This window comes from Stegodyphus dumicola, chromosome 10 (genome assembly GCF_044657685.1).
Source record: "Stegodyphus dumicola isolate Sdum_Otavi_A_Nest chromosome 10, ASM4465768v1".
Lineage (NCBI taxonomy): Eukaryota > Metazoa > Arthropoda > Arachnida > Araneae > Eresidae > Stegodyphus > Stegodyphus dumicola.
In genome coordinates, this window is record NC_140777.1 from 32,467,197 (window position 1) to 32,539,285 (window position 72,089).

Here is a 72,089-nt window from a genome sequence, read left to right on the forward strand (position 1 = left end):
CCAAAAGTTAATTACTTGCATATTCCATTGTAAAATATGGCCATACGCAGTTTCGTCTCATTCGGATAACTCCTTCTTGGTGAGTCACTTTTTATGTTATAGAGTGTGTATATATATATATATATATATATACACATATATATATAGTCAAAAGTCTTTAATCCGGGCTCGTCGGGACTTCGGCGATTCCGGATTATAGATCATCAGTTTAAATCTGGTAAGATGGCATGCAGAAATTATAAAATTAAAAATATGAAACCGTAATTTATAAAATAATGAGCAATTATGCTCTAAAGAGTATCAAAATTTACAAAAAAAGAAGCTTAATATTTATTTGTTTACTTTATTTAACATTTCTTTCAACGCGCGCATGCGTAAAGCATACATTACGCATATCCGAAATTAGAAAATTGCAACCAGAAAACTATTTGATTTGTATTCGTGATATTTATATCAAATCAAAGACGCAGTACATCGAGATGAAATACTACATTTAGTAAGGAATTATAAGCCGAATAAAATAAAAACATATGCCCTGAAGATAACGATAGTGCTGACAGATCAACTTCCAGTTCAATTGCGCGCCGCGACGTTCCACCCCCCCCCCCCCCCCCCCCGCACAGAGCAGCGTGAAATTGATAAACAGATTTCGGAACGGTTAGATAAACAAAGGATATGCCTTTATCCATTTTTTGTAGGAATTCCATTTTTTTTTTTTTTTTTTTTTTATTGATGGACATCGAAACATACTTTCGTTTTGTAGATCCTTTGGGAGCTCCAGCATCGGAAATTCTATTTGACATAATCGAAAGTTCAAGCTTACTTTTATAAAATTGCTCTTATAGTCTGCAAAAAATAATAAGCCGAATCCAATTCGAAGATTAAGGAACAACGCAATCATCAACATTAACTGAAATACATAATTAGATAAGTTTAGCTTATACCGTCCGTTATACATTAAACGCGCACGCGAAAACGTATTCTGCACTTGCGCACACGCAGATGCGTAGTCGTAAAGGTCTTGCGCGCACGCGTAAACGCCTATGCGCATGTGTCAACGCGGCGCATGCACAGAAAGATTTTAACTTTGAGATCCGGATTATGGGTGCCTGAATTAACGACTTTTGACTGTGTGTATATATATATATACATACATACAGAGAGAGAGCATGCACATTACAGAAAATTAAAAAAAAAAGACTTTGGTATAGAGCTCAAAAGAACTGACTGTAAAAAATTTTTAAAAACATTAATGAAAAAGTTTTTAATTGATTAATGAAGGTTTCTAGATTTAACAGTCGCCCAAAACGTTTGTTGTTTTATGTTCTCGGTAATCTCGAAACCTACCAGTCTGCCATTGCACTCATTCCTGCTTTTTTTTTTTCCCTCCTGTCATTTTAACTTTATTATTAAGCGTACTATTTCACTATTTCCACTGTAGATATTTATACTAGATTGAAACCGAAGGCAAGGGAGTTAAAAGAATTTTAATCTAACTATCTTCAGATATGATGATTAACAAAATTTTTAAAAAATGTATTCATTTTTAATCCTGAATACTCAACAGAGAAATGCCTAGGGCAAAAGGGCAAATACAATTGAAAACTATTTTTATTGCTTAAGTTCCTAGGAAAATATGATAAATATGTCATGTTAATATACTGGAAATCATTGGGAAGTGCCAAGTTCAATTCAGAACTAAAAGCTTCTAGAAAAAGATGATAAATACTAAATTTCTTCAATTATTTTTATTTGTATCAATAAATAATGAAATTAAGTGCAGCCTGTAATGTACTTAAGGAATTAGTTGTTTTTAGTTCAATTCATTACATTTGTAGGTCTGGAATTATATGATTTGATTTTTTAAAAAAAAATTGTGTTGGTAGCATTCAACAAAGGTAATACAGTACAAAGTCCGTAATCCGGACTCGTCGGGACTTCGGCGATTATGGATTAGGTGTTTTTCCGAATTATAGATCATCAATTTAAATCTGGTAAGATGGCATGCAGAAATTATACAATTAAAAATATGAAACCGTATTTTATGAAATAAAGAACAATTATAATCTAAAAGGTACCAAAATTTACAAAAAAAACTTAATATTTATTTGTTTACTTTATGAAGCATTTCTTTCAATGTAAGTTGTTTAAGATGCTTCCACAAAAAATTCCTTTTTCTCGTGTCATCTAATGCCATACTCCTCACATAATTTTGAGACGGATATGCCTTTATCCAATTTTTGCAGCAATTCCACTTTTTGTTTGATGGACATCAAAACATGCTTTCGCTTTGTAGATCTTTGGCAGCTCCAGAATTGGAAACTCTTCTTGACATAATCGAAAGTTCAAGCTTAATTTTTATAAAATTGCTCTAACAGTCTGCAAAAAATAATAAGCCAGATCCAATTAGAAGATTAAAGAACAGCGCAATCTGCAACATTAACTGAAATGCCTTAGAATCAGTAAAGATAATTTTAGCCTAGCTTATACCGTCCATCATACATTAAACGCGCATGCGTAAAGCATACAAAAAAAAGTTTCTGGCCTTTGAGGTTCGGATTATAGATCATTCTGGATAACGGACACCCAGATTATGTACTTTGTACTGTAATAATAATCACTCTTTTGGTAGCATCCAAAAAAGGTTATAATAATAATCACTCTTACAATTACATTCTTGTATTCTACTAATTTTTCTTAGTTTAAAAAATTGTAGTAACTCCTGTTTGTGTTACAGATGATTTAATTTTGGAAAAATAAAAACATTTCAACACTGCAGTATGTCTAATTGCCGAATTTTAATGAATTATCAATTAATGTTATAATGAAAATTAGTTTGGTGAACCAGATGTACGACTGATGAAAAAAGCCCAATTGATGCTGAACCTAATGTCGACAAAGTAACTGATCCATCATTTATGAATGGGGAGGAATTCTATGAAAAGAAAATGGCAGCAACTGAAATAAAAAGCAAAAAATCAAGATCAAAAATTTTCAAAAATGCATAAAAACTCGTTTAAATTCAAAATACATCATTTCTTTGTGTCGCTGGCAGGGATGTTATGTAGTACTGAAATTATATAGCTTTATTTTTTTGGGGGGGGGGGAAATTGGATTGACAACAACAACAAAAATGTTAGAACAAAAATGTTGGTGTTACTAATCCTCGAGTCCAGCTTCTGCTAGACGAGGTCTACAAGTTTATTCACCTTCAAGAAGTCATAAAATAGCATAGGTGACTTAATCAAATCTTTGTAGGACAAACCCAGACACCTAAGGATATGTGCCGGAGAAGCCTGCTCGTTGTTACATTTTGGATAAATTGGGTGTGTTTCTTTACCTCCCTAGAAGGCAAGGCTTCTGAAATGGCCCCTAAGAAAGCGGGAGAGTGTTGTCTGGGTGCATCTGTCACTGTTTGTAGTAAGAGATCCACCAAGGGATTCAACCTGGTACCAAGATTGTGTCAGAGGGACAAGCCGAGTCATTCTATCAGTATGTTTTCCAGCAGAATTCAGCTCAAGGTAAGTCAGACAAATGGAAGTAGCCAGAGCTCCCTCGTCATCCTTCTTTGCCAGGACGTCTGCCTCTTCATTTACCCAAATGTCCACACGTGAGGGAATCCACTGAATCTGCACATCACAAGAGGACAAGCCTTGTTTTAATTTAGTGAGAATTAAATTTTCCAAATTAATTTTTTTAATTTAGTGAGAATCCAATTTTGTCACCAATGTTACACCCAGTTTGACAAATGTTGGATGGCACTATGACTATCAGTCATAATCCAGATAGCTTTAGGGTCTAAAAATGACATTATATAGCTCAGTCTCTCATCAACAGCAAAGAGTTCACTTTTAAAAACTCGGGAATTCTTTTCTTTATTTTGACAATTCCATTGGGATCTCTGATAAGTACTCTATTGCCAACGTGGGAATCCTCATTTTTGCTACCATCAACAAAAAAATAAATAAATAAATAAATAAATAAATAAATAGTGTTAAATGTAAATAATTTAACTTCAGTTATCTTGAAATTCTGCATGCAATCAAATTATGAGTTTTAGAATTTTAGTTTGAAAAAATCTTTTTGTTCATATAAATAATGGTTTAATTTTTTTAGGGAAGGATTTCAAATCTACAGTTTGTATAGTAGTTAAATCCTAATTAATTTTTCAATGAAAATTGCACATTCTTCAATCCCCCCAAAAATAACTCTCATTAGAATGCATTTCATTCAGAGGTCAGCCTTTCACACATAACTCAGTTATATTAAGATTACTTCATATAGCATACTTGAATGTTTTTTCATTTGTTTATTGAACAACGTAGGATATATTTTATATGCTCCAAAAGTTCCCCCCCCCAAAAAAAAGATATTTAGGTGAAATTTATTTCAATGTAGTTCTAATATCTTAACTAAATGACAAGAATAATAATATAAAAATTAGCAGAATATTTGTTTTATTCATAGAACATAGACACATTAAGTTTAATTAATTTTACTTTAAAAATTATAATAATATTACAGCTAATGCGTGTCCTGAGGATCAAACAGCTTAAAGTAACATAGCATTGAATGCATGTATACACTAACATTAATTATACATACAGAATCCAATCAGCAACCATAAGCTAAACCATGAAATATAAAAACTGGTCTTCATAGAAAAAGAAAGTTTACAAATGCTTATAAAAACAGAACACAAAAAAGATTTAGATTACAACCTGTTTAAGAATTATTTCCGGTTTTTAAACACATAAGCATATGAGGAAAAGAATTGGACAAATACATCAATACATTAAGACTTCCAAATCATTTTAAAAAAGAAAGAAAGAAAAAAAGCACCACCAAAAAATCCCAATGAAAAATAAGTCATTATGCATGCAAAAAAAAAAAAAAAAAAAAAAAAAAGTTTTTTTTTAGATACATATATGAACCACAAACTGATATACATCATGAAAAACATATAACAATCTTAAAAAGTAATAAGAAAGGAGAAATATATATTTACAAAGGAAATTTGTGGGGCAGTGACATCAGACTCATCAACATATTTAAAAACAAGAAGTTTTATCCAAATATGAATAGTTGGATGTAAACTGTACATGATGAAAAATAAATACACATTTTCACAACATACAGTAACATGGTTAACACAGTAAAAAAATTGCAGAGTTTATTTAAATATCTGCCTTTCAAACTGAATGCATAAAAACATATAGTATATCCATACTAAAACTATTATTTACTTCACAATAAATTTTTGACACTTTTGCAGCCATAAATGCATCACTGAAAATGAGCATTTTAAAAAATTCATATATACAAAAGTCTAAAAATTTTTCAAAAACCTGGTGCCACATAAACGAGGAAAACTACTATCCTTCCACACTGGAGATCTGTCTATATTATACGATTAGTTTCTAGAAATAATATAGATTTAACATGCAGTTTTTTAAATCTAAATGCACAAAGTAATCAGTTGTATTATTTCAGCTTGTATTTTTGTAAATGTAATAATTCAGTAATACTTGAAATAATATGCTCAATTTTACCAAATGTACAACTTTAGTTAAGATATTTCCTGTATCAGTGCAATACATATATTTGACCAATTCTCTTTTACACTGCTCTAGTAATACTGGATGAAACATGCAGATCTGTTTGATTTTCCACTTAGCTTTTTAGTGTTTTATGTACTTATGTCTTATTGTTATGTATTTATGTTTTATTTACTTCACGATGTACATGTTAGTCTAACAATATAAAGGAGAACAATCCAAGATGAAGATTACTACACTATTATATTGTGCAAGAAATATCAAAGTTTAACACGTAGTTTTGTATAGAAATGAGACTTTATTGTAACTGAAATTGTATCTATAGAAACAAGTTTTGTTGCAATAATAATACAGAGACTGAGATGGGACTTTCAAAGATTAAGTATTTGGTTGACATGGCACCTAGCTCTAAAGACTGCAGAATATATATATATATATATATATATGTACACATATTTACATAGGATTCTTCGGAATGCAATTTAAGAAACAAAATTACAAAACTACTAAAAGAGCAAAAGAAATGACACTGATGATGAAAACATGCATATCTACAATAAAGCATACAGTCTATGAATTTTCATAAAAATTTCTTTCAAGAACCTTTTACAAACCAAACCAGCCTCTGAAACATCTGGCTCAGTGTTGTTTGCAATCAAAATTCAGCATTTATACTCTTTGTCGAATACTCTGTGTAGTCATCATACACATTCGTAATCTTTGATGCTAGCAGTCATCATTCAACATTCACAATTTTTCCTTAAAGCTGTTTGCAGCCTTAAATCAGCATTGATTGTTTTTGCTGAATGATGTCTGCAGTTGCAGGATTGCAATCGTATTCTTCTGCCTGCCTATGACATCATGTAAAAAAGTCTTAGTCCCTGCCTGTCTTATCACACAAAGTAATGCTGCATTCAGGAAAAATCCCTAAGGCATGAACGCTGTGCAGTTTGTTTGTTTTTTTTCCTTTACAGCATGCAGCTTAAAAAATGAACATTTCCTGAATTTTTCTCACTAATATGTCACACAATTATTTCTCGAATGATCCTTCTAGATCGAGAATTGGGGGTAGAGTACCCGCTCTCTAAACTTTCATCAAAGCACATAGAGTTGTGATGAACTTTCTCATCATCTCTCATGCTGTAAGGATCAGGTAGACCACTCACATCATAATATGGAGAATCTAATTTAAAAAAAAAAAAAAAAAAAAAAAAAAAAAAAAAAATTTAAGAATCTGAAAACACACACATTATAAATCAGCAATTAAATTTATACATTAATTTGAATATTAAAAAAAATATATAAGAAGACTTTTTCTTAATTATGCTAAAATACCAAATAATAAACAATGTATAAGCTAAAAATATTGTATATGTTAAAAAAACTAATAAAATATGAATAAAGATAGACTTAAGAGGGGAACAAATCTCCCAGCTCCTCCCTACTAAATTTTAGGAAGAAATGAACTCACAAGCTAAGCCCTAACTATAAAATAACAATAAAAGCTTTTTAAAATAAGCTTTTGAAACTCATAAAATAATTAATGAACTAAATAAGAGGAGAAAAATAGTTTATCATATAGTTTATTCGGAAAAAGATATTAAATAGTTATTTTTTACAAAAACTATTCTACAATTTTATATCACAAATAATAAAAGTGTAAGGGGCCCTGGATAAATTTATGAAGAAAATGATTTATGCTTTGACACTGTATTTTGAATATTAAATAAAAGCTTATTTCATTAAAAAAATGTTATTTTTTGTTCTTAGTCTTTTTTTTTTTTTTTAATTAAGAAAACAAATACAAAACTCCTCGTGTAAATAACTCATAATGATACAAGGAGATACAATTCAACAACGAAAACATAATATCGAGATCTGGAGAAAGCAATGAAAAAATATAAAATACAAATACTATTATAACAAAAGTACTAAAATATGCCATGAATAATTAAACTATATTAATACTCTTATAAAAGAAAATAAGCCAACTTAAAAATAATACAATAATAATAAAACTGAAATAATACTTAAAAATAATACTAATACAAAGGAAAATTTATACATCAATACATAGAATATTCATACATAGAAAATACACAAAATAATACAATGACAGACAAAAGATTAAAATCCAGTCATATAAATAATAATACTAAAAGTTCAAACAACAAATAAAGTCATGCAAGACTGTAAAGGTTTTGGAACCCCTAACAAGATCATAGAAAATAAGAGGCCAGCTTCCAAATAACTTGAAACATTAATCAATTGCTAAATTCTGTTCCTTTTAAGAATGATAAAAGGAAATGCATGATAAATGCAAAACCTATGTGTAAACAAACAGGAGAGGAGAAATGGCATCTATAAAATGACAGGTCTCTCTATGTAAACTTAATTTCTTTTTAGCAAAGCAAAAGAGACTTAATAAGCACATAAATAAAATCACTACATATAGAAGCAAGAAAAACAATACAACATATTACATCATAACTTTGGATCTCCATTGTCAATCACATAACCTTGAAACTATGTTTCCAAGTGATACCCAAAGAAGAAGCAATACTTTTGTATTCTGTTTTATACTGGCACATAATTTTTCCTTTAAAAAAAATGCAAAATCGCCCAATTAATATCTTTTTAGCCTTCTTGTTTTAAAAGAGGGCATTTGCATAATCTATGAAATTTTCAAACTGTAGTAACAGATGAAGAAATTTTAAAAGATGATGCTGAAATTTTAAAAAAATAGATCTCAAACTGTTGAAAAAAAAATTTGAGCATTTTTCAAAAAATTATGTTAAAAATTTCATAAAGTTTCATTCAAATCCCCCTCCCATTTTATCCATTGGTGCAAACAGAAATTTCTGAGATTTTTAGTTTATTCATTAAGCAAAGATACATGCAACCATAGCAACAAAGCTAATATGACTGAGCTAAATAAAGACTTATAATTCTGTGACACCCTAGCTAGATAGAATGCTTAACAGTATTCTGAAATACCATATATGAATTAAGGTATTAAAAAAATTATTCTTTAGACAAAGAGAGATACATCTACACAAAAGGCAGAAAAAAATGGTGATTTTAAAAGAGTTCAGTAATTGCTCTTCTCATGCATTAAATACAATCTTTCAGTTTATACAACACTGAGTCCCATAACATAACCACACAGCAATAAATTTCTTTTCTTTTCAAACTCAGCATATTATGTCTGTTGTAATCACAGCGTGTTTTCTGATTATGATGTTGCAGGATGAACTTAGGGTATAATGGTAAGTATATGGTATAGGGCATGATGGTATGATGGTAACAAACTCAAAAATTAAGATATTACATAGTGCAAGATCCAGTGTATGTTAAGAGAGAAAATGTTGTCTTCATTTGCAATACATCTGATCTAATGTTCTCGAAGAACATTATTGACAAATACATTTTCCTGGAAAATGGATGGGTAGATTTATCCAGTTATAGAATATAGCTGTCATAATTAGTAATTAAACTGGGATAACAATCAATTCTTTAACAAGCTGCAAAATGAATCACAGGTCATGATCGTTCCAGATGGGAAAAATGAACTATACATTTCTTGTGGGACATCACACAAAAAGTACTGACTTTTGGACAGTCACATTTCAGCATCTTTCTATGTGCAAAACTCCCACTACACTATAATCTCAAATCTGGACACCTCAAAACAAAACACACAGAAACCTTTTCCTGCTACCATGACATCTTGAAATAGTCCCTTAGGCCCATAATAAGTAAAACTACTGGTAGCATAGTAGAAAGTTGGAACAAAATCTGCAGTTCAAATAAATCTGAAAGCTATACAAGATGCAGCCTGGTCAAACAAAATACACAGTTTTATTTAAATGTATTCTTACGTAAATGTTCTCTGTTTTTCATGTTCATCATCTCATCATTCACAGGTTTAAAGTCACTGCCACTGTAGTAGTCATGAACCATTTCTCCTTCAAATGGATAATATGAACCATCCGGAGGCATATCTCCATTTTTCAGAAGCATATTTAAATGTCCATCTGGTCCCATGCAGTTTCCCATATCACGTTCACCGGGATATAAAAGACCTGCAAAGATTAATAAATGTTAATAAACACATATTTACACAATAAAGTTACAAGAATAATATTATACTCATAATCACATATAAGATCATTTTACATGATTCTATAAATCAATGCACCAATAAATAAATCAAATTAATATGGATGTCAGGGTTCATACACATTTCTGCCCACGGAAATTAAGTACTTTTAAGGACTTTTAAGGACCTATAAGCAAATGGGAACTGAATAAATTCAATTAAAAATAATATCTATGCTGAACTTCACTTTTGTTATACCATCCTAAAAATAAAATAGATCCATAAGTAGGATGCATTAGTATTAAATATAATTATTAGTAAGTTTGAGAATAAAATAAAGTTTATGAAATTTATCATTAAATATTTTACTCTCATATTAACTGGACATATTTGAAAGAAGATAAGTGACATTTTATTTAGGTTTTACTAACAGTTAGCTTTGATTTTTTTTTTTTTTTTTTTTTTTTTTTTTTTTAATGTCTCATTTTGTCACATACTTGCTCACTATATGAGTTTAGTAAATAGTAAGTAGATTTTATGTCAAGTGGCATAGGTTAAAGTGAGAAGTAAAATCACAATCAGCATGATTCAAAACCAAACACTGGCTGTTGTCGCCGGTCCTGCTTGCCTAGGAGAGACTTGATGATCAGAACCAACCTTAAGGCCTGATGTAAGCACGGTTCGCAATTTTTAAAGTTAGCTAAGGTCTGTCTGACGCAGTTAATGCCGTAGCTTCTTGTAGAGTTCTAGGTATTGTAACTCAGTTAATATAGTTTAAGGTCCTAATAATCCACTAAAGCACCAGAGGTAACAAGTTGTTTTGCATTATTTTAAGTCTCACTAGATGCAAAGAATAGGTTTTACATGAATTTTTACATTTTTGTGTTTTATCTTGTGACTACGATAAGGGTTAATGAAAGGCAATAACTTGCTTTAAAATGCAGAGATAATCTTTAAAGGTAATCAGTGAGTTATAAGTAATTAAATTGGGTGTTAGATAACCTTAGTCATTATGGATTTACATGGCCACTATTAAATTTTATTTATTTTTTAACAGTATTTGTTAAAAAAAAGGCCACACATTATTAAATCACAGCCATTATTAAATCACAATCTAATAAATTTCACAGTTTAAAATACATTTAATTTATGGCATTGATTCTTAAACGATATTAGGATAATTACACATTAAAAGCTACAAAATATTTATATTTTGTGGCAACAACACTCAACAAGATATTTATGCGCCTTTTTAATTTGAAGCCTTCCCAGACATTTTGACTAATTTATATCAATTTCCTTCTCTTTAAGCATCTTTTCTAACAGTTAGAACTTTGTCTCAATACGCAAGACAATGTTCTCACTAGTTTCTACGTTTTGTATATCCTAACCTGTCAACCTCTCCAAAATGTACCTATGAGGGTTTACTTGATCTGGTAAAAGTTAAATAGTCCAAAACCCTCCAGACAGATGTGAAACAAATCATCGCTATATCTGAAAGTAACTACAAAGATTTAAATAAGCTTCTTATTTAAAAAAAAAAGAACATAAGCATGTTCTTATGCTAAAAAATCAATTACAGCTCATGGTGATGTAATTAAACAAGAAGAATCAAATGCAAAAAAAAAATATGGACTAGTCATCAAAGACTATACAATTTCATTTTAAGCTGACTCAGTAAGTCTATTGTCATAACAAATTCAAACGTCCGCAGCGGTAATGTAAAGACGAATAATTGCAAATTATCAGGGCTGGCAGGAACTAATGCAGGGAGCAAGCTGAGATCAGAAACACATTCCTGTCTTACACTCCAAAAACCTCAGTTTAAAAACTGTTTAAGTGATTTGCATTCTGGTGAGAAAATAGAAATGGAAAATCATAGTAAAGGCTGAAATTGTAAACAACTGGGTAATTTACATAATAATATATGTACATATCTTTGAAGAATAATTTTCCTTTCTCTTAATGTATTCAGTTTTTTTCTTCTATGTTTTCTTTTCATTTTATGAAAGTTTTTGGATTTAATTAAAGATTTCTGTTATTCTAAAAATACTAAATGCATTTAGAATGTATAGAGAAAGCTGCTAATTTTATAGTAATAGGAACATTCAGAAGAAATATGCAATATATATGGTAAGGTCCAGTTACACAGCTGGTGTGGCAGAATTTTTTTAATTTATTTACACATCGAGCAACAAGATCTAGAAATGTCAAAACTTTTAGAATTTAGAACAGGCATTGGAAGCAAAATTTACAAAGGCACCAAGCAGCACAATTTAGCGTGTATGATGCATTAAGCATATTAGATGAATCGTTTAAATTGTCAGTTTTCAATTTCTTTATTAATAAAAAAATTATTTTCTATAATGCCTGTCCATATGATAAGATTAGAAGCATTTTTGATATTTTATGCTTGTGTCTAGTAAAAAATAAAGAAAATAAAGGGAAAATAAAAATGTTAAGAAAAAGATTCTAGTATCAGAACTAAAACATTCAACTATTATGTTTTTATTGCTCTTCCAGGTGTTCTCCAAAAAGTAAGAAATTATGTATTAATACCATGGAGACATTTTTCATTTTGCCACATTTTTCTGGAATCTTCCAGAATAGTGGATCTATAAATCTTGCCTTCAAATCTTTCTAAACTTTCCAAGCTGCAATGTCTAAAATCAGAAACAAAAATTACCCCTGCCAATTCAGTAACAGCAAAAAGCCAAAAATATTTTTTTTTAAAAAAATCGGATAAAAATGTGTAAAATTAATTTTATAGAGAAAACTGGTGCATATTCTGAGACAATTACATGAGGAAACCCTTACCAAGAAAAAATTAAAAAGAAATTTTTAATTAATTACACAGCTATTTTGCTTATACCTTGCTTATTTTTCAGATTTAAAATATTGTATAAAAAGTGGCCAAAATGGAACTTTATAATACAACAGTAAAAAATAAAAGTGCTTTATTTTAATGTTATTTCTTAAATGTAATTACAATATATTACCATTATTTTAATGAAACTTATGTTACAATGTTCACACTTGCTCAAAAATTCTATCCCACCCTTTATATTAGAAATAGGAACAAATTATAACTCATGAACGCATTCACCCATTCAAAAGATAATGATATTTGTCCGAGAATTGCCAAAAATATTCCTCCAAAATGCTAATTCACACTCAAAATGGCAGTCATAAAAACAGAACATTCAGAAATTTCAGATGATTAAAAATTAAGGACCTTCTAACGATTTTGGCTGAAATTAAGGACTTTTAAGGACCAAAAATCGATTCCAAAAAACTTGACTTTTAAGGACCGTACGAACCCTGGATGTAATACTGGAGCATGCTAACTGCTTTTCTTGAACATATTGGGTTCTAGAACCTGAAACTCATTCTGCGTGTCAAATTCTTCAATGCAAAAACCAATGAAAAGTTTCAACTTTTATGACATTAGTTGTTCCTTTCTTATTGCAAATACTATGTTATTTCAAAAACATGTTTAATCAAAAATATGTATGTACATATTATTCGAGTAATATTCAAATGCAGTCTGTTTTATATGTATGTGTGTATGTACGTATATAAGTAAAGACATAAAGTAAGAAATTTAGAACCAATTTTTTACAAAAAGCGAAAATTGAAATTTATAAGTAATAAATTTCAAATAATCCTATAAATGAAAAAAAAAAAAAAAATGTTTAAAAAAATTTAAAACCAAAATACTTCAAACAAGCAATACCCCAATTTAAAAAAACATCAATGTAATTTAAAGAAAAAAGAATAAATTAGAAGAGGAATCCAATCAACTTCAATACCACTTCATCAGAAGGAAAAAACACTGAAATCAATTGAAATCTCTCTTCCACAAAAATCATTGCTTTTCTGTACCCAGAATTAGCTAATGAATCATTTCAATGTATTTTAATTATAATAGTTCAATCAAAAATTCTAGCCCCTTCCCTAAGCAAGGAAAGACAAAGCTAATTCAAATTAAATTTGTTTACTTTTAAATAAATACAACTCTATTCAAATAATTGATAACGTAAGTGAAATAATAAAATACTTTAGGGGGAAATACAAATAAAAATTTTACCTTAAAACAAAGAGAACATTATCCAAAGAATTGAAAAATAAGTGAACTTATAAACTTTAGTGAAAAGACAATCTAAATGGAATTGAAATAAAAACTCACAATAAATAATTAAAAACTTCAAGCACCTTCAATTAGAACACAACCTTAGCATAGTGAGAGGAAGGCAGGCAATGAGAGTGCACATTTCAGAAAGGGGTATTTTTAGTGTTGGCTTTGTTGAATAAGAGATTAATGCATTGCAGGAATAAAAGGAGGAGAGAAAGTATTCTCTATTTTGCAGTGTCATGGCCAAGAGGTTTAGAGATGTTGCTAGCATACAAATGGGATGCATAAGATGGATATAATTCGGAAAACCACAAGTAGCTGGATATTCCCACATAACTTTATTTTCTTGAAGAGTAATTTTTCAGGATGTATATCTTTTCTTATGAATTTATCTTGGTTTACACATCACCATGGATAAGATAAGCACTGCACATTCTATATACAACTTATCACAAGCTGAGACAATACAGTGAAGCAGTCAACCAAGAAATAGAAGGCAAGATCAAGTAGAAAAGTGATTGTGCATTTCAGCAAAAGGCTATTCATAAAATCAAAGTTTGTTTAAACTCTGGGCTGCTATTCGACAAGAGCTTTACAGCACTGCAGATGACATAATGTAGGTTAGTATTTTCCCAGTGAGGCAGCTTAGATTCCAGGAAAGGGACATAGCCAAATTAAAGTTAGTAATTTTGAGATTCATATATTTTTTATCTTACTCTCTCTCTCTCTCTATATATATATATATATACCGGGTGGCCATAATTAAACTGACAGTGCTCACAGTGTTCTGTAGCGCGATCTATTTGCGAGAATGATGCCATATTTTGTAAGAAGATTAACCAAGACGGGGGACAAAGGATTCTGCGAAAAAACGAATTAGTTCCAAAAGTCACCGCTAGGGGAATATTTGGCGCTGTGTAATAGAAAATAGAGTGTTAACAAATGCAAATTAATACAGAATAAAATTACCTTTTATTATGCACATTTTCTGATTTAGTTCAAGTGCAATATGGCAACACTTTTAAAAAAGCGTAAAATCTACATAAACACCGATAAAGTCTCATGATCTGCAATATCATGTACGCAGAGCAGAAGAAGAAGTTCTTTATTCAAATTTCATGTTACATCCATTCACACAGTGCCAGCTGCTTGGGTTTTAAAAGGCAATGTGTTACGTTTCGAATCAATCGGATTGAAAGTTTATGTGCAATGTTTCCTTCTTTAGTCGGGCATGTGTTACTGGTCAAATTCTTTTACCTCAACCAGTGCAACGCGTCAGCTGCTCTTCGTGTTTTTAAAACGCACAAAAAGTGCATAAAGGTAATGCTCCTGTGTCAGTTAATGGGCTAAAAGCAATGGTTGCGACGTTTGAGAAAACAGGTTCTCTGAAGGTTCAGTCAGAAACAGCACAACAGAAAGAGTCATTAGCCGCTACTTTCCAACTGCATGGTCACCTCGGTCGCCTGATCTTACCCCATGCAACTTCTGGCTATGGGGTTACCTTAAGTCCAAGGTCTATCAAGGAGTGGTCCAGGACCTGGCTACGTTGAAGGATAACATATCACGGACTGTGCGGGAGATTCCTGCAGACATGTTACTTTCTGTTGTTGTGCATACTGTGCACAGAATGCAATATGTGGTCCACAACAATGGCAGCCACACTGAACCTCATTTGAATGCAAAATAAAAGGTAATTTCCGTATTGATTTGCATTTGTTAACACTCTATTTTCTATTACACATCGCCAAATATTCCCCTAGCGGTGACTTTTAGAACTAATTTGTTTTTTCACGGAATCCTTCGTCCCCGTCTTCTTTAATCTTTCTACAAAATGTAGCGTCATTCTTGCAAATAGATCACGCTACACAACTCTGTGAGCACTGTCAGTTTAATTATGGCCACCCGGTATACGTTCTCTAACCTAAACTGAAATGTTTCTTAAATTTCCAGGATAGTATAATCTATATAATAAAAAATTTTATATTTGGTAAAGTGTATACATATAAAGGCACTCTTTGTGGCTGATTACCTATTTCCTTTTCAAATATTAAGTGAATGCATCAAAAAATGCAAATAAAAATATCTGGGTGTAACAAAAGTTTTCCGCCAAAAAACATTAATAAATTTAGGGAAAAAAAGACATGAAAGCAGTACCTTTACTGCAGGTAGTAATCACCACCCAAATCTATGATTTTCTGCCAATTCTTTTGGTAGTTTTTCAAAGTCTTCAGCACAGAAACTTGGTGGTCATAAAAACAGATCAACCTTATTTTGGACATCCTTTGCAGAATGGAAAATAGCACCAGTAAGATGCAGCTGCAGATGTGAAAAAGGTAGAACTCCGAAGGAACGATGTTGGGGCTATATGTTGGGTGTGGCAAAAGATCCCATTCGAGTCCATACAGAGTCCAGTCAGTGAATGCAGACACAATGTGGTCTTACATTACTTTGATGGAATATTTATTAACCTTTTTGCATCGGAACTTTGTTCAATGTTTTTCCTTGATAGCAATGTCAGCATGGGTTAGTATCATTAGTATCTCGCTGTTGACCTAACTGTCGAGGGTTTTACCTTTTTCCAGATATTATTTGTGGATACCACTGTAATCCCCCCCCAGATACAAAGCATGATCTTTTTGTTAGTCAAATTGTGCTTTGTGATGCTGCTGAGGGGCTCACTAGGTGCAGACCAACCCCCTTTTCAACTTGTGGTGTTAAAGTAAATCCACTTTTCATAACAAGTGAGTATCTGGTTCAGAATTTTCTCCTCGCATTGATATTCAAGCAAATTAGTGCAGGACATGAACACATCGGTCCTTATCTGCTTGAGTCAGCTGATGTGGCACCCAGGGATTGAACTTGCTTGTCAAGTTTATGCGATGCATAGCATGACTAAAGGCGCATCCACACGACTATGCTAGCAATGTAAATAACACAATGAAACATACGTCACCGCCAAAAAGTCATCCAAATGGGGACGCAAGCAAAATCTGCATTTAGCCAATAGAATTATTGAAATGAAAATTATTGAAAAGAATTCGCTCACAGAAGGCTGCAAGTTCAAAGTGTTTCATCTCTCAGTTCGTTTTATAGTGAAATTTTGTTTATTAAGCAATTTAACAACTCAGATAGTAAGACTAAACAGTTACTATCCGCACAAATCAGCTTAGGGAAATTAAGACTTCTAAAATTGTTTTGGAATACAGTACATAAAAAGAATTAAATGACTTGAAACACCATCCACTATATAATAAAATTCACTATATATTTTAATAGTTCGCACAAATAAATTAGAAGAAAAAAGTTCATCTAATTAAATTTCTAAAGATAAGCTTTTTCTAAATATTTTTAGCAGAATGTAACATCAGCCCAAATGCTCTCAAAACTTGTATGTGCCTGTAAATGAAAAAAAAAAAAAAAAGAGAGAGAAAAAAAAAAGCCCGTTTTGGCATAATATGGAATCTGAAAGCTTTCAGATTTTTTCTTTTGTTTTCTTTTTATTATTTCTTATTTTTAATTATTTTTTAATTTAGAATAAGGTTCAGATTTTGGACAGTTAATGTAAAATTATGTAGAGAATATTATATACAATGAAGTAAAAATAAAGAGATCATTTATACAAGAGATGCAGATATATCATTACATAATGGGTTAATGGTTTCTATTTAGAGTGCACATTTTTAAACTAAACTGAAAACAACAACAATAATAAATAAAATAAGAAATGAAAACAATAATAATGATAGTTAAAATAAGAATAAAATGATTCATAAGAAACAGCTTTCAAAATGAGAAAAGCTAGCGTTGATTTATAGTGGTTATTGGTGAGATTCGAACTCGCAACTCTTCCCATAGCAATCCAGCATGCTGAACACTCGGCTGTCTGTAATAGTAGCTTTCATGAAAAATAATGGAACAATTAGAAATCACTGCAAAGGTAATTTTAATTAATATTCAATAAATGAGTGCTTTACGGCCCAAGTTGTAACTGTCCTCGAAAATTTTGGAACTGTATGGAATACTCTTTCACAGTCAACTGCTTTATTTTAACAGTTGTTATATTGTTGAAGTTAGTTTTTGGTGTAGTTAATATTGGAATACTTATAGTTTCCTGTTACACATGAAAAAATTAATATTTGTAATAAATAAGGAGAATTTTGTAAGGCAGAAAATTTGATTTTGTAGACTGTAATTTGTTTAGGCCCCTGTTACTTACAGTGTTATATACATGTGAAGTACATGGTTATACAGGTCAGATCATTGCTTTATAAATAAACTGTTTATTCCTGTGGACAGTTATAATCCCTTTTAAAAAAAAACTCATTGCTATGTGGTTTCGACACCATACTGAAAAGTGTAAAGAAGAAATGTTTTTCCATATAAGAAACGTGATAATAACTCAGTCAGCTACTGGCTGTTCATTCATGTTGCGAGTGAAAAAGCTGAGCACGAACAAATTCAGGTTTATGTCCTGTGCGTAATGCGAATTTATGCCAGTGAAAAAAAATATAGTGGCATATATGTGGTGAACGTACTCGTGTGGATAGGCCTTAATGGACATGGCACTAACGTCCAACTCCTTAAGCAAGCTCTTGAGTAGTTGCATACCGATCTTCTTCCACAAGTTCTCACAGGTGAACCTCATCAACATGAGTAGGCTGGCCAGAGCACTCCGCTTCTTGAATGCCATAGTCCTTGTTTTTGAACTGTCAGTACAAAATCCTCACAGTATCACATGACATAACATTAGTATCTAAAACTGTACACGATTTGGTGACATTCTGTAGCTGATGTTTTCCAAAACAACTGGAAGTAAATGATGGTTCTAATCTGGTAGCGTGACAGTTCTATTTCAGATACCTTATACTTATTGACAAAAATATTTATTTGCAAATTTTGCAACACAGTGTTCTAAAGCAAATCTCTTTCTTTCAAGTGAAAAGAGTCATTTGACAAAATATGATTAAATGCAGCAATGCAAACTGTTTTCGCTTTTGATATCTGTGGTGGCAAGAAACTTTCGTTACAACCTGATATTACTACATAATAAGATAACTTACAGTTTACTGAGAAAATTTTCAAACTGGAACATGCACATGAAATTTTAAAACAATAAATTAATCTTATAATTTTCTAGATTAATCAAGGTAACTCAGAAGAAAAAAAAATACCACACTTAACTAGTAATCTTTATAAGCTTAATAATAACTTTCTTGCAAATTAGCTTGTATAAGTAGATACCTTTAAAAAAATTCATATATTTTTCCTGTATATACCAGATTTTCAACTGGTAAAATATTGCTAAAAAAACTTGCTTAGAAATATGATATTAAAACTAATCTTATAGATTTATACTTGTTTCTTAAGGTTTTCTTTTGAAAGCTTAATATCAAATTATCATAAACATACGACATTTTTTTTATGTAGGCAATCTAATAGAATATGAAGACTTCAGATTTAAAATGTGAACTGTAAATAAAATTCTAATAATTTACCATGATCAGGAACACCTGTACACATATGATCATTAGGAGTCATATAAATATTAGGCTTAGCTTGGGCATCTAAAACATCTCCATGCTTAGTTAAATTTTCTTCAGAATAATAAGGCAAAGTAACTGGTGGTGGTCCAGCACTAGAAGATGGAAAAGAAATAAAGGTTATTATGAGGGAGAGAAAAAAACTGCAGTAGTAATTTAAAATATTACAAAACATTTTTATGTAATGAAACAAGATAATCATCAGTGGCTGAAAACAAAAAAATGCTATATAATTTTTACATATATGGTACAAAGTCCGGGATCCAGATGTCTAATATCCAGAATGATCTAAAATCCGGACCTCAAAACCTCCAACAACTTTTTTTTAAAAATTATTTATGCATGCGCACTTGTTTTTTTCCTTCGAAGATAATGTGGAGTGTCCCGATTCTTAATTTCTCTTCGACACTAAATAAATATCTCATTATTGAAGAAATAATTTAGTATAAATTTGTGTGATGAAAAATTTGGCTCCATACCTGTGTATCTGCTTCGCATACATCTCAAATCGAAACATTCTACATAGAAATATTGTTGATATTACATCTACTAGTATTTTGAATCCCTGACGCCCAACCTGGCGAATCATTATTTATTATGCTTTGCTTTCATCACCACATGTTTATCAATGAATGACAACTTGAGTAATGACTCATGCAGCTATGCCCAAACAATTATTTTTATATTAGTACAAGTAGAGTATGGTAACCTTTTATGTTGACATTGTTATGCTTGGCAGTGATTACAGATTTAAATCAAATGTGCTAAGAAATATGAGCAAAAATTTAACAAAAATTTCCTCCCATATGCTAAAAAAAGATTTTGCTAATGATACTCCTAGGCCAAAAGACTACATTTAGTGCTATCTGAATTAATAACAACTGATTTGTTTTTCACATAAACTCAGAACCGGCGCCAGAGCTCATATGACCGCACCGGATGGCAGAATTTAGGGACCACAAGATTTTTGGAATTGAGAGAATCACCGAGCAACAAAATTAAAGAATGCAAATATTTTTAGAATTTAGGAAAAATTTCCAAAATTTAGGGGCAGCAAAAATTTACAACTTAGGGAGGTGCTTGGTAGCAGAATTCAGGACCAGCAGAGACTGCATCAAGTGGTAAGATACCTTGCACCAGCACTCAGTAAGCATTAAGTATATGTGGGAATTCCTTTATTCAGGGTTCAGATGAGCATGTGCAAGAAATAGATGTACGTATAATAAATAACTAAACTAATAACAATCAGGTTTAATTATCTCAGTGCACGATAGAAGCAAGACAAAATTTAGTGGAACAACTTGTCTTTCCTTGCCAATCTCATGACACATAGACAATAATCTATAGCAGATGCTATTAAAGTAGGCTAAAATTATACTTCATTGATTCATAAGTGATTTCAACCAATATAACAGATTGTGCTGTTCCTTAACTTTCTGATTTGATCCAGCTTAATTATTTTTTGCAGACTGTTTATACTACAACAATTTGATGAAAATTAAATTTTCAACTTTCGACCATGTCGAAAAGAGTTTCTAATTCCCGAGCTGCAACAGAATCTGGAAAATGAAAGCATGTTTCAATATCCATTAACCAAAAAGTGGAATTGCTGCAAAAAATGGATAAAGGTATATATATATCCGTCTCAAAATTATGCGAGGAAACATTGGAAAGCCAATTGTGTATGACATAAGAAAACATAAAATGGAACTTTTTAAATTTTTGTGAATTCTGTCACCCCACTTGCAATAAATAACAGAAAAATTATTCGTTATGCTAAAAGTGAAGATCAAGACAAAGTGATAAATGAATGGGTTAGGCAGCGTCGCAGCGAAGGCTTGCTATTGACAGGTGAAATACTAATGGTGCATACTAAAATATTTCACTAAGAAAGTAACTTAAGAGCTGAGAGCACATACTTGACAGGTTGTGCCATGGTATATGGCAATTAAGAATTTCGGGTAAAAAAGCTTCAGCTGAAGCTTCTGAACTATTTGCAGATGAATTCATTGAACTCATTAATAGTTAAAAGTTATCTCCAGAACAAATTTACAACACTGATGAAACTGGTCTTTTCTAGAAATATATATATTCTAGAAATTTTTAAATACTGCAAAATATTTTGGCAACCTCTACAGAATAGGCTCTACCTCGTGTCAAAGATTCCAAAGCGAGACCAGCAATTTTAGCATGTGCAAATGTGGCAAGAACACGCAAGTGTACTTTTCATAATAGGAAAAAATACACGACATCAAACATTTAAAGGAATAAAATGTTTCCCATTATATATCGGACAATTAGAAGAACATGAATAAGCATTAATGAATGACTGGTTTGAAAATCATTTCATACCCGAAGCTCAGTAGAATTCAATTGGTTAATTTGATAATGCGAAAATTGCCCTGATTGTAGACAACTGTTCGGCTCATACTTCAATTAAAGTTTTAGGGAAAGATAATGTATCCGTATTATTCTTTCCTCCAAATTGTACATGAATCATTCAGCATTCAGCCTATGAAAATCGGAATGACCACGCACTGAAATGCAAATGTAAAGTAGAATTTTTTAAATCTATGCTAAATTTTTTTAATATGGCAAGACTATTAAAAATTTTTTAAAATACTTTAGCATAAAATCTGCTTTACAGAGCATCGCATGATCATGAGAGGATGAGTCTCTAGATATTTTTTTAAATGCTTAGCATAATTTATGTCCAGCTAACATATTTCATGGTGAGGTTGATGAATTTGATAGCCACAAATGTGAAGATTTTCGGATATCACAAATCAAAGGTTAAATTTTACAGTTAATGGATTTTTTAAAGAAATGTGGAGAAGCAGGAATAAATAGAAATGATATAACAGAAGCTTTTCATTGCAATCACAATGCCCCAATTATCAATCAATCCAGAAAATACTACTACCGATAATGAAGAAAGTGAAAGAGAGGTTATTGAAAATGAAAAAATTTTGGTTGACAATTTAGTCAGAATTCTCGACACAGCAATTACAGGACTTGAACATTGGAAATTTGTAACTGAATAAGAAATTACTATGTCTGTCTACAGAATCAAAGACAAAATATTAACAAAAAAATTTACATTGAAATAAATGTTTAATAAAGAAAATAAAATATTAAGCTTTTTTGTAAATTTTGTTTCTCTTTAGATCATAAATGCTTCATTATTTCATAAGCCTCGATTTTGTATTTTAAATTTTATAATTTCTACATGCCATCTTTCAAGCTTTAAACAGATGATGTAATAATCTGGAATCACCGAAGTCCCAATGAGTCCAGATATCGGACTTTGTACTGTATCTAAAAAGGCTTTAAGAATGGTGTATATAACACATTGTGTACAGATATAGACATATTGTTTTTGTCTTAACACTTGCAGTGCATAATATGAGATTGCAAGAATAAACACAAAAACTGGGAGTGTAAATGTAAATTATAGATCATTAACTGCAGTTATATATCTCTTATATATGCATGTCAAGACATATAACTCTTCGATTTGCTTAGTTTAACACATTTGCTGCCGATCATGCTCTGGTGCATGATGTGGTGTCATTGCTGAAATCACAAGCTTGTGCCTAATGTGGTGTCTTAAGTACATAAATTATGCAGAACAAACAAAGCACATTTATTGTTCTAGCATGAGCTGAGCTTACACAAAGCAGTCAAAATTCAGGGTGTCCCATAAGTCCGTAAATATTTTTAAAATTCATAAAAATTGAAGGAATTGATAGAAATGAATGCAGTTTTCAAAAAAGTTATTCTCGTGAAGCGGGATTTTTTTGGTCAAGAACAAAAAATAATTAAAATTTTCATCTATGGAAGCAATGCACAGATACAGTAACAAGAAATATGCAAATCAGAGTCTATAAATTGCAGTATGATTAACAGCTCATTAGTGGATACAGCTTTATTAGTGAAGTTATTTTACCTCAGCCAAGAATCACCCACTGAAACATTACAAGGCTGTTACACAGAAGAGATGGAAAAAAGAGGTTAAGGTTCAAACACTCTTGCTGAACTGACTTCCCTGGTACGACGTTTCAAAGAAATGGAAAGTTTGTGTCATCACGTTTGTAGTGGCACACTAAGTTTATCAGAAGTTCATACTTCTGATGCAGATTGACACCCTAAAGAAATATTCAATCAGTAAATAGCGCATGAGAATTGGCATCGAATTCTGGTACACCAAAGTCATTGGTATTTTGCATCCTTCACAGTGTTTTAAAATTGTAGTCCTATAAGTTGCAATGAGCCCACCAGCTCTTATCAAATGGCAAAGTTAAGTGATATAAATTCGCAGATTGGGCTTTATCGAAAATCAATGATGATCCACAATGGCTTCTCAACATCTTGTGAACAGATAAGGCAATTTTAAATTGTGTGAAACAGTCAACACCCATAACTGTAGAATCTGGGAAAAAGAGAACCCACGTGCCTATACTGAGAAGCCCCTACATTCACTGCATTTAACTGATTCATGTGGTTTCACTACATCCATTATTTTGGCTCTTTTTTCTTTGAACAGGCTGTGAAAAAGCTGGCTGGAAGACCTGCTCAATTACTGGAAAACAGTACTTGCAACTGCTGCAGGAACAAGTGATACCACACTTACAAGAAAATAATGTCCTTGACACAGTGACGTTCATGAAAGATGGTGCAGCTCCTCATATCACAACCAAAGTGAAGATGTTCCTAAGAAGAACTTTCACCAAAGAGTGATTTATTAGCTGTCACTGTAGAAATGAGTGGTCACTTTGCTTGCCAGATTTAACACCACTTGATTTTTAGCTTTCGAATTATGCCAAGTCCAGACTGTACGATGATAGCCTATCTTCTTTGGCACAGTTAAAGGATGCCACTCATCGCAAAATCTCTTGCAGCCATTCGAATATGCTATATGCTGCAGTTAATGGTGTTGTAATTCGTTTCCAAACTGTAATTTGTGGTGATGGCAGACAACAGAATAAGAGTGACATGCTTGTAAACATTTGCCTGCATGCAAATAAATATAGTTTTCCTTCAACTGTGCAGTTTGCTATCGTACAGCACCCTCTATTGACAAAAATTTTAACTATATATATATATATATATATATATATATATATATATATATATATATTTTTCCTTTAGCAAAAAAAATCCCCCTTCACAAGAATAACTTTTTCAGAAACCGTGTTCAATTCTATCAATTCCTTCAATTTTTAAAAATTTTTAAAGCATTTACAAACTTATGGAACACCCTGTTCTTTAATTTTATACAGATGAGAAGATAATGCACAGTACTAAGCAAAGAATCAATCTGCAATGCATTTAGCTACTACAGTCAAAAGTCGTTAATTCGGACACCCATAATCCGGAATGATCTATAATCCGGACCTCAAAGCTAAAAACTTTCTGCGCATGCGCCGCGTTGACACATGCGCATAGGCGTTTAGGCGTGCGCGTAAGACCTTTACGACTGCGCATATGCGTGTGCACAAGCGCAGAATACGTTTTCGCGTGTGCGTTTAATGCATAACGGACGGTATAAGCTAAAATTATCTAATTATCTATTTCAGTTAATGTTGATGATTGCGTTGTTCCTTAATCTTCGACGTGGATCCGGCTTATTATTTTTGCAGACTTTGTAAGAGCAATTTTATAAAAGTAAACTTGAACTTTCAATTATGTCAAATAGAATTTCGATGCTGGAGCTCCCAAAGGACAAACAAAACAAAAGTATGTATCTACAAAACGAAAGTATGTTTCGATGTCCATCAAACAAAAAGTGGAATTGCTGCAAAAAAAATGGATAAAGACATGAAGAAGGTGACAGAGAGGTTAGTGAAAACGAAAAAATTTCGATTGACAAGTTAGTCGGTATTCTCGGCACAGCAATTACGGGACTTGAACAGCAGAACTTTGTAACTGAACAAGAAATTATGTCTGTTTATAGGATTAAAGAGAAAGTATTATCACATAAAACGAAGCAACTTAAACAACTTACATTGAAAAAAATGTTTAATAAAGTAAACAAATAAATATTAAGCTTTTTCTTTTCTTTTTTTTTTTTTTTATTTGTAAATTTTGATACCCTTTAGATCATAATTGTTCTTTATTTCATAAATTACGGTTTCATATTTTTAATTTTATAACTTCTGCATGCCATCTTACCAGATTTAAACTGATAATCTGTAATCCGTAAAAATCGATAATCCGGAATCGCCGAAGTCCCGACGAGTCCGGATTAACGACTTTTGACTGTACTATATTTAAAATGACTATGTACTTGTATTTATTTTTTGAATTTCATGTTTTTGTATTTACTTTAAAACTAATTATGTCAGAATGTGCGTTATTTATCAGCATTTTGAATACCACTACATTTATGCGAGTTGCATGAACACTCGCCATATAAATAATGTTCAGCATTATCTGCAATTTCACATAACTGTGACAAATCTTGCATCATACTGTCCATGGATATAAGAGAACAAATAAATTATATTTTCATTGCCTTTGCATCAGACACAATTGCCAAACGAGCACCAATATTTAACGTACTTCACTATTAAAATAAAAGGTGCTCTAATTCTGAAATGAACCAAACAGAGCATTAATTATAGAATGACTATAATATTAATAATAAAAATAAACTTTGATTTTAGCTTTTGTAATCGGCCAAATAAAAATGACTAACCTTAAAATTTCTTTCTAGTATAATTAGCAAAAACATTTCATTCAAATTAAAACTGTTCTGGGAGAAGTATAGCATTTAATTCCATTCAGAATGAAATGTTGTTTTAAAATGTATTTCACATACTTAGTACCCTGAAATATTGTAGAAAAAGAAAATATATACATTTATACTTATATTTATGACTTAATTACAAAATGTTTACCTTCAGTTTTGTCAAAACCTATGGATCTTAACAGCAAAGTCACTGAATTTTTTTGGTTACCAGGAAGGGGACATCCATGATTACATTTTATCATGACTAACATAGCAAGATGTGTATTCAATGCTTCTTAGAGTTAACATACATCTTATTAAAATGTGTAATTTTTTTTTTTTTTTTATTTTAATAACTGCCCCAGAAAAAAAATTATTTTGCATATGTCAACTGTACTATAACAAAACTGCATGAATTTTGCATTAACATATATAGATAAGACATAGATAAAACAAGAAATCACAGACAGAAGCATTCATACATACTTTAATGTCTTTATTTCCTGCTTCTTCTTACTTCCTAAGTAAGGGAAGAAAAGATGTTTTAGTGTTTGATTTAAACCCTCCAAAAATACAGAAAACTGAACTTGCAAGGTTTAATTAACTCTGTTAAGACCTATAGATATACCTTTGTTTCCCCTTTTACAGCAGAAATAGCATATAAATCCCCCTAAAATGATAATAGAAATTATGCCGGAAGTAGCAATAATTAGAACCACATTTTCAAAACTCACAGCACCAGCAGTCTCAACAGAACGAGGAGAGGAATCTGAAAACGCAGAATATGATAAAATTCAGGTTAATGAGTTTAAACTTGGAACTCTATTAAAAGAATAGTTTACTGTCCATAAATAATAATAATAATAATAGCTATACTGACCCATAAACTGGATCCTTTAGATAGGCATAATAAAACGTATTTTAAATTAGAAATATGAATATTACAGAATTACCAAAAATGCAAATATTACCAAAAATAAAAAATATAAATGCAAAATATTAAACAAAAACATGTTATCCAGTTAATTAAATATAAAAAAAATTATTATATCAAACATTTATTATTGATGGTGCAGTATAATGTAATAGAATTTGAAAAATCAGCAGACTAATCAGTTTTTCACAAACAGTAATTTTTGTTAAAACATTGAAACAAATCTCATTAATTCATGACAAATAAAAGACAGTGATAGCAAAGTTATGATTGTATACAGAGGGGGGGAATAGTTAGAAAAATAATTAAATTTTCTAAAGATTTACAAATATTACATAAGTTATATTTATAAATAACTTCTGATTCAATTTGAATAAACTCTAAGGGGTTTACCATCAAAAGGACTAGCAATTTTTGCATCTCCACACCAAGATTCATTACTTTGAAGACACAAAGTTACTCTCACATCACTGAAGCTCTGATCACCTGGTTTAAGGTACACAGTTTCTTCAGGTGAATTTATTTCAATGTACTTTTGTAAAATCCACTCATCAGAATCAGCATATCTAGCTTGCACCTGTAAGTAATAAATCTCATTTTCAAAGTTGACATAAAACACAGAAATATTATAAAACTCAAACAAATTAAAACTTAAGAGCATGAAAATCAAAACACATACACACTATGAAAAATACAAATAACCTCCTGTTAGCAGACACTTGAGGGACTAGGATTATTGTTCGCTATTAAAGAGTGTGAACTCAAAGGTCATGCATTGGTCTGCTACTTTAAAGATACAGGGATTTAGGTATCTTGAGTTAATGAGAAATTTCCAGCACAGTATCATGTCCATCAATGTAGGTAAAATTCTATATAAATATCACAATAAATCAGTTTTTGCTTTATGTGTAATTTCTAATGTTGCCACTTATTCTTTATAAATTGAATGCGTTTTACTGTTTGTTGTGTTGTTATTCAGTGGCAGTGAAACACATCTATCCAGATGAGAGCAATATGTTTAAGGAAACATTCAGTTAATTATAAGAAAAAAAGAAAAATAATTGATTATCTAAATAAATTCCAAAATAATTTCCTTACTTTTGCCAAAAGAGGAATTGGAGGTGGATCAACAGAAAATACAAGTTGACTTGATTCTTTATCAAAATGAGCATCTAAGGCACGAGGCAAATCTGCAACGAAAGTGAAATCACTCATTTTTTACACCAGGCACAAAATAAAAGGAAATATAATAAAACTATAAAATGTATTTAATTGAATATAATATTTAAAAAAAAACTTACCTCTCAGATTAGCTGGTGGGAAAAGGAAACAGAAAAAAAAATTAATTTTCTAATACAAATTTCTCATATAGCATATTTATCAATGAAATTTTTAAAAAATAATCTAAATGCCATTAATCGAAACAAATATTTTTATTTACAATTCATTTCAGAATATTTCACAACAGACTGGAAAGCAAAAATCTTTTTCGTGACTAACACAAATTACTGATTTTATTTATTAAACAAGCATGCCTATTTTGAAAAAAAAAAAAAAAATTAAATAAAATAAAAGTTTGTAACATGAAGTCCACAAGATGCTTATCAAATTTTAGAACATGCATTAAAAAAATCAATACAAATAAATACGTAGGCTGTTTTTTAAGTAAGGTCCGGTTTTTTTTTAACAACAACAATATTTTGTTTAAAAAAAACCTTTATTTTAAAATTGAACATACCTTTGCCTATTTTTCCATGTTTAGTTTATTAATGCACTTGTCGTACCTTAAAACTAAGTTGTGAAAACCCTCTTCAAAGAAGTCTGCCACTTGACGTACCTTAAAACTAAGTTTTGAAAACTCTCTTCAAAGAAGTCTGCCACCTGCTCGGACAGCCAAGATTTCACGGCCACTTTCACTTCTTCGTTGTAACTGAAGCGCTTCCCACCAAGAGTGTGTTTGAGGTACCGGAAAAGGTGGAAATCACTGGGAGTAAGATCGGGGCTGTATTGTCTGTCCATAGTCCAAAATTTCCCAGCCAAAAGATTCGATTAAGTCACCAGTCGTTCGAGAAGACTGAGGCCTTGCGTTGTCGTGGAGAAGCAAAATTCCTTTTGACAGCATGCCGCACTGTTTGTTTTGTAATGCTCTTCGGAGCTTCTGTAGAGCTGTGCAGTAGGCACCTGAGTTAATCGTCATTTCTGCTGGCATAAAGCCCACCAGTGAAACACTGCACCAGTGCTAGAACACTGTTGCCATAATCTTGCACTTTGACAGTGTTTGTTTGGCTTTGACCTTGATGGGAGAGGATGTGTGTCGCAATTCCATCAACTTTTGCTTGGATTCAGGGGTGATATGGGATATCCATGTTTCATTTCCGGTACTGATCCTCAACATGTCATCCCCTTCTTCCTCGTAATGAATCAAAAAGTCCAATGAGGTGGCAAACCTCTTTTCTTTGAGTTCCATTGTGAGGAGTCTGGGTACCCACTGAAAACACAATTAAGTTTAGATTTTTCAGTCACAATTTTGTACACTGCTGACTGAGAAACGTAGAGAAATTCCAATGAAAGAGTGGTTCTAATGAATCTACTGTTCTCACAATTTTTTGTTTCAAATGCATGCCACAACACATTAGTGATTACAGAAGGCCGGCCTGAGCATTCTTCGTCATGGACATCTGTACGTCCATCTTTAAACTCCCTGACCCATTTTCAGACTTTACTATCACTCATTGCTTCAGTGCCATACGCTTCTGTTATCTGGCGATGAATATCTGCAGCCGACATGTTTCTCACAGTCAAAAAACAGATAACAGATCATATCTCGCACGTGGCGGGTGATTCTGTTATGGCTTGAACTTATACAGAAACTTTAAATACTGATTAATATTGTTTTATTTGTTTTTTGTTGTTTTCAGAATGGCAACAAAAATATTATTCAATTTTTGTTGTTCTTGGAATGGCAACAAAAGATTTATTAATGATATTGTTCTAAAGAGTTGTTTACATTTGCTAAAATCGAAATAAAGATTATTTTTGATTTAAAACGTGGATTGATGTTATTTGATGAAACAGAGTTGTAAAAATAAAGATTAATTTGGAGCCAATAATTCAATCACCTTAAACATTTTAAAGATGCACAGCAAAGCTTACACAACTGCTACACAGCTGAAACTGGCTCGAGTTTGTTGGCAAAGGATGCTGGTCAGTGGTGCAGCGACTCATTGAGGCGTTCGCGGGAACTAGAGAACTATACACGCCAACAGATCTCACTTAAAAAAACAGCCCTCGTAATATTGAAGCATCGTTACCTTATATGAAGTACTTACGTTTTGTCTTTACAATAAGTTCATCAGAATAGGGACTGTAACCACGTGGATTTACAGCAAGTACTTTGAATTTGTATTCAGTTTCAGAGTGTAAACCTAAAATGAAATAAGTAATTTTCTTAATAATGTTATACTTCATCAGTTCTCACATAATGTAGGATTATATAATTAACTTAGAAGGTGATATATTTCTGCATCTGCATGCATATATAGAGTTAATTACATCAGTGCAATAATTTTAATTAAATCATATTCCAAACTTACCAATGATTTCACACACAGTTTGTGTTCTACATGATTCATTTCTACCTCGTGTATTACCAGCAATTGGCCAGTATGTTATAAGATATTCTGTGCTGGAAAATCCACCATTAAAGCCTTCATTCCATCTTAAAGTCACTTTATCGGAACTGGCATCAACTAACTCCACGTTAGATGGCCTCTCTGGAACACCTAAAAATCATATGCTTCTTTAGAAATAATTAATCAAAACTATTCTTTAATGATGGCAATGCCAATTTTATGAATGGAAGATTGAACACATAATGCAATATTTAAGTTTATGATGGTTTTAAGAAGATACAAAGCATTTTAATAGATATGGCAAAAACTTTTGCTTTTTGAAATAATGATATAAAGACAATATATTAATTTCTTTATAACTGTAAGTGATTAAAAATAAAAATTGTATAAATATTTCCAGTTTAATTATTTTCATTATAAATATTTTGCAATAAATTGGCGATTTTTATAGGAACAATGCTTATGTTGATTTCGTGACAATCATAAAAGTATTTAATCAAAAATTTTAGATCAATTATTAAAAAACTAAAACATCTAGAATAAAAATGTAATTCTAAATATATAAAAATTGAAATAATTAAAAGGAAAACATACCTTTCTTTACTAACTTTATAATGGTTTTCTTATCTCCATTAATTGCGTTATAAGCTCGACAAGTGTATTCACCATAATCATCTTCTGTTATGTCTCTGATAGAGAGTGTCCCGATGTAAGTGTCACCTCCAATATCAGTGACATTTGTCCCATAATTGTTGTAATTATTCCCTTCAAGCAATCTCCCATAATGATGCCATTCAAAAGTAGGTGCTGGGTAAGCTTGCATTATACATTTTAGGACAGCTGTTTCTCGGGGGTCAAATGCCACTCTGTTATAGGTATGCTTGACAATAGGTGAATCTAAATGACCATGGTAAATATATAGGTCTTTGTAAATAAAATCTTATAATATATAAATTAGCTATTATAAATAAGTTATTTTTTCCATAGTTTTGTACCCAAGGATAAATTTTGTATTATGTTTTCCTTATACAATGATATTAATCTTTTTAGCACTAATATTTCTTTTTAATCAATTTGGGAACATTTTCGTAATATTTATTACCTAAGTAAGTGTAAAAATTTCCTTTACATTTATTTACAAAACAAAGATCACAAAACTGAAATTAGATAATTAAATTAGTAAGAGAGTTTAAAAATAACTAAAGTAGATACAAATGACAAAATTATACTAAGAAATTTCTAAATTAATGCAAATGACACATATATTATTCACATTAATTTAGAATTTTTATTATGCTAAAGTATAACTTTTATATCCTGACATACAGCATATACTGACAAATCACTCAAAAGTTTAGTAAAATGTATAATTAATACAAATTGTTTTATAAAGTGCAGTACCATAAAAAACAGTTAAGTAAATTAGCCTTATAAAAACCAAGATAATTTAATTAAAATAAGTTTTTAAAGATAATGTATTTTCACTTACGTTCAACCTTTAAAACCATATCAGAGAAGTCGTTTTTAAAGCCATTGTCATAAATGCATGCAAATTTTCCACGATCCTCTGAAGTGAGACGACCATTTTTACGATCTCTTCCTTCAAACTTAAGAGTACTTTGAAGTAAATTAACATTATTGTCTTCAATACTATTTATACTTTCTATTTTAAAGAAACCACTATCTGCTGGAATGGTTTGCCCATTATGTGTCCACTGAACTTGTGGCATAGGTTTTCCTCGAGCTCGACACGTAATGGCAAAATTTGAATCTCCTTCTTTTTGGATCATATCAGGTTTTAGCTTTAATACCATGGAAACTGGTTCTGAAATTTAAAACAGTATAACATTAGAATAATAATACATATATATTACTTTCTTAAACTTCAGAAACTTTGATATAATTAAGGAATTATGTAATTATGATTGTTTGAGTTAGCTTTTATAACAAAGAATTAACAAATGTTTAAATGAATGAATAGCATTTTAAATTTTCAAAATTGTTAATGGTAATAACAGAACAAGTAACAATGCAACTAAATCTGTTGAAAGAAAATGACAGTCTTTAATTTATAGTTCAATATAAACTTGTAAAACAGAAGGAAAATTTTTTTAAATCACATTATGTCGAAAAACTAAAATTTTACAATAAAGCAACAATATACAGTATAAGTTATTACTGTCACCATTTAAAAAATAATGTTTATTATTAAAACATATAAAATTAATAATTAATCCTATGATTTTAATTAGTTACAGAGTTTACATAAAAAATACTGAAATAAAAGTTAGGACAAAAGTGGACCGATTACGACAATATTTTGTTTCAAATATTTGCCTTATGGTAAGGGTAACCAAATGTTTTCAGTTGGCCACACACTTACAGGTTTAGTATTTTGTTATGGTGCCCTCGTCATGTACAACAAAGTGTTGTACTTTATAACCTGCTTACTACATAGTTTCATAGACAATCACAATAATTCATTAAATATGACTCTATACTGATACTAGTGACCAGGTACAGAAATGAAAACAACAATTTGAGGCTCATATAGGTATATATTGAAGCTAACCCTTGAGTATGCCAGGTGCTCCCAAACTGCGCTCTCACATATTGCCAGCAGTCATATTATGAGCCTCTTTTTCAAGGAATGCATGAAAATCTTTGACACGTGCACCAAGTGACGAGAACATCAGGTGCCTGCCAAGCACATATTCAGCTACTTGAGCCTCTCTAGGGAGGATATTTACCCAACCCACTCCTTATGCTCGACTTTCTTAGAATCAATGGTCTTTTGGATCTTGTCTGACTCTATCAAAAAGAAAAAGCAACAACATATTGAAGTGATACACAAGAATATTATATTATCATTAGTAGAGAGAATCCATGAATATTTCATGATATTTTCTTCCACAAAGTATTTTGCAAAGCATTCAACAAGCTTCAAAAGGTATTTTGTGAAAAGAAACAGTAATTTTTGAGAGATAACAAGCGCATTGGAGAACGTGTATTTATGCAATTCAAGGAAAACAATCCTTCCCACCATCCTCATTAATTTTTCTTATCTACAACTGCAGTTTTCTTCTACGCTGCAATATTCTCCAATAGTTTCAAGCCATGCATATTATTGCCTTGTAGAGACACATTTAAGGCATTCAGTTTGTCAAATATATTGCACAAATATTCCATTGTTAGTAAAAAGTATGGTTCGGAAAGTATCTGGAGTTTGCATCTTGCAGAAAAGTGTGAATTTCTTGATGTAGCTCGAATGCATGGGATAAGACATTTCCACATGAAAGCCATCATGAACTGCAGTAATATAGCAGTGTTCAGCTCCCATGTCCATGCAAAGTTTTTTTGAATAGTTTGGCTTTCAGTAACCTAGTTTTTATGTGCTTTGCTACGTCCATGATACATTCCATACAAAATTCAAATCACAACTCATTGACTTTAATGCAAATGCTTCCAATGGGTGATGCAATGGGTCTACATAGCATATGATGCTCGCAATGATGATGAACACAACAGTCAAGAGTAAACAGGAGCACCTTGTGCCACCTCATGGTGCTTATTAATAGAGAGAGCAAACTTTAGGAACCCCTGGCTTATGGGAAGAAAGAAATATAATATACACATATTATCTCAAGCACTATAATTAGTCTGCTATGATAGATTAAATTTTTTAAAATATTATTATAAGATTGTTAATCATATATGTTGTATAATTATATTATAATGTATTATAAAACTGATTAGTTACATAAGAAGTATCTATGTTTAAATAACATATCATCATAAACTGTGATTAACACATCTGCTGCCACTGACGCGCTGGCACGTCAGCATGGAGCTACCTTGTTTGCCTGCTACGTTCTGGGATGATGATCGACTGTGATAAGTTATATGCTTTATTTTTAGTTCAGCTTTGGGGGTTGAATGAAGAGGTTTTTGAGACATGTTAGTGAAGCATTATTTTTATATCTTAGGTGCATGGTTTTCAAATTTTTTGTTTCAATTTTTAATGTCCATTTTTAAAAATGGCGGACAGTACAAGTATTGCAGGGCCTTCACAAACTAAGAAAAGGAAAGTAAATTAAAAAAAAAAAAAATGACTGAAACCAAAATATTAGAATTATTAGAAAAGAGTCATCTTCCTGATTATGCCAACACAGACGATGAAGATTATGGGTGGGTTTCTACAAGCAAATTGGAAGGAGATGGTGATATTGCGGTGGACATCATAGAAATGTCGGATTCTGACACAGGAGATGCAACTCAACAATTTCCGACAATCAGAAAGAACAGTCTTGTTGTCTGGAAAATAAATTCAAATTGTATGAAAAATATTTTTTGACATTTTTTTCATAAGTTTGACTTCTTTTTGTCCAATTATACTTTTTATTTCTTTTAAAGTGTGATTTTATGCAATGTGTCAATAATTTCGCAGAAAAATTATGCCAGTGGCTTAATTTTTCTGCTAATTAAATTAGCAGAATTAATTTAAAATTACGCTTGAGTGCCAGTGGCGCATGGGTGATAGGTTGAACTTGATGTACCACTGATGCTCTAGAGCGTCAGAAAAAGTTTTTAAACTAAGCCTGAAAATAAAAGGTTTTTCCATTTTTTCTGGTTTTACTACTAAAATAATAGAAACACTTTTAATCCTTAAAACACTATTTTGAAATTCAGCCTCTGATGATGGATATATCAATTTTACTGCCAGCGAATGTGTTAAGGTGCATATGTACATAAAGAAGTGTTAATGAAGCAACATTTTAAAGCACTATCTTCATAAAAACTTACATAATAATACAGAACACATATGCTTTAGTATAAAATATTTGTTACATAAAACTGTAAACATGCATTTAATCTAATCATTTTAAACTAAATATTTTAAATTATTTTATTTAAAATATTCTGGCTGTTATTTTACAGCTATAAATGCCAAAAACATTGCAAACCTCAAAATTTATGATCTGGCTAATAATGTACAAAATTAAAACAGAAAATAAATAAAAACTAAAAATATAAATAAAATAATTCCTATTGCCTAAAAAAGTGAGTTGAAAAATGTGGAATGGACCAAATAACTTACCATAAACAGTAAGATAAGCTGATGCAATTGAACCAGATCCTAAAATGTTATTAGTTTGGCAATAATATTGCCCTTCAAGACTGACATGAGCTGATGATATTGTATAATTAGCATCTCGACTGAGCATAATGTTTTCTTGACCTTCCCTCCACCATTTATACTGAGGTAAAGGATAACCAAGAGGCTTTGCCGTGCACTGCATTGTGAAAGGTTTGCCAGAGACTGCTTCAAGTGTGGAAGGTTTAATAATGGTTTCACCAGGTTTATCTGCAATAGGATTTGTAAAAATAAGCAATTACTGGCAATACTAACCTTAGTATTTAAATTACTTTTCATTCAAAAAAATTCACATATATTTATTAATAAAGACAGCATTAAAATTAATCAGCCGTTACATAAATTTACTGAGAGTAGTCACTATTACATCTACAGAAGTTCAAACATTTGAATATACATTTTAAATTACAAGATGCTTTCTTTGTTATAATATGATATTTTCAATATACAAGGGAATATATAAATATTTTCTTAGTTTAATGATAATTTCATAATCATATATACTTAACTATTTAGAATGTAAGTTTATATAATTAAATAAAGTAGCAATTATTATCTTTACAGTTTATCCATTTCATTACAAAGTTATTACTGAAGCATTATGACTTTCCTAGGACAGGAAGTGGTGACAGATTTGATACAAGTTTGATGGAAACAGTGATAACTACAGTGAAACTTATTAAACATTTTTTAAGTATCTTTGGATTGATGATAAACACATTTGCTAGTTTGAGGTGCAAAATAAAAAATATTGCAGAAATTTCTCAATACTCTGTTATATAAAAGAATAACTATGGATCTAAAGGATTTAAATAATCCAAAAGAAAAATATCGCTAAAAATTCTAAATTAATGTGAAATTCATTTTGTTCATAATGCATAAAAATTAGCTGAAGCACTCCTTGATATTTTCTCAATATAATTGTTACAAATTAATTAATTTCAGAAAGCATAGCTCATTTTATGGACAGGACAGGATATCAGTTCCTTTAACAGAAGATTTAACAATAATTAACTCTTCATCTACCATTTGCATCTACTTCTCAAAATACAAACATTGTTGAAATATGTGATAAAATAAATATTTACATATGACTGAAGGTAGTTTTAAAGGTAAAAACTTACGTTTGATATGTATTATAATAGAAGATTTATTAGATGACTCATACTGCATAGATGAACCTGATGGACGAATTGTGACTGAAGCTTTGCAAGTATATTTTCCAGCATCTTCTGAAGATACTGAATCAAGTCTCAAGGTGTCTCCAGTTTGACGAAAGAAAAGATCATCTTCTTTAAACCATTCAATAGTATGAGGAGCAGGATAAGATGCAATATTGCATTTAACTGCTAAAGATTCTGTTAACGATACTTCCTTTTCTGGAATCAAATTTACTTCTGGACCATCTGAAGGAAATGAATGATAAAATTAAAATGCAATATTTTTTCAGATTTTACATAATATTATATCAGCCACTTAAATTGTAATAATTAACCTACTGAGCAGCAGTACATGCTTTATCCAGCTGTAAGATGTTTTGTCACTTGGTACATATAATTTAAGATATTTTGCATTACTTTCTTTAATAATCTAAATATCATTTTAATGAATGTAAATTTATGAAAATTGAGATTAAAATAAGTAATTATGCAAATTTAGCTAATAAATGCTATTTAAATGCAGGTGTACAATCAAGTATTGAAGAAGGACCCTTAGAATTACATTTTTTTAAATTTGGTTAATAAATTGCATAATTATTTGTTGAAAGCCTAGAAAATTTTCAATAAGTAGATGAAGTTTTCTTCCCAGCTGAGCTTCTTTTTTTATACATTCATGCTCCACTATCGTCTTTTTCTAAAAATAAGACATCCTCCGAAAATAAGCCCTATTGTGATTTTCAGAATTTTTTGTAAAATAAGACATCCTCCGAAAATAAGCCCTATCGTGATTTTCGAAACTTTTTGTAAAATAAGACATCCCCCCGAAAATAATCCTTAGTTAAAAGAATGTGACAAAAAGAATTCGTTGAAAAATGCTGTTGATTTATTAAGTATAAGTAATAATATGTTTAGCTTTCTTAATACTCGTATTTCAGAGAAATGTTTGAAACAAAATATTCTGAGAAATTAATTGTTTACCTCTACAGTTCGTTTCAAATTAAGTCTTGGAATTTATCTTAACCAGTTCCCCATTTGCCCCGAGAGAGATACGTTCACAGGAAAGGCATTGTCATCCGTTAGACAAAATAACTGATAGTGATGTCTCCAATGCACTATGAACAGGCTACTTAGACAAGAAGTATTCATTTAACGATAGCTATATCGCAAGACATGAGAGATTCGGACCAATGATTCAACAGGAAATGGATTTGGAAGAAAATCAGAATATAATTCAGAATTTTATTTATGACGATGTTCCAGAAGAAGATGACATGACTGTAATTAAATAAATTTAAATTTCTGTATTCTGTGTAAAATAAATATTAAATAAAAATATAGATACTTTTATTTTTGCCCTTCCCCGAAAATAAGCCCTAGCACGTATTTTGGACCAAAAAAGAAAGTAAGACAGTGTCTTATTTTCGGAAAAAAAGACCGTATAAAGAACATGAAGGATCAAACTGGATGCAGGGGAGGGGAATGGATCATATCACAAAATAGTGTATAAATTAATTGATGAATCACAAAAAAAAGGCTAATTAAGATCTCCCAAAAAGATAATATCAGTCAGCAACAATAATATAATTTTTTGAAATTTTAGTTTCAAAATAATCATATAATAGGTTAATTACAATTACTACTGCATGCAATTACTAAATTTATTCCCTCTCCCAAAGTTTCACCATAGAGTAATAATTTACACAATAAATTACTTAGCATTAATTCATGGTTTATACCTATCTTCCCAATTACACAATTCTAATTAAAACACATATTTATAATAATGAAAAACTATTTTATCCATAAAAATATAAAAACACTGAAAAGGAATAGCAGAAAAATGCTGATGAATTTACCTTTAACTTTTATTTAATTTATGAATGCAAAAATAATCCATAATTGTATGCTAGCATAATACACATTGTTCAAACATGTTATCTATATTTTTGTCCAAAAATTGAAAGATTCCATTGTTTTTTTTTATTCTACAGAGTACATTAATTAAATTTATTAGGTACACATTACTCTTTTAATATGTGATGTGGTAGGGAATTAATTCGCTTTTTGTTTGTTGCATTTTTTCAAAATTTTTATCAGCATCAGAAGAAGAATCTTCGACATCAACATTTCTCATTTTAATGTCTATCATAATAGTTTCATCACTTGTGGCTAAGTGGTTTCATCACTTACAACAAAGTGGCTAGAAAAAAACTGGAATTTCAATATTTTCAGAATATGACACGGAACTTTTTCAGAGATGCAATAATGATGTCATTACACGTGAATTCTCCAAAATTTATTAAACAACTGCTTTCTATGATTCATTAAGCTCCTGCTCATGCCTTACTCCATACACTCAGACTCAACACGGAACTTTTTCAGAGATGCAATAATGATGTCATTACACGTGAATTCTCCAAAATTTATTAAACAACTGCTTTCTATGATTCATTAAGCTCCTGCTCATGCCTTACTCCATACACTCAGACTCAAGTTGCATTTAGAAACAAGAAAACACTCTTAATCCAATTTTAGTTTTTGACATCTATGTGTGAGTAGCACAGTTGTGGACAAAATTTAAAAGCATTTAGCATTGCAAACAGTATCCTAGGTGTGGCAAAATAGCCTTGGAAGTAATAAAATTCCATCTTACTGATTTTAAATACTATTGTGTTTGGCTATAAAATAAATATGAAACATAGCTAAAACAAGTTTGCATCTTTATTCAACATTTAAAACTTAAATGCTTTAAAAAAAAGAAGAAGAAGGAGGAGATGATGATGATATTCCAAGTAAACAATATTTCCATTACCATTCTACAGAACATAAATTTAAAGTAACACAACAGTATTCATTTTCCTTTGCATTACTATGTGATTCTGATTCATCACTAATTAATCTACTCCTTTTAGAAGTGTATACAGTGGATAGTGAATTGCCCTGTATGTTTGTGTGTCTCTATACAGTCAAAAGTCTTTAATCCGGACTCGTCGGGACTTCGGCGATTCCGGATTATCGATTTTTCTGGATTATAGATCATCAGTTTAAATCTGGTAAGATGGCATGCAGAAATTATAAAATTAAAAATATGAAACCGTAATTTATAAAATAATGAGCAATTATGATCTAAAGGGTATCAAATTTAACAAAAAAAGAAGCTTAAAATTTATTTGTTTACTTTATTAAACATTTCTTTCAACGCGCGCATGCGTAAAGCATACATTACGCATATCCGAAATTAGAAAATTGCAACCAGAAAACTATTTGATGTGTATTTGTGATATTTATAATGATGAGGAATTTGATTTAAATCATATCAAAGACGGAGTACATTGAGATGAAATACTACATTTAGTAAGGAATTATAAGCCGAATAAAATAAAAACATCTGCTCTGAAGATAACGATAGTGCTGACAGATCAACTTCCAGTTCATTGCGCACCGCGACGTCCCCCCCCCCCCGCACAGAGCAGCGTGAAATTGATAAACAGATTTCAGAACGGTTAGATAAACAAAGGATATGCCTTTATCCATTTTTTGTAACAATTCCTTTTTTTTTTTTTTTTTTTTTTTTTGTTTGATGGACATCGAAACATACTTTCGTTTTGTAGATCCTTTGGGAGCTTCAGCAACGGAAATTCTATTTGACATAATCGAAAGTTCAAGCTTACTTTTATAAAATTGCTCTTACAGTCTGCAAAAAATAATAAGCCGGATCCAATTCGAAGATTAAGGAACAACGCAATCATCAACATTAACTGAAATAGATAATTTTAGCTTAGCTTATACCGTCCGTTATACATTACACGCGCACGCGAAAATGTATTCTGCGCTTACGCACACGCATATGCGCAGTCGTAAAGGTCTTGCGCGCACGCGTAAACGCCTATGCGCATGCGTCAACGCGGCACATGCGCAGAAAGATTTTAGCTTTGAGGTCCGGATTACGGGTGTCCGAATTAACGACTTTTGACTGTATTTTATATATATATAGAGAGAGAGAGAGAGCCATATGTAGCAGTGGGTCATAAATATATGGATTCAGTTTAACGAACAAATGAGATAAAGTAGGCTTTCAGAATGCAATAATTTTATTCATTTGATGCACTTTAATAAAGCTATACAAAAAGTTTTTTTTTTTTTTTTTTTTTTTTCATGTGACCTATACAGCAAGAAACTGCAATAGGATAAATTAATTTCATTGCTAAACTATTTGAAAAAAATTGTTTTGATACAACAAAAATTACTCAGAACACATGTTTGTAAAATAGGCATTTTACAAACATTGTCAAAGAAAACAATGTAGGTAACCTTTTAAAAATTTCAAAGCTTTTTCAAACCAAACATGAATATGTGTATATGACATGAATATAAACATGAATTCTGTCTAAAACACTAAATTAAGAATGTGTCTAAAACACTAAAATTAAGAATTTCCTATTTCCATATTTCAATTTAATAGCTTCTCATCAGCAAAAATAGTTTAATACAAATAATTGTGTGAAGTGTGTGTGTGTGCATGTGTCTCAGTTAATGCATTTTAAAGACCTGTTTTTAACAGGATAAATAGTTATTTGCTACTTGGAATCTTCTTTTTAAGGAATGTTTAAAAATTCACCTCACATGAATTTTATCTACGTCTTTCAAAGAAGTTAAATTAACAACCTAATTCATTTAAAAAAGTGGATAATTTCTGAAAGACAAAAGTTGTTTTTGTTAGCAATACTTTCCTTAAGTAACTCTTTACAGACTTTCATCAAACATATATTTGCCATGAAATCATTTAAAACTTTTCTTCTTTTTAGAAATATTACTTAATTGATAAATAATGTATTGTAGTATGAAAATATTTGTAAAAATACAAGAAGTTAAATTATTCCCAAAAATTCTAGCCTTGCATACCAGTACATTAAATTACAGCAGATTTAATTTCACAGTTTTTTTTTTTTTTTTTTTAATTTACACAAAAATTCTTTAGGGCATAAATTTATAGATCAAAAGCACTTTGCAAGTATTTCGATAATACTTACGTAAAACAGAAAGTTCTAAATTTATTTGGGCTTCACCAATTCCATTTTCTGCCACACAAGTATATGTACCACTGTCATCTGGATGAACAGAAGGAATAGTATGATTTGCAGTATGTGACAAAAGTTGGCCTGATTTTAACCATCGCACCGATCGTGCTGGTGGATTTGCCAAAACTAAACAAGCAAGAGTAGCATCATTGCCACTCAGCACTCTCAAAGGATTATAGGGGCCAACTGTAATTCTAGGAGCATCTGTAAATAAAATGAAGTTTATAAAGTTTAAATAAAAAACACAGTTATGAAAAGCATTTGATAAACAAAATATTCCTTGAATGCATATCAGTTCATATACAGTAATAGTTTTGATGCCCAGAATAAAATATTTCTGCAAAGTTATTATCTCAAAATGCATACATTTTGAAAGCTTTTCTAATCCAAATAAAATTTTACCTCCACTTAATACTAATAAACACTTCTCTCCATCACTTACAAATTGATTAAGTTCTGAAGATTATAATATAATTAAGATATAATTAAGTTCTGAAGATATAACTTTTTCATTCTCTTTTTTATTTATTTATTTTCAGATGCAAATTTTAACATGCATTTTGAATTTATTCACTTCTCCATGTTACATTATCAAGTCCTCAGGGCACAATATAAATTTATTTTATCCTGCATATTGACTCTTTTCAGATTACAGGATATGTTTCTGGCAAATGTCATATAAATGTAGACAAATATGCAATGTGTAATGTAGCAACATGTGGAAAACAGATCCCAGACTTGCTTGAATTCAAAAGGGTACCTTTAGTCAAGTTGAGCACTAATTCCTTGGTCTATCTTTTAGCTGGTAAGTTGGAATTAAAGATCATAAAGATCACTTTTAACACATGGCCATGTAAAACACTGCACATGTTCACTGTGGATTGTATGCACCAAAGTGATGACCCAGATGTGATCACTGCTTCCTCCCACTAATTGAAACAAATGTATCCAGCACCTCCAGATCTCAACTCAAGTAGGTCTGCATATACCCACTGACGCAACAGAAATTGCAACAACTGCATACCATGTTAAAATAATAAAGTGGAAAACTGCATAATAATACATGAAAACACATCCCTTTTTTGTTCTTTGAGCAAAAATGCTCTTTTGTTCCACTGGTCCCTAAGTTTTAGTTAGTAGACAAGAATTCCTAGATTTAGACAAAGTTTTGGACTGTGGATAATTTTCTCCTTATATTCCACCAACACTGCAGTATTCATTCATCAGTAATATGAAACCCCAAACATAATATTAGGGCACATTTAGCCCTGCTTAAATGTTTTTCAGTCGATGCACTGTATACAAAACCTTTGTTATAAGTAAATGTACACAAAAGTAATATTAAATCAAGTGCTTACGTTATTACTTATTGACCAAACTTCAAAATATTACAGGAGCATGTATATAAAATATTTAACATATCAAATTTTATTTTCATTAAGTGCTTAAAATGAAATGCAAACTGGAACTAAATTTTGATGTCTATTATAAGCTTTTCAAACTACTAAGGAATTACAATATTTTACTAGACATGTTAACAGAAACAATAAGTAAATGTATTTTCCTAAATGTAGATTTTAAGAATAATGAACAGAAAAAAAAAAAAAAAAAAAAACCACTAAACCATTTTAAAAATCATGTTGCACAACTTACATTGAACTCTTAATAAAACTGATGCTTCTAGTTTCCTGTTTTCATCCACAGCTCGATTCCAAACAGAACATCGATAGGTGGCATTATCATCCTCCATACGGGGATCAATAGATAGAACACTAGTTGTTGGTCGGTCTGGTGAGCCTCCTTTTTGAAGCTGGCCTTGGAGTGCTCTCTGTCCTTTATACCATTGAATTAATGGATCAGGACTTCCACCTTGACTCATGCAAGTTAAAGCAAAAGTTTTACCTTCTACTCCCATTGGTTTGGGGGGTGTGATTTGTGGTATGCCAGGAGGAACTGTAATTTAAAAAAAATTTATAAGTATGCCATGTAAAAAGAGCAACAAAATAATTCATAATTAGCATGCTATTTAAAACAGACTATGCTGTTACTGTTTAAATTCCAATTTGAAACTTAACAGAACAGTGAATTAAGTCAGTTTCTGCACTTTCAGTGTCTTTTTGCCAAATAGGACCAAAAGTAAACTTTCAGTTTTGTGCACCGAAAAACCTGCCTTCTTGCCCGCTGGACGAATTACTTGTTTTTGCGTAGAAACTAATTTTACTTATAAATTTTTTTTTAATTGTTTTAACTATATTTGGTGCTTTATATTTTTCTATATTTTTTCAATTTTTAATAAAGATATTTTGAAGTTTCATGTATTTTAAGCCTTTCCGCAAGTTTTCAAGTGAGAATTTAATTAATTGAATGAGAAATATATCTCTAATGAAATCCGAGAAAGAAGTTTAAATGAAATGCAGTAAAAATGTGTATAATTTAATATTCCGTAGGAGGAAGTCATGAGGTGTATACATCAGATTTTTTTTTTTAATTGATGTTACTTTCGGCTCGCCGCATATTTGAAGTACCGCCATGACGCACCGACACTATACATTTACAAACATCCATGCCTTCTCTGCGATTCGAGCCCGGGCCCTTTGCGGCAGGGCAGTCTATGACGTCTATACCCAAAATAAACCTACGTTTGATTTTCTTCCTAGCACTCCGCCAGCCTAGAGTTAAAAACCGAATTCCTAGCCGTTCACCTAAGCAGTTAACACTGTCAGTTGTGCTTTTTAATCTCCGCGCTGTTTTTTAATAATAATAAATGCTATATTTAGGGATTTATTTATGAAAATATAATACATACATTTAAAATCAAAGCATAATTTAATATAGTATTACATTAGACATATTCAAATAGTAGTAACCATGTATCAAATATTAAGGTACGAAAATGATTAATTGTGAATTGAAAGCAATCTTATGCAAAGCATACTGCAGAATAAAAATTTAAGATATAAATAACAACAAAAACTAAGTTTCAAATACCAGATTTACGCTTTGTACTTCACTAGCGTTTAGAATGGTAGGAGTGATTCTCCGCGAATGAATTTCGGCGGCACCTGCGGTGTTTGCTTCACCGCATATTGGCTTTGATTTGAAAGTCTCTTGAGGCGATCGAGACTGTTTTACATTATATTTCCGAGAGCTTGCTTTCTTCTACTTATATTTTTGGTAAAACATCGAGATTTGAGATTATTCAAGGTAACTGAGATTGTAACCACCTCGGTTAATCGAAAACTCGTTTGATACAGACTCAATTTTAAATCAGGCCAGTTTTTCTTTCAACAAGATTTTTTTTAAACAAACACCTTTATTAATAAATAAAATTACTTTCTTTCATTTAAACAAATAATCCACACAACATTTTATTTCGTCACAAAGTATTCATAAAAACTGAAACGCAGTTTCAATGTTATCGTCACCATCAAGCTCATCACTGCAATTTTTATTATCTACTAGGCGAATGATAAATTTGTCCAGTCAACTGCTAACTCATAGCCCACTCAATTATAAACTAGGTTTTCTGTTTTCTACATTTACCCATTTTGAAGCGCACATACGAATCCATTGTCAGTTGGTGTCTGACTGTTAGCCTTGTGAATTCCTCTTATGTGTAAACTAGTCGTTTATCGTTATGCACGATAGGAAGACCATCACATAACCCAATACTGATTTATTTTAAAGTGGAGGCCAAAAAATCAAGACTTGCGAATGTTATTGATTTTCGTTTTTACTCTTACCACATTTTCCAAGTGATTTCTGTAAACTTTTAGCTCTGTTAATAGAGAACCAGGGGCGTAGCTAGAGTTTCTAGAGCCCGGGGACAACTAAAAAATTTGCGCCCCTTTCTGTGTGCCAGAAATGGAAAATATTTCATTAAAAAATTTCCTAGTATGAATTTGGTGCCCCTTGGATGCTGCGCCCGAGGACAGATGTCCCCCCTTGCCCCACTGTAGAGAACTCAATTGATAGAACACGGTTAGTAGAAGATCTACTGTACTGGTATTCCATGACGCATTAGATTTTAATTGTTCATCCACGAAACCTCATAAAACCCCTAAGAAATATTACTAATTAAAGTCTTCCAAGATCCTTAATTTGGCTTTCAAGTTAAAAAAATGCATTGCTTTTAAGGTTCTCCGAAAAAATTTTAAAAAAATATATATATACTTACTCAATAATGTATATCTTTATTTTATTTCTTAATATCTCGGATGAAATTTTAATACGTCTAATTCAAGTAATTAATAATATAACTAGTTAATAATTTTTAAAAGCGTCTTTACAATTATTTGGGTCGTTAAAAAAAGTGTTTCTAACAAATACTCGTATATTACCTTAACGGAACCTTAGTGCAATTTAATCGCCTGCGGCGCGGCCACCTAACTACGAGTTTTTCTGCTATGTTTTCGTTGACGAATTTCAATGTATTGAAAATAGCGGGTTTCTGAATTACTAAATGAAAGACATTCATACGTCATAACGACATAAGTTATAATCTATTCATAGAATTTAAAAGAAATTTTTAAAAAATCTGAAAGATTTGAGATTCAATTCAACAGCAATATCGCAAAATAATTTTAAAATGAGCATTTATTTAGATTTTGCGACGCACAGTCTCGCACGCTGGAGATAATTTTTTTTTTTTTTTTTTTTTTTTTTTTTTGTACAACGTTGCCATTGCTCGCTTTGAAATCCTTCAGTTTGTTAATCTTTTACAAAATATGAAAACGATAATAAAACAAATTTCAAATCTGAGCTTCCAGATGTCCATATTCGCAGGAGAATTACGTTATTCAAATTTTGATGGCTCTAGGTACCGTTGTTTTATCACAATGCGAGCAACATACATACATTTATGCAGATTCTTCATTATTTAATTTCTTTAAATATAATACAGGACGATAATATTTGGTGGCAACAATTTCAAAAGTGAAGCAACGCTTTTAGTAAATCAACACACTATGCAAAAACGAAATTAATAGTCCTTCTGGGCGAATTGCCGCTTTGGACTAAAAATCTTAATATAAAATACTGCTTTCTAGTTCATTATCTCCTTGATTAGGCAACACACTTTAAATGAGATCTGCTATCAAAACTAGATTCAGAAACAGTCAAAATACATATATTGTGGCAAAGAAAGAGGGATGAGAACTATGTAACTTTGCTTAAAAACTGTTGGAAATATTTTCTAAAAAAAAAGAAAAGAAAAGGAAATCAGGAAAGCATTTTAAAAAAAGTACTTACTTAAAACAGTTACCGAGTAGAAAGCAATTTCTTTATAGCCGCTATGTGGAAGGGATGATCTACAGCGATACAAAGAATTATGCTTTGCATATTCTGCTTGGAGTATTATGAGATCAAATCGTCCTTCTTCAGTTGAAGCATCAACGGAATAAGAATCATGACTGAAAAACACCCCAGCAGCATGAATGAGGTCGGGCTTATTATCATCAGACATAAGAACCCAGAAGATTTGATCTTTTGATAGTGTTCTGGAGCCGAAACGACATGGAAGACGTACGCTCTTACCTTGGACTACATCAACGTTTTCGAGCTGTTCGCCAAAAACGCAAATGATGGCTGAAAAAGAGAAACACAATACATGAATAAGTGCACAAGAATAACATTTAAAAAGAATCACACTTAATTAATTGTAAGGCACGAAATATGCAAATTAATATTAAGTAACATTAACATAATTTAGTTGTAGAGACATTATGTTATTTCGAAACAATAGACATGAAAAATGAGGAATGCCCCCGCTGGCACTCGAATCTCGGACCTTTCGAAAACGCGCCGAGTGTGCTGACCATTACACCACGAAGGCATGCTAAGAATGCGGGAGAAATATCTTATATACCCCCTTTTAAAGGGTGAATGGGGATTAGGGGACCCAGTCGTCAAATCTTAGTGGTGGAGAATCATCATCAACCACTTTTTTTAGTTCGAGCACCACTGTAGAGATATTAGAAGCAATAATAGATTTATTTAATAAAAATGCGTTAGTTCAAGAAATACAACAACTTTTACTACGCCTTCCTGCTTCCCAACGTCCGAACCTCGTCTGGGTCAAAGCACATCGAGGTATCTTAGGTAATGAACTAGCGGATCAACAAGCCAAAGCGGCAGCTCAGGCAAGTAGAACGTCCTATCTATGTTTATCTTCTTCCTTCTTCTTATGTTAAAAAATTTACATGGAAAATTCTTTTGATAAAGTGGCTACAAGAATGGATTTCTGGTACAACTGGTCGAAGAAGAACATATAAATTTATTCCTAAAGTCTCATCAAAATTATATTCAATCTCTATCTCAGTTACCTGGTTTGCCACAAGACATGGCATTTCAAGAGCTACCTTCATCGCTTTGGATTAAGCTCAGATAATCTTTGTTGAGTGTGGAAATATTGCCGATCCCGATCATATCGTTTCCAATTGTACTCATCATGCGCAATATCTTCTAAAAGTTCCATCCAAACAATTTTGGCCACAGTGGTTCAATAATTTAATAAAATATAAAACAAGCCTCAGCCAACTAGACAAAATAATTTCACACTGCAGATCTTCAACACTTACTGTTTCCCATAGCCAGATGCAGAATCTATTCTTCTCTTTAACGTTCAATGTTTTTTCTTTTTAACTGCTTAACAATAGCACTGTACTTTACTTTTTTTTAAATTATTTTTCTTATTATTATTATTCTAATTTTAACATCAGAGTTCTGTAACTTTGCTAGGATATGTTAAAATAGCTTCTCTTTACTATTAGTTCCTTTACGAAAATTTTGTCAAAATCATGTGCTCTTTGGTTGTGGTGTATATCCTAGTTCTTTAAATCAAAAATCTTATCAAAAATCTTAATTATCACTCAGTATTAATTCAGTCCAAATTTCCAATAACCATGCCTAACTTTCATATCAATGCTTTTTACATTTTCCCTTCAAGACATAGTTTCCATCCAAAATCATTTTTCTTTTTCTAATCGTACTATGCACCTACTGCACAATGCACAATAGTCTTTAAAACAAAAACTTTCATTTCCTTATGATTATCGTTCAATTTACCACATCTGATCCGCCACCCGGCCCTTCGCTGTGGTACGCTGATAGTGGTTTCTTCCTTCCGTGGGATGGCATCATCCTGTTCGTTGTCCTACAGGACAGCTTAGATCAGGAGCCGTCTCGTCGGGTAGAGCTGTAGAGATGTTAGGTTATTTTGAAGCAGGAGAGGTGAAAAATGAGCAATGCCCTCATCGACACTAGAACCTCGGACCTCTCGAATACGAGCCGATCGTGCTGACCGTGACACCACGAAGACATGCCGAAAGAAGGGAGAAAAATACCTTATATACTCACCCCTTTTAAAGGGCGACTGGGGATTAGGGGACCCAATCGCCAAATCCTGGGGTGGGGAATCATTATTCACCAACCTTTTCATATCGGGCACCACTGTACAGTCATTAGTTTTTTTTAATTCGCACTAAATGGATTTAAGATCATACAGCATTATATATATATATATATAATTAACAAGCAAGGTAGTACAATACCGTAAGACCAATTTGGTCTAAATAATTTGTTTGCGCAATATGCTGCAAAATTAAAGATATGAGAAATTGTAGAAAGCTCGCCAAAAAGTTACCAGGAGCTGTGGCTCCAAGAAAAGTTCAACACACTTTTAAAAAAAACAATGTCATTGAGGGGTGAAAAATTATGCTACACGTTAAATTAAACACAGTAAAATACTAATCTTTGGAAACTAGTAACGGCAAAAATACAGTAAATACCAATCGATGTGACAAGTGTAAAGTTAAAACATAAAAAAAAAACAATCGATGGTACAAGTGAAACATAAAACAAACATAAACATATAAAAATACAAAGCGGAAAATGGTAAATTAGCTTAACCCGAAGTTCAACCTGGCTTTTAAAGGGAAATTTCTAGCTGAACGTCGAATTAAGCTAACTCCATTACGCGTTTCGCCGAAACAGACAATTGAAACTTTTGCGTTACAAATTTTAATTAAATAGACGAATTGTCTTAGAAAATTTATTAGTCTCAATTCTCTGTTAGGACCCTAAGCTATAGCTTGTGTAGCTTATACGTAAATCCGGCCCTGGCTATATATATAAGGCGGGAGAAATACCTTATAAAGTGATTAAGTAACCAGGGCAAGGCGGGAGAAATACTTTATAAAGTGATTAAGTAACCAGGGCCGGATTTACGTATAAGCTACACAAGCTATAGCTTAGGGTCCTCCAAAAAATTAAAATATAGTATAAATAGTATTAAAATATATTATAACAGACTTATAAAGGGCCCCATATCTCAAATAGCATAGAGCTTTATCAAGTCTAAATCTAGCTCTGTAATACAATTAAGTAACATTTCTAGCGTTAATGTTCGAGATATTGCAAGGTCGAGTCTAGTATACCATACTAAAGAAATATCGCAATATGGTTACATGGTTTCCTAATGTGCACAAAAGTTATTTTTAGATTTTCAATATTATCTGTTTGCCCTTTTATTATCACTCAGTATTAATTTTTAACTTAAACAAATACAAATAAAAAACTGAAAAAAGTTAAAAATTAGTTTTAACTTCGTTCAGTCTTCAAGAATACTTAACAACGTTAAAAATTAATTTCCTTCATTCTTAAAGAATAATTCACTTTGTTCTGCAACTCGACTACCTGCCTGACGCAAGAAGCCTAATTTTTGGCCTGATTTATCATTTGATAAGTTTATGTGTTTAACATTAATTATCTTTTGCTTTTGACTTCAAAGGGGGTGTATGCCAAATTTTTTAACTAAGGTATTTAATGGCATTTGCACACTTATTAATAGTTTAAGTTCAATATAATACTAGTGACAGAAATTTTAAATGTTATAAAAATTAAAATCTTATATATTAAATGAGTAAACTAGAAATAATATAGTACCTGAGGGGAGGGGGGAAAGAAAAAGATTCGTAAAATATACCATGTTAACAATAGATATCGTTAAAACACATGATATAAAGCAAGCAAATTCGATTGGCAAAACTGAGTCACTCTAATGACTCGATGTGCAAGATTGCTTTTAAGATTTATGAAAAACCACAATATTTGCAAATGGAGTCAAAAAAGTTATTCTTGTTCATAATTTAAGCTTAAATATAACAGATGCTTAATATTTTAAATTTCAAAGCTGATAAAAAATCAGTAACAGATTTTGTAACAATTTGATGCTGTTAATGCACTCCTCTCCCCAAGAATAACAGCAGATTTGCTAATCCATATTCGTGGAGCCCAGGGCAAAAAAGACTGAAAGAAAGTTTTATTGCTAATGAAATTGACTAGCTACAGAAATGCAAATATGAAACATAGGAAAACATTTATCTTATATAAAGCAAGGCATATTTCGTTTCATATTTTAATTGTATTAAAATAATTCAAATTCGTCAGTGGATCTTATTTATTAAAAAGATATTTTATATGGCAAAGCATTACAGTCATAATAATTACCAAACATATTTAAGAGTAGAGGCGAATAACAGAAGTTATTTCATTTCTCGTGTATAACCTTGGAAAAAAATTAATTATGAAACTTTTTTATTCAATACTTTTTTTCCTTTCATAAACATCGCAAATAAAAAGTTGTGATAAACAATTATATAATAATACTATATAATCGTCTTACTACCGTAAGCATAATGTTGAGTTATGTTATTTCTGAAATCATACTAAAATCAGATTAAAATATTTATTCAAAAGCTACCAAACAAGCATTTCCCACCAGAGGCACGGCAGATGAGGATTTATAACAATAAAATAGCAATAAAGAGATTCAAAGAATGAAAAAAAAAGCCCTTTTTTCTCGCCTAGGGCTGGGAAAAGCTTAAGAACATCAGGCTTAGGTCAGAGACGTGTAAAACGACAAAACTTTTTGGACCACAGCTGTGTTTGGCTTTGGGATAGGGTTTGACATTCAGTAAACACCAGTTCGACCGGCTTTTGCGAGTCAGGAAGTTCAGGCACAGAAGATGAATTCTTTCTTTGCAGAATGCAGCCTTCGGGGTGTATGTTTCGTGCTGGCATTTCAGTCCAGGGTCTTCTGCGCCTTTTATTTACCCAAGCAGCTTTCACAGATTGAATCGATAAATTATATCCAGAAGTGAATGTTATTCATTCATTTTCTGAATCTCATATTTCGAACCAAGAATACATTAAGTAAACTTTGAAGCTTGGTTTAAAAATAAATATTAAGGGATGGTACTCCTCTCTCTTTCTCACATCACAAGTACTTTTCAAATGCCATATTTTCATGGTAAGCTGTCGAGACGATTGCATACTTTCGTAAATCATAATAATTAATTTAAACCTATTCTTTCAATTATTTAAAATTAAACAACTGAAATGAAGTATCCTGGTTGCATTTGATAAATGAAAAACCATAGCTGGAGCACTTCGAAAGACGATTCATTCTTTCAGTGAAGCGACTTTTTTTTTTTTTTTCCAGCAATTAGCATTTAAATATGAGATCATTTGAAATAACAGAGCTTATTTCAATAATATATATCAACACATTCGGATTTGAAAGAAAATTGTAACTAAGAACTGAAAAAAATATTTCTTAGTAAGAAATGGCATTCTAAGATTCAAGGATAACAAATGTTTTCTAAATAGAGGGAAAATTAGAAATTGAAGCATTTCTTTCCTTCTAAGGTATACAAGACCGAGAACTGAGAGAAAAATGCATTCAATCAGATATTTTTCATCAGCCTTAAAATAAATGTGACGACTTTCATCTCCTTTCAAATCCTATAACCTCCCAAAAAACTTCAAATGCAGAAGGGTCAATAACAATAGGAAAACTTTTACTACTTTCTATCAAACATTTCCATTCTTCACTGACTTTTGCTGAAATTTCACCCGCCGTGATCCTTATCGTAGAAGAATAGCAGTCTTCCTGCGTGAGTACTTATTGAACAATTTCCAAATTCGAAACCATCAGATGGGGACTATTTTCCCTAACACTTAACAAAGACAAAGTCGAACTTGACCATGGAATAAAATAAGAGTAACCTCTCCTTGCTGGGAAGGGGTAGGTGAGAGAGAGATGCGTTGAAATAATGAAATGGCGAGTAGGGGGCACTAGTATAATACGAAGGACAATGGGTTCGGTCAGATGGCAGGACATGCTTCAGTGCTTCGCGTCTTTCTCTCTGATGCATAGCGAATACAGACAGCATTGCCGGCTTCTTGAGAACTTCTCTCGTGACACTCTTTGCTTCCGTTGCCATAGCGGCGGGGGATTTTCACACAGTCCCAATATATATACGCATGCGCGTACACTAAGTTTCGTTCTTCCATGATACCCAAGAATCCAAAGATTAATTTTTACGAGTGCCTAGGGTTTAGTAGCCTCTGCCTCCACGTCATAAAAATAATAATGAGCAGAATTGAGAAATGATACATGAAAATCGTTAAGGAAAATAAATAAGAAAGAAAACATGATTTGAGAAAGTTTAAGGAGAAAATGTAAACTTGCTATTAAAACTCCACTGTTCCTTTACAGTGGTGAATATTGCAACAAAATAGAATTAAGTGGAAATAATGAAGTGACAGTCTTACAATACAGAAAAAAACCAAAAAATTAATTTTACGTTCCCTTTGCTTCATACATTTCAGTTATAGACATGTCCATTTGGTAGCTAAAAAGTATACATGTTAAGTAGTTCTCCTTACTATCACCTTACTTTCTGGTAATTTAAAAAGACAGTAAAAATATTTTAGAAGTTGACTGTAAAGAAACCATTTAGAAAAAAATTCCACTGCCTATACATGCTTAAGGTTTTAAACATTCGAAAGAACAAGTACTATGCAAAAACAAAGAATAGAATTACAAAGAAAAAAAAAAATTCAGAGTTGAGGATGCGCTGAAAGTTTCGTAGCAGGTACCGGTTGAAAAGCAAGTCATTCATTTAGTTTAGACGTAGAGAAACTAAATTCTATTTTGGATGAAACCTACAACAAAAGTCTGGGTTTTAGGTTAATTTAAGAAAGAAAAACATAAATAAACATAATAAAAATTAGATAAAATAAAATCTGAAAGCCTTCAGATTTTACATTAAGCCGAAAGGGGCGTTTTTTTAGCGTTTTGTGTTACCTTTATTTATTACATATCATGTTTTTTGCACTTAAACCATAAAATTCAGTTCAACAGCTATACTGCAAAATAATTTTATAATGAGCATAAGGTATTTTTCCCGCCTTCCTAGCGCGTCTTCGTGGTCTGGTGGTCTGCACGCTGAGCCGGTATTCCAGAGGTCCGTGGTTCGATTCCCTGCGAAGGCATTTGCTCATTTTTCATCAAAAAAAATTTCAAAAATTGCCTAATGTGTCTACACTAGCGCTCGAACTAAAAGGGTGTTGGATGATGATTCTCCGGACGCCAGGATTTGGCGATTGGGTCCCCTAAAAAGCCCAGTCGCCCTTTAAAATGGGTAGTATATAAGGTATTTCTCCCATCTTCCTAGCCTGCCTTCGTGGTGTGGTGGTCTGCACGCTGAACCGGTATTCCAGAGGTCCGTGATTCGATTCCCGGCGAAGACGTTTGCTCATATTTTATCTCTCCTGTTTCAAAAATTACTTAGTGTCTCTACAATCTTTAGAATTTCCGATACACAGTCTCGCGCGTTGGAGATAAAAATGTTTTTTACCCCGTACAATGTTGCCATTGCTCGCTTTGAAATCGCTGAGTTTGTTATCAAAAATTCGTTCAAGTTTTACAAAATATGATATAGATAATAAAACAAATGCGAAATTTCAAATTTGGGCTTCTAGATGCCCATATTCGGGTGGAAACGTAAGTTACTCAAAATTGGATGGCTCTAGGCACCGTTGTTTAAGCACAATGCGAGAACACATACATACATTTATGCAGATTCTTCATTATTTAATTTCTTTAAATATAATACAAGGCTCTAATATTTGGTGGCAACAATTTGAAAGTGAATCAACGTTTATAGTGAATCAACGCAAAATGCCAAAACGAAATTAATAGTCCTTATGGGCAAATTACTCCTTTGGACTAAAAAGAACTTGTTCTTTTGAGTCTCCATTTATTCCCTCTTCTAATGCGAAAGAAATTTATGGCGGGCATGTTAGATAGAATAACAAAATATAACTAAAAATTAGGAAGAAAGACCTGAACTTTGAAGTAAAAATTCACTTTAAAGATGTGGGCAAAATAAAGAGAAATAATAATTAAAAAAGTTATTGGATTATTTAATGTAACTTGTAACTAATAGGTTTTAATTAAATATCAAAGAAAATTTTTAAAACTAGATATTTAAAATAAATTAATTGATTAATAAACAAACAAAAAATAAAAGAACAACAAATGCATGAGAGGTTTCACCTGTAGTTTCAAACATCCATTTGTTAATTTGTGCTATTCTGGATTGTTCTAAACATAGAAACTTAAACTATTATACTAGTAAAGATAGATTACATTGTTATGAAAGGAATTCAGAAGTTATTCAAATCATATTTATTAGTTTACTTTACTTTCCTCTACTAATTTTTGTTAAATCAGATCATATTCACGACATAAATTAATATCACATCAAAGAAACATGGATACAAAAGTATTCTAATTAAAGAAAAGTCAGTACAATCTCTAGGCAACTCAAATATCACATGAAAGAATTCTCACCTGGAATCAGGATCGTCAAGATATTGAATAAGATCCTTTCTTCCATTAAACAAAAACAGCCCTTTAGAGGAGAAACGGCGTAGCCTGGAGCTCTTTTATGTCTATCAAAACACTATAATTGGCTTTAGAATCATAATCGAGGGATACTGATATCGTTTGAACGATCAAAAGAAAGGAAAAAAAAACTTCTTAGCCTTGATTATTCGGATAATAAATAGATGTCGCTTCCACCGCTGATCGGTTTAAATAACTACTGATTTATTTTTTAAAAAATATCTGAAAAGAAATTCCATTGTAGCTGCTTTATATAATAGCAGACGATACAGCTAGATGAATGTATCAGCTCCGATGGCAATGATTGCTTTAGAAGCGTCCTATTTAAAAGTTAGAGCAAGCCATTCGGAATAATTTTGTATGTTGCTAAATATTAAGACTTTTCTACTTTTATGTATTATAAATAATATTACGTTCACATTTAAAAACGATTTATGCCATCATCGTAAATCCAAACCAAGTATGATACAGGGACATATCAAAATCGTTAGGCACTTATTTCGACAACGTTCGGCTTTCTTTTGCAAATGCAATTACGGTTGCAATTACTTACTAATTTACGTAACTTAAATATTCCAATTACTCTGAAACTTAACTGAATTTTAAATTTCAGATTTCTCTACACATTGCTTTTTTTACTTAATTCATATAATCAACTTACGTTTTAAGTTGTTTTCGTAAGCCATTCCCCCCTTCCCCTCCCTTTTTAAAATAGCTTTTAAACAACAGTCCTTTATTTTTCTCTCGTGAAATAAACATACTAAAAAATAACAATATATTTAAAATTCATGAAAATAATGGAACACAAAATTCTGTTTGACAAGAAATATACCACTCGTGCAAATCCGAGCTATCAATTACTAGGTTACTTTGAAACAATATTTTCAATTTATAATAATCATTGAGTAAGCCCTCCTTAAACAAATTACAGGATTACGTTTTAAAGATAAATACACTGCTTTATTTTACAAACTGTTGATCAAGTATTCTCAGGAGATCTTTAATACAAAAGTAATTATGTAGGGAAATGCTGTGGCGTGTAACTGTGGTGTATGCGGTAAAACTCGATTATTCAAGCTCCAACTAGTTAAAATTATAGAACCCAATATTTTTCTCCATAAATCAAATTTTCAATAATTCGAATTTTTTCATGGTCCTTTCAGTTTTAGTTTTTTTAAGTTCGACAGTATTTATTTCGCATACAAAAAATACATAAGAATCGTTGTGAAATATATAAGAAAATGTTACTCATTCAGCTAGCCAAGACTATGACAATAGATGCCACACGCTGTTTGGTTAAATTTTAATTCTTCAAGTTTTAAATGTACAATTCTGCTTCATTGCCTCCCTTCTCAAGGTTATACATAAGGGTTCTCGAGTTCCAACCACTCCGATTTCCAAGATACGGTGTTTTAAAAATTCGAATGTGGTAAGACTAGCAACAGGGTACCCGTATAAAATTATCACCCGCATCCATCTTCCTCGTTATCGATTAAAAAGTCGTTTTCACCTGCAGTCTTTCCTGTGGCTGAAAAGGAAATGTTTTTACTTCATAAGGAAGACCGATGAGCGAATCCCACATTGTCCAATTAAAATCAGCAGGAGTTAATGCCAAGATATGGCAGCATTTAAGAAAATTACAGGTTCCTTCAGATAAAAATTAGTTATTAAAAAAGAAAATATTTACGGGGGTGAGAATCTGAACAAATTTTAAACAAACGAATAGATTTTTCAGAAGTTAATACAGATTAAATGTTACAACTGCTAGGCAAACAATGTACTAATTTATGCCAGAATTAACCGTGTTTAGGATGTTATATTATCATCCTCTACTGGTGTTAGTATGAAATTTATCAAAGGTATATAATCTTGTCTTAATAAAACATGAAATCTTAATAAAATAATAAATCTTAATAAAACATGAAAACAAAAATACGTTTTAAAATTTTATCTTATTTTCTTGTTAAGATGCATTCTTTTTGCAAGACTTTAAATAAAAAGTATCATTCAAATGGCTTGCAAGTCAAATCTGAATAAGCCAAATCTGAAATCTTTAATAAAGCATCAAAATCTAATTTTAAATAAGGGATCAAGATTTCATACTTATAATTAACATTCAAAAACTCACCAAATTTACGAATACAAGAAAATGGCTTTGCAGTATTTATATTAAAACATAATTGAAAAAAATTTATTCTTCCCATTCTTTCATCTAAGGCGATATTTAATGTTAAATAATTTTAAAAACTGAGAAAGTATTAGGCATTCCTGGACTAATTATCTTAATGAAACTAAAAAGCGGTTTCTTATTCTGTGGATCAACAAAATTTTAAAAATGTTTTAATGGATAAACAATAACGACAGTAAAAGCAAATTTCCACCTAATTCAATTGCATTTGTTACTTAAACATGTCAGCTTTTTTTATGAAATATTATTCTCAAAAAATGTAAAAATCTACTATTTAAAGAACGATAGCGCACTGCATGGAATATGTTGCCAATTTACGAACAAAAAATAAAAGACCCGCAGAAGCAAATCAATTTAAAAAAAATATCTGATCACATAGCTTCCTTGTACGGCCTATTAAATTATACACGTATTTTGCTGCACTTCATTTAAACTTATATCGTCGAATTTCACAGATTATATTTCTCATTCAATTAATTCAGTTCTCTCTTCGCGGCACGGCAAAAATGCATAAAAACTCAAAACAGCTTTATTAAAAATTGCAACATACAGGAAAACATGAAACACTAAATACAGTTCAAAACAGTTAAAAAAAAAAAAAGCAATCTTTACAAGAAAAAATTAGAGTTTCTACGCAGAAACAAGCAATTCGGCTAGCATGTAAGTAGACAGATTTTTCGGCGCACAAAACTGAAAATTTGCTTTTCATCCCACTCGGCAAAAAGACACTAAAGTTGATGCACAAACTCACTTAATTCACTATTCTACTAAGAGTTTCAAATATAAACAAATAGCAGCTTCGTTAGGTTTAGTACCACTTGAAAAACTTTTAAATTGTTGATAATTCTACAACTTTTCTAAGCAAATTAACTTCCTGGATTCGACCTAGGTTCGAATCTCGGGGAAAGTCGTGGCTGTAACTGTCCGTCCCTTAGCCTTAGTTTAGAATAATGGACTCTGTTACAACTGCAACTGTTCACAATCTGCCATTGGGGGAAAAAATATCCTTTTTGACTTCTAAATTTCTGAATTCTAAACGATTAAAGGTATTGAAAGAAAATATCATATTTCTTCGGCTTTGATTACCTATTGAAACTAAGAACGCTTTTCCCATTCTGTGGAAGACTACAGTTATATTTTAATAAAAATGCTGTTAAGACACTGCTAATTTCAAACATAAAAAACAGACATAACTTCCTTTAATGCGCCATAATTACCTCAAGATTTATCATTTGTTACAACAGTTACAAGCATCTCTGGATGAAAACGGTTTTAAAATGCACGAAGACCTAGTGTTTAAAAAAGAACCTCATTCTTTTAACAAGAAGTTATAGCAGAAATAACAATGCTTCATTATGACACCAATTTATTGCGCGCTAATCCGTGATTCATTTCGGAACGGATGACTCATGCCATGAAGAATACAATAATAGCTAGATTCTGTCTTCATAAGACATTGCTGCTGTTCCACCTGCGGCTTGGGTGTCCCCTCGGGATTAGGATTTAATATATGAACAATTATTTTAGTTGCAGACAAACGTGCATTAAAGATAAAAAAAAGAACTGAATTAGCACTGTTACCTTTCACCAACGGATGGGAAGGAAGCCAAAAATTGGCGTTCATTTACTCCAGAACATTTTAGATCGCATGTAAACAGGTGAAATGTTTAAAACAGAAATCAGAATTGAAAAATATGAAATTGAATTGACAGAATTCAGAATTGAAAATATGAAATTAGTTAAATTTTAAGTCAAAATTAAGCTAAATTTTTATATACAAAAAACTGCTTTAATTTCCGCTTAACAAAGCACTCTTAAAAATAACTCAACGATTCTGCTACAAAATAGGACTTATTTGCGTTTCGTTTGCTCGTTGTAAATGATAATATGCTCGATAATATGCTTCAAACAACTGTTGCCAATCAGTGTACTGTAATTTCAATCCTGTTCTCTGTAGCATACGTAGCATGCATTAGAAACTGCCTAGAACAGCATGTGAACACCTTCTTATACATGAAATATGTCTAAAGACTTCGGAATATGTTTGTTAACCTCGAGAACTATCGTTTTGGGTGCAATTTAGCCTCAAGGACAATAGCACCCCCTTAGTAACTCCTTTAGTAACTAAGGAACACAAAGGTCTAATTGCAAGGGGCAGTACCTATTGTAAGAGACTCACTGGACTGTGGAAAAAGCGATGCTATCGGACAGCGTCATAATCAGACGAAGCGATTGTTTTCGTTTAGAATTTGCACCACGGCATATCACGTGACGGAGTTTGAGCCAATAAGATCCTTTGCTACCGATTGCGTTTGGCCCGATTTAGCCTAATAAGGCACGCTTTTATAAAATGGCGGCTCGGTCTTCGTAATTTGTTCTAGGCTCTTTGTGTAATAAGGAAAGAAATAAAACATATCCTGCTGGGTCAGCAACTGTTAAGGAATAAGAGTTTCTTTAAGCTACTGTTACCTTTAAAACCATTATTTAATTCTCGCACACGTATACTGAAAGTCGGTGCCTATTATTCACTTCCTTCTTTAACGTATCATATAAAATAATAGGAACACTTCTTCTTACTTGCATGCAAGATATTAATCTACTATATTATAAGAAGGTTAAGTTTTGATACAAAATTCAATACAGATCTATTGTATGTTTTAAGATTCAAACTGTTTAATTATTAGAGTTTCTTCAATGCACACTTTTGTTAACAGAACATTATATTCCCAGAATGTTCATATGGGCAAATGTGGAATATAGTTAATAAGGCATAATTTTAAAATCAGATGTTCTTCTTGAAATAAAGTTAGAGAATGCCTTTAAATTATATAGACTAAAGATAACCATTATCCTTTACAATAACTTACTACAGAAGTCAAGATCACGAAAAAGATTCACTAATTTCTAACAATTTATCGCCATCGAAATAAGAAAGATAAACTTATGAGCGTTTTATAACTATGTTTAGAAACCCTTCCTTTTATGAATAATTTTGATGACAAAATGAATTTTAATTGTGCGACAAAAGAAATACAAATTTTTTACTAAAGCAATTATCATGGAACATTTTCTAATTCAAAATTTAAAAAAAGTTTGAAAACTTATTAATTTATCCGTTGTTATATGTTTGCGTCTATAATGTCATATCAATATCAATTCGTTCAGAATTTAGACACCGTTTATGTTAATTGAATATGGGAAAGCACACGAAGGCTGCCTACCTAAAGAAAAAGATGCCTTCGTGGAGATCTTTTAAAGGAATTGGCTCGTATTCACATTTCACATGGGGGCAACAACGAAAACCTACCATGCGGCCAGCTCGATCGCCTGACGTCGAACTAACAACATTCAGCGGCCTTAACCACTCAGTTGCTAGTCGTGTTCAGAAAGTAATTAATTTTACATGATAATTGTGTTTTGCAGGGAATGAAATAAGATATTGGAATACTAAGCATGTATACAGGAATTCCGATGTGTACCACTTTTTTAGTTCCCTAAATTTAATTCTCAGTGCGAATCTTCATTAATATTCATCAAACTCAGTACGAATTCTCATTCCCAGCTTCATTACTCCCAAAGAAAGCAACTGCAAATAGCTTGAGATCTGAAAATTTCGCATAACAGTTTGATATCTCAAAGGTGATTTTAGCATTCTGAAAATGTAGATCATAAAAAATTGAAAACATATTTCTCTTATTCGGCAAAGACGTTTAACTTTCTGAAATATCAATGCGTTCCTGTATATGCAATTTCGCATTCAAAGAAAAAATGGTGTAACAGTATAACTATCATACAAAGTAATATCTATCAACAAAGTAATATCTTATACCGCTAAGTGAAAAAACTAAATTTTTGTTACTGAATACATTAAAACTCAACAAGGATTTTATTTTCTAAAGCTCCAGGGTTTGCATTTTCTTGAACCAAAAACTATCAAGCGTTTTAAAAAAAATTAAACATCTAATATGTAAAGGCAGATCAACTCTGGTACTTCGATTGCTTCGCTTATTTTTTAGTACATAATCTACGTGCAAGTTTAAAAAACTATTTTAATCATAAAATGGAACACTTTTTAGAACAAAATTTTCTAGTTGTAGCATACATTTCATCTGAAGAATTGATTTTTTCCCCTTGGGAAAACTCATGGAGGTAGGAAGTAAGATGGAGTCGCCCTAAACAAGTTTCTTCCGTACCCTGCTCTGAAGAACCGGCGATCCCTACGTGTTGACCAAAACATTGGGTCATTTACCATTGAGTTCTATGGGATTTGACGCGTTCGGATGTAAATATTTTGTAATTGCGTCGTAAATATACATATAAATGTATATATTTTCTTTTTCTACAACACTTCAGAATCCTAAGTATGTGAAAACAACATATTTTTAAACAACATTTCATTCTGAACGGAATTAAATGCTATACTTTTCATAAGACAGTTTTCTCAGAATCGTTTAATTTGAATGAAATATTTTCTCAAGTTTTCGTTAATTAAATTAAGGTAATTCGATTTTATTCGGTTAAGGTACAAAAATTAAGATCAAAGTTTATTGTATTATTAATATTAAAATTATGCATTATTTCTTTTCTATTTATAGAGCTTCTTCCTAAAATACTTTCTTAAATATGAAATGATTTTTTGGCTTCTGAGGCATGTTTTAAATCGAAAAATGTAAGTCAATTTATAATTAATGCTCTATTCGGTTCATTTTAAATTAGAGAATTATTAGGAATTAGCGAAATACTTTAAATAAGTATTTCGCTAATTCGTAATAATTAAATAGGTATTAAATAGTACTTGACTTTCTCTGAACATTTCTGAAGGGGAATCAAATAAGTTTTTTTTTTTTTTTTTTTTAGTCTTATTTAAAACTTGTAACTGAGTTATTATAAAATGTAAGGGGAATAATTCTTTTAATTATACTTATCAATTTTTTTTTATTACTCTTCATTTTCAACAGTACATATTCCAAAACTCTTTATTACGTTCTTAAGTGCGCATCTCATAGCATTTGCTTTACAATACCTTTTAACAGATTGCTTTCCAATACGAAGAATTCTTGCTTAAATAGTTTTATAACGTATTTGTCAACAGGGTTTCAATTTATGTTTACAATTCAATATTAAGGTCATTATATATTTAGATAACATTTATAATCATTATAAATTAGATACATTTAATAATTAGATTTCTTCACAGTACTTTCACAGTTGTTTATAAGTGAATAAATTCTTCATTTCAAATACATTTATAAATAATTTAATTAATATTTAAGTATTTTGTCAAAGGCAGATACATGCTTTTTGCAAGCACATGCATAAATACCCATACATATTTCCGATTTTTCATTTCCGGCATGTGCAAATCTTTAATTTCTGTGCATTCAGTATATTTTTCGTGTAAAGTAATTTACACTAATTTAGCATACACCCAAAATTTTTACATAAAAAATATATATGAATATAATTTGAATCAAAATTGTAAGTATTATTTTTAATACCCACTCAAACGTCAGTTTTTCTTCAAAATTCCTCCACGATGGCATCTCTCTCTTTAGGCAGATAGCCCTTGCATGCGTTACTCTATTTAATAAAAACTTAATCTGACCTATGTGTCTAATTACAAATATTTTAACATACATAATTTTATATTTATAAAACGTGTAAGCCCAAAGTGATTATTTTTCAGATATATAAAATTAAAACGATGGGTTTAAAATGAGCTGCAGTAAAGCCTCTCCTCTAAGAAATTTTAAAAGGTACATGTTACAATAATATATGGATGTGATAAAAAAAATTTGTTTTATTTAAAACATTTTGACGTTTGGAAAATAAAAGTAGCGAATACTCTATCAAGGGTATCGAAAGACGTATACAATTTTAAATGTACCGTAAGGTATTTTTCATTCTTTAAGCATAACATTTTTCTTAAAATCTATATTTTTGTAGTGCAACAGCTCATAATTTTATAAAACAAATTCATAATCAAAATCGCTGTTGTTAGTTATCGAAAAAAAACCAAGATGTGATTTTTGCGTAAATGTCACTAAACTATACAAATTGCCATTATCCATCACACTAATGAATGTTTCTTTCATGCGAAAGTGTCCCTTTTTCGATTTCTATGGAACTGTCGTATGTCGAAATACTATCAGAATCTTGTCAAGCGAGCTTCTGAATGTAAACAAAGAACACCCCATCTGGTGACCCAAGCTTCAAAGCAGTGCTTCACTTTTAGCGCGGGTTGGCCCCTCCTCCCTTTCCTACCTCCATGGGAAAACTGCATTCATCTACCTGCAGTGTGAAAGTGATTAGAGTGCATCCCGCATTCTTAACGCCTAGAGGATTGGATGTGGGGTATTTAATTATGGCAAAGCACACTAGAGCTACCTGCCTAAGGGAAGGGATGCCTTCGTGGAGGACTTTCTAAGGAAACTGACTCGTATACACGTTACACATGGGGAAATCCACGAAAACACCCATGCAGCCAGCCCGTTCGCGGGATTCGAACCTCGGACCGAACTACCAGTGTTCAGCGACTTTACCGCTTGTCCGCTGGTGGGCCTTCCTAGAGCATTGGAACTGGACTGAAAGGAAATCCAACTGTTTCCCTGCTTGCCCGACAAAAGAGCATTAATCACCTAGTCGTCAAGACTCGATTCGATAATTCCCCCCCCCCTTTCCATAACCGCTGAGCCAAGAGCCCCCAGTGAAGGTACACAACTGTTTTCGAGCCCACGGGATAAGGTTAATCATAGCAATCTATCAAATTAATTGTTTGCTTACGGTAAAATACGTTTGCTGTCAATGCCTGCAAACGAATGCCTTCAAGATGGACTTTCTGAAGAAGTTAATTCTGATATACGTTATAAATGGAAAGACAACTAAAACGTCCTGCAGTCAAGTCACCATGAATTTAATCCAGGAAAAAATAGTATTATTGATTAAAAAAGGAAGTAAGTTAAGAGCTTTTTATACAACACATATAGATTGCAATGTTTATTTATTTATTTAATATTAGTTTTATTTTACATTTCTTAATTTTAAATTCAAAACCGACTGGCAGACATTATAATTTTTTAAGAACTTTCGAAATTCCAAGTGAAGTAAAATCTGCTTTATATTTCTTCAGCGACTCGTTTCAGGAATGTAGTAAAATCGGTCAGTTTGTGGTAAGAAATGAACAGGTTGTTCCTAGCACTTGTAGCAACAAGTTGCAAGTAAGTGTCCGGAATTGAATTAGGCTAGGCGACAGACTTCCGACGGATCTTGCCAAACATGACCTGATTTTTCAGATAAAAGAGGAAGAAACTGCATAGTTTTCAACAAATTCTTCAAAGGCAAGAGAACTTTTTACTATTTCCTAGAAGGAAATATTAGGAATTAAGAAACAAAAACCGAATGTTTTGTAATCTGCACTGTGTGCCTTTGAATTTGAATAGACTTTTGTTCTTATTACGTCAGTTATGACTATCGATATATCAGTTCTTATTATATCAATTAGGAATTCCCATATATCGGTTCTCATATCGATTTTGCATTCCTGCTTAAAAACGGAAGTTAAATAAACAAAACAGCGGAAGGAGAAAATACGATTGGTTGTTTTTTATTTTCACACAGTATACAAACTATTAAATTTAATAGAGTTACAGCATGATTCTGAGGGCTCGGACAATTTAGGTCCTAAACCTAGGCCGTGTAGGCCCCGGCGGTAATCAAGGTCTGATGTTATAATGTATATTCTAAAGTCTGCAAAAGATTAGCAACTTCATTCACGTATAACGATAAGTGCAGGAACAGGTATCTAATATACTCATGTGCAATGCTTTCAGAACTTTTTTAATAATATTCATTAGAAAATGTTACAAAATAAAAATTCTGCAGTTTTAATTATTCATAACAAATTGCGCAAAGAGGAAAACATCTTTGGTAATACAAAGTAATGCTTTTCGTCTTCCGTTACTGCTACATAATCACATGCGTGTCAAATACATCATCACCATAATCATACTTAACCTCTGTCCCAAACTGACATTTTCAGAAAAATTCATTACGAAGTTAGAAGCAGAGTTGCTCATCATGCAAGCTATACCGTTGTGAATAAAAAGCAAATAAACATTCTTAATGATATCCTTCTATCTAAAGCATTTTTGTCAAATTCTCAGAAACACGGATGCATTAGTTAAGAACAAGCGGAAGAACTGCGACGCATGAAATTAATTGATGCATGGAAAAGGAATGAGCGGACTCGAGACATGGGTCGCTTTTAAATGACTAAAATTTTTGCACGCTAGAAATGGAAGGGTGATTATTTTGAAAGATTATGGGATTTTTTCCACCATTTTGCCAAGGTCGCTTGTCACTCAGCAAGTTAACTCGACGTACCACAGTGAAAATAGATAGTCTGGTGACAAAAAGCAGAGATCATAATGAAAAAAAAAAAAAAAAAAGTTGGCAACATATGGAAAAGATTTCAACCATACGTCATGCACCAATTCACAGGACTCTTTCCCCCCCCCCTTGTAATTCGATGGTAAAACAAGATTGCCAAAAACCAACCATGGTCGCGTATTTGCGAAAAAGTTTCTATTGGAGACGGGATCACTTGTAATGTTAAATACAAAAAGAGGGAAAGAAAAAAACTTCGAAAATAAAAATAAATAACTAAATAAATAAAAAATCGTCAAAAAGTTTTACGATTTAGGGAAATCAGAATTTCGACCAATCAATAAATTGTAATTAATTATTTTACAGTAGCTAAATCGTAAAATGATTTAATCATTAGCTAGATAAAGGTTAAACCAACCTGCTCCGATGATATTGTCTAGTACACTGGTCTATAGAAATATTGACTTTGATATTTAAAAAACTTTACACAAGTTTCGATACTCATTCTAGTTATGGCGATCTGGATGAGTTAGAAAACAGTAGGCAAAAACGATAGGCTCAGTGCTGACCATAAAAGCCGTGCTAAAGACGGGTAGCATGGAATATCGTCTCAAGTAAATAATAAAAGGAGCCACAAATTCAGATGTCATTAATTAAATACTAATGTGAAAGTGATTTATAAAACATTTAGTGGGCGCAATTTTGAAATCTATATCAGATGCTGCATATCAGTCGACCCGATTCGGCTGACCACGTTGTTTTGGTCTTCGTCATGACCCATATAATGGTGGAGGATCCTAAATTATGACCTACCACTAGGACTGCTGTGGAATTCTTTTCCTTTTCGATAATTTAAAATTGAAATAATATTTATTTTAATACTCTGCAAGTGCAGTTCTCAAATTATTCGCAGTTAAAATATGGAAAGGAGAGTAAGACTGCGTAAAGGTACTATATTAGAGTGGTATGCTTTTATTCAAACTGCATGAAGTGGAACTAATTTATTTCTACGTTCCTCCCCCCCCCTGAAATCTAAAAAAAATATTATGCAAGAAATTGAAAGAATTATGACGAATAATAATAAGTAATGCTACGAAATAACTTTCATTATATTTCATGCAATCTAACGTAGGAGTATAAAAACATTGTGTCGCTGATTATTGCTTATAGAAATATATCTGTATAAAAAAATCAGACGAATAACTTCATAAGCATTTGTCACTCAATTCATTTTTCAAATTTCTCAAATTTTTTTTTATGGCTTCGCACGAAATTAACGCACATTTTTTCCTGGAAAATAGGGAGAACAAATCAAATTTTTTTACGACTTAGAACATACATAAAAATAGATGAGATAAGTATTTCATATATTTGCCTGGCTTGTTTTTATTCTAAAATTCAGATTTATAAACATCACACAGGCAGAGTTCCGTCACAACCAGGAAAAATGCAGCTAGAAGACAGAAAAAGAAAGGAGAATAAAAGTCAGTGTCACGGTGGAATTAATATACGAGAAGCGGATGGCAACGCCTCACGGTTTCATGCTGTCGCACTTCCTCCAGCGGCTATTTTCCTTTGTTGACAAAGCGCGACATCTTAGAAGATAGGTATCAATGGGGAAAACTTTCATTCATCACAAATGGTCCTTCCAAGACAATTTTTGACACTTTGTTTGGTGGATAATGAGACATCCTACGATAGGATGTAATTAGAGTATACCATTTCATGGGAAACCATTATGAAAGTTGACAACATCCTGTGTTAACAACGTTTTTAAACACAATTTCTGAAGTCTGCGTTGCGCATAAATAAACGGATACACGCTTCTTCAAAAAAGTATACTTTCACATCACATCTGTTTCCCAGCCTTTAAAAGCTTATTATTACTAACTGATATATCACCAGATTAGACTTACGAGTTTCAATAAAATAGCTGTTGGAATCGATTGTTTCTTAAAACTGATTTTTAAATCTCGGTTTGTAGTAAACTTAAAAAGCTCAGCGAGAGTGTTCTATTGAAAAGAAAAACAACTATATATTATTACCCCGCCGTATTTTTCAAAATGGTCCTAAATAAATTTTTAATTATTAGTACATGATTATTAAAAATTTAGTGGTAACAATTTATTGATATTGAAATTAAAATTTTTATCACCAGTTTATTTAATAAACCATATGATAGAAAAATATTAATGTAATATTAATTACAATAAAATTTTGATAAATAGCAAGCTAAAAACTAAAAACATTAAAAATTAAGATAATTTAAAGTTTGAAAACTAAATAAACAGATAACACGTTTTATATTAAACTATATTAAAACAATAAATGTATATAATATTATTTATATAATACGGGCAGCACATCTTAATTTGGTATTCTGGGGTCTTAAGCATTTGAAGAACGACAGAAAATAACGAAAAAAGTCAACATATAAATAAATATCCATCTTCCAAGTTTGACAGCTCATTTCATGCATATATATGTATCGCTTTAACATCAAAAGTAGAATAACGATTAAAGCAAGTAAAAATACATTCATTAATGCTTTTAAATAGAATTGCAGAATTTTAAACTCTTCAAGCTTTCAATTTCAAGCAAAATAAAAGTTGAAAATTTTCTTGACTCATATATAAATAATAATCTGGTCGTATAGTACTCAAAGTATTTCTTTTATTAGTTTTTTTAATAATTCCATGTTTTTAAGAGCAGGAAAAATAATTACTATTGCATGTGTTCATTGGTATTTGCACTATTTTATTTTCATCTCTTGGCTGACATTCTGAAGCTTAATTCTGAAGAACTTAAAAGCTTAATATAATAAATTAACATAACTTGAAAACAAAAACCTGAAACACGAATGTAAGCCGATTTATTTCTGAATACCGCTGTTTTTGTGGCAGATTCACAAATTAATAGCGACAATTTCAAAGTGTGCCAGATCATGAGAATTGACAGACAACCAGAGTGCCAGATTAGAGACATACGACCTTTATTTATAATTATAAGTACACATTTAATTTATTCATTTACGTTAAATCCACATGTTTTAATGTTCTTACTGTAAATAAATATACAAAATATTAATTACGTTTTAAATTAGTTACGTTTAAAGTTTTCTTCGCGTTCTTTCACAAAATTGAAATAATCATTTTTACATATATTTCTATATATTTCATACTTAAACCAAAGATAACTGATGAAAATATATGAACAGAATGATCTATGTAAAACTAGATCTCCAAGTTAGAGAACTGTAGTTCGTCCCTTCTTGTTTTATAGAAATATCATTTTTATTTTAAAAGGAATTTCTTTTACTCCCCTAAATGTTTTCGATGAAAATTTTATTGACACTTCACCAGACCACAGAAACACTAATCACCAAACTAATGAGTATTCAAACTGCAAAATATTTAACTAAAGCAAAGTAAACAAAGGAATAATAAATAAATATAAAAAAGCTATTTTCTGCTGCAGTTAGAAATGATAAAACAATAAATACATTTTGAAATACAGCAATCATTTTTAGTTCAGCTGGTGCCTTTAAAAGCAGTCGTTTGCTTAATGCAAACAATCAAAATGGGTGTGACACAAACCCAACGTAGTTCCGCCTATTTGGTCTCAGAGCAAGCTACAGTAATCCTCCATTTACTCCAGCCACGTGTTCCTTTAAACCTGCAATTCTAATCCATCTGTATGACTGACAGCAGTCAAACAATAAAATTCTCTCAGAGCCTTAACATGTTCCATTCTTCTATAACCACCATGAAGCTTAATCCGTTAGGAATGGAAGCCTACGTTGAAAAAAAGAAAGTGGAATCTCTGGACAAAAGAAAAATCCATTCTTGAAAACTTAAAGCAAAGGCACATATTTTCTTTGCATTTGCGATTCAGAAAGTGTTCAACATTACCGCCCATGTATGACATGGTATTTGAATGGCTCGGCATGTATCTGCCACAACCGTGTAGAATTAACGAATATTTCAAAGATGAGATTATTTAGAGATCATGGATTTTGTTTTCACTTTTATTCTACTCACACTGACGTAACTAATTCAGATAGAGAGTAAGATCTACTCAGCATTGTTACAAGGTACTAAAGTGCAGCTTAACTGACCAATTAGAAATGCGTGCATTCATTGGATGGTTGCTTTTGATAGGCAGACGTACTGTATTCCGAATTTACCATTAAGTCTCTAAATAAGTTGATAGCAATGTTGTACTGCAGCTGATAATATGTTCAATAATCGTATAACTCCGCTGTCTTCATTCAGTGTAAGATAAGTGATATAAAAAGTATCTCTCCTTAGATTGTAGTTTGTGATAATTAAAAAAAATTAAATAAATTTAACAAGCTTAACAAAACTTAACATAAAACTTTAGAAAATGAGATGATTAAAAATAGTGTTTTAGTATTGAGGTCTTCTAGGAATAATTTTGCATGAAAAGAAGATAATATAGATAACTAAAAATACGGTGTTTTAATATCGAGTTCTTTTAGCAAAAATCCTGCTTTAGAAGAACACATTAAAATATACGCATATACGAACATGAGTGGAATAAAATCTTCAAGCAAGCTTAATAATTTTTTTTTAATTATGATCCAAAAATCCACAAAAAATTTGCCCCTCTAAAAGGTATAGAGGAAGGGAAGTAGCTCTTTAAGGGGAATACCTATTTTCGCCTTAAAGAGCTACTTCTTTTGTTAATTCTTGAAATTCAAACTTCAAAACACTGATATTTTGGATTCAAGTTCAAATTCTCACTTCATATTCCCTTATCTTACTGCACAATAAACAGTTCTTAATCATTACAGACAATGAACATAATAATCGATACAGATTTTTGTATGCCCCTGAAAATTAATTTAATACGTTAAACTTTTAGTTTACGCAGAGAGGCTGTTTTAAAACTGATTGCAGTAATATAAGAGTTCGCAATCCACTCTTAGTTAAAAAAAACAAGTACAAAATGGAAATGCACTCCGATGCGAGTTATGAATTTTCCAAACATTATGCGGATGGATAATTTCCCTAGGCGGCACTCATCAGATTTTAACCTACCTCTGTGGTATATATTCCATCACATATGACGTATTTCAAAGAAATAGAACTGTGCTATACATTTTTATATACTGCATGAAGAGGCATTCGTAACTGCGCTCCGAAATGAATGTTTTCTGGCTTTTCGAACAGTGACTAACTTGCATTAACATGCAGACACCTCTACGACATGGCATCATTAAGAAGCGGTTCCCCTGCATGTAACTAAAAAGCACAAATGGAAAAATTCTCAGTTGCACTGTTTCGAGACCATGGTTCGTAAACTTGTCATTTAAGAAATGGAAACATGTTGAAAAAAACTAGAAAATTGACAGATTCTAATATATGCACGCACTAAAATTTTATCGAAGGGCACTGAAAAGCATTAAATTACCAACATCGCATCTAAAATCAGCTGGTAAAAATCGCTTGACACGAAAGTATAAAATAATGGAAATTCACCGTTATGAAATATGCAGCAAACTACACGACACTAAATATTATATAATTGGGAAGGGGAGGTAGAATTCCTGTAGACTTTTCAAAGCACGTGTATCTGCTCAAATTGTATCAAAAGTGCGTAAATATATATATCTATAAATGGGGGAAAAAAAGAGAAAGGCCATCATTTCCCTTTTTTTCTTCCCATTATGACACAGCCGTGAGCAGAACACATTGGTCACGACTTTTT

At 31.6% G+C, this 72,089-nt stretch overlaps 1 protein-coding gene across 1 annotated transcript; it reads right to left on the reverse strand.

The window, feature by feature from the left end:
- Positions 1-4,440: 4,440 nt before the first annotated feature.
- LOC118184368 (cell adhesion molecule Dscam2-like) lies at positions 4,441-55,871 on the reverse strand. Its single transcript, XM_035354031.2, has 18 exons — positions 55,730-55,871; positions 47,278-47,613; positions 43,681-43,980; positions 41,980-42,231; positions 36,914-37,195; positions 35,733-35,999; positions 32,124-32,459; positions 31,229-31,531; positions 30,596-30,784; positions 30,332-30,427; positions 28,304-28,315; positions 28,101-28,192; positions 27,396-27,579; positions 26,697-26,837; positions 26,555-26,588; positions 19,291-19,430; positions 9,440-9,643; positions 4,441-6,741 (listed from the first exon to the last, which is right to left on the reverse strand). The coding sequence occupies exons 1-18, from the start codon at positions 55,773-55,775 to the stop codon at positions 6,581-6,583; spliced, it is 3,375 nt and encodes a 1,124-aa protein (XP_035209922.1). The 5' UTR covers positions 55,776-55,871; the 3' UTR covers positions 4,441-6,580.
- Positions 55,872-72,089: the final 16,218 nt, after the last annotated feature.

Bases quoted from the DNA above. Each gene is read 5' to 3' on its own strand.
- LOC118184368 (XM_035354031.2), bottom strand. From the start codon at position 55,775: ATGGAAGAAAGGATCTTATTCAATATCTTGACGATCCTGATTCCAG. The intron at 37,196-41,979 runs GTAAGTATTATC...CATTTCCTTCAG, and splicing joins TTTAGAACTTTCTGTTTTAC to ATGGTCCAGAAGTAAATTTG. The intron at 27,580-28,100 runs GTAAGGAAATTA...TATTACTTACAG, and splicing joins CAATTCCTCTTTTGGCAAAA to GTGCAAGCTAGATATGCTGA.